The sequence below is a fragment of the Aethalodelphis obliquidens genome, unplaced genomic scaffold (genome assembly GCF_003676395.1).
Source record: "Aethalodelphis obliquidens isolate GAN/ISIS:26980383/991018 unplaced genomic scaffold, ASM367639v1 scaffold38, whole genome shotgun sequence".
Lineage (NCBI taxonomy): Eukaryota > Metazoa > Chordata > Mammalia > Artiodactyla > Delphinidae > Aethalodelphis > Aethalodelphis obliquidens.
In genome coordinates, this window is record NW_020837982.1 from 5,318,366 (window position 1) to 5,389,215 (window position 70,850).

At 48.6% G+C, this 70,850-nt stretch overlaps 2 protein-coding genes, 1 long non-coding RNA gene and 1 other non-coding gene across 4 annotated transcripts; 1 reads left to right on the forward strand and 3 right to left on the reverse strand.

Annotated features, from left to right (window-relative positions):
- Positions 1-14,063: 14,063 nt before the first annotated feature.
- On the reverse strand, positions 14,064-27,946 carry TRARG1 (trafficking regulator of GLUT4 (SLC2A4) 1). The gene is made up of 2 exons (XM_027130541.1): positions 27,199-27,946; positions 14,064-18,373 (listed from the first exon to the last, which is right to left on the reverse strand). The coding sequence occupies exons 1-2, from the start codon at positions 27,583-27,585 to the stop codon at positions 18,146-18,148; spliced, it is 615 nt and encodes a 204-aa protein (XP_026986342.1). The 5' UTR covers positions 27,586-27,946; the 3' UTR covers positions 14,064-18,145.
- A 6,889-nt stretch (positions 27,947-34,835) lies between these two features.
- Positions 34,836-36,832, reverse strand: BHLHA9 (basic helix-loop-helix family member a9). Its single transcript, XM_027130261.1, has one exon. The coding sequence runs from the start codon at positions 35,991-35,993 to the stop codon at positions 35,319-35,321; it is 675 nt and encodes a 224-aa protein (XP_026986062.1). The 5' UTR covers positions 35,994-36,832; the 3' UTR covers positions 34,836-35,318.
- Positions 36,833-52,520: 15,688 nt separating this feature from the next.
- LOC113633182 (U6 spliceosomal RNA) lies at positions 52,521-52,627 on the forward strand. The gene has a single exon (XR_003438097.1). It is a non-coding gene; the product is annotated as a U6 spliceosomal RNA (small nuclear RNA).
- Positions 52,628-64,217: 11,590 nt separating this feature from the next.
- On the reverse strand, positions 64,218-68,120 carry LOC113632738 (uncharacterized). Its single transcript, XR_003437938.1, has 3 exons — positions 68,022-68,120; positions 67,193-67,285; positions 64,218-64,477 (listed from the first exon to the last, which is right to left on the reverse strand). It is a non-coding gene; the product is annotated as an uncharacterized LOC113632738 (long non-coding RNA).
- Positions 68,121-70,850: the final 2,730 nt, after the last annotated feature.

Here is a 70,850-nt window from a genome sequence, read left to right on the forward strand (position 1 = left end):
GCTTCTCATTGCAGTGGCTTCTCTTGTGTAGAGCATGGGCTCTAGGCACATGGGCTTCAGTAGTTGTGGCACGTGGGCTTCAGTAGTTGTGGCACGTGGGCTCAGTAGTTGTGGCACGTGGACTCAGTAGTTGTGGCTCGTGGGATCTAGAGCGCAGGCTCAGTAGTTGTGGTGCACGGGCTTAGTTGCTCCGCAGCATGTAGGATCTTCCCGGACCAGGGCTCGAACCCATGTACCCTGTCTTAGCAGGCAGATTCTTAACTACTGCGCCACCAGGGAAACCCTCTTTTCACTTTCTTAATGATGGTTTTGATGAATAGAAGTTCTTCATTTTAATATAACTCAATTTATCATTTTTTTTCATTTATGGCTGGTATTTTTTATATCCTGTTGAGAAATCTTTACCTACTCCTAAGGCCAGGAATACATTCTCCAGTACTTTCTTCTTGAAGCTGTGTTGTTTTACTTTTTGTATTTAATGTAATAATTATTCTGCAGTTGATTTCTGTGTGCAATATGAGATAGAGGTCAAGGTTCATTTTTCCTTACAGATATGCGGTTGATCCAGCATCATTAATTGGAAAAGGCCATCCTTTCCTCACTGCACTGGTTTGTCAGCTTTGTCATAAATCAGGAAACCGTGTATGTGTGGATCCTTCATTCTTTTCCACTGGCCTGTTTTTCTATCCTGAGTCAATACCAACCACTCGATGTTATGTCTGATAGTAAAAATCCTGCAGATTTGTTCTTTTCCTCAAGATCATCTTGGCTATTCTTGGTCCTTTGTAATTCATATAAATTTCAGAATCACGTTGTCAGCTTCCACAAAATGTCTGCTGGACTTTGAGATTACACTGAATACATAGATCAGTTGGAAGAGAATTAACATCTTTATAATATTGAAACTTCCTATCCAAGCACATGGTGTTTTCCTCCATTTATTTAGGCCTTTTTAATATTTCAGTGCCTTTTTTTTTTGCTGTACGTGGGCCTCTCACTGTTGTGGCCTCTCCCGTTGCAGAGCACAGGCTCCGGACGTGCAGGCTCAGCGGCCATGGCTCACGGGCCCAGCCGCTCCGCGGCATGTGGGATCCTTCCCGGACCGGGTCACGAACCCGCGTCCCCTGCATCGGCAGGCAGACTCTCAACCACTGCGCCACCAGGGAAGCCCTATTTCAGTGCCTTTTACTGGCAGATTCTGATGTCTCTCTGATCACTGTCCCTATGAACAGAGCCCTTTTCATTTTACATCTTCCCTGTTATTAGGGACAATGTGCAGGATATAAAACTGTGGGCTTACCTCTCACACCCATTAGGATGGTTACTACCAAAAAAAAAGAAAAGAAAAAGAAAAGTATCAGTGAGGATTTGGAGAAACTGGATCCCTTGTGCACTGTTAGTAGGAATGTAAAATGGTGGAGCTGCTATGGAAAACAGAATGGCAGTTCCTCAAAAAATTAAAAATAGAATTATCATATGATCCAGCAAGTCCATTTCTGGGTATATACCCAAAAGAATTGAAATCAGAGTGTCTAAGATATATTTGTACACCCAGGTTTATTGCAGCAGCATTCACAATAGCTGAAAGGTGGAAGCAACCCAGGTATCTATTGATGGATGAATGGATCAACAAAATGTGGTATGTATGTACAATGCAACATTATTCGGCCCTAAAGTAAGGAAATTCTGACATACGCTACTACATGGATGAACCTTGAGGACATTATGTTAAGTGAAAGAACCAGTCACAAAAAGACAAATACTGTATAATTCAACTTACGTGAGATACCTAGAACAGTCAGACTCTTAGAGACAAAGTAGAATGGTGGTAGCCAGGGACACGGGGAAAGAGGAAATAGGAAGTTAGTGTCTAATGGGTAAAAGTTTGAGGTTTGCAAGACGAAAAGAGTTCTGCAGATGAATGGTGGTGATGGTTACATAACAATATGAATGCACTTGACATTACTGAATCATACGCTTAAAAATGAGTAAGATGGGGCTTCCCTGGTGGCGCAGTGGTTGAGAGTCCACCTGCTGATGCAGGGGACATGGGTTCGTGCCCCGCTCCGGGAAGATCCCACATGCCGCGGAGCGGCTGGGCCTGTGAGCCATGACCCCTGAGCCTGCGCGCCATGGCCCCTGAGCCTGTGCGTCCGGAGCCTGTGCTCCGCAACGGGAGAGGCCACAGCAGCGAGAGGCCCGCGTACTGCAAAAAAAAAAAAAAAAAGAAAGAAAAAAATTGTGGGCTTAAAACTGATTTAGGAGAGATTCTTCGCTTTCAAGGGTAGAAGGCAAAGATGTTAATTTTTGTTCTCCAGTTGACTGCGTGTCCTTGCATAATAACTAAAATATTTATAAACCTTTGTTTTCTCATCTGTAAAATAGGAAGACTAGGGCCTCCCTGGTGGCGCAGTGGTTGAGAGTCCGCCTGCCGATGCAGGGGACATGGGTTCGTGCCCCGATCCGGGAAGATCCCACATGCCGTGGAGCGGCTGGGCCTGTGAGCCATGGCCGCTGAGCCTGTGCGTCCGGAGCCTGTGCTCCGCAACGGGAGAGGCCACAACAGTGAGAGGCCCGTGTACCGCAGGAAAAAAAAAAAAAAGGAAGACTAATCCCTGTTTAAAATAGGTTGTCATGAGGATCTAATGAGATAGTGTATGTGAAAGTAAGTGGCACATAGTAGATGTTTAATAAATGTTAGTTGAATGTGAATTTGTTAGTCTAAAATAGAGCTTCTGAGAGTGGAATGGAGTATCTCATGATTTTTCCCCAGGTAATTAGCATTAAGAATGAGACTGAAGTTTTTGGTGAAAATGAAAATCTGCAATTTACTATGGATTTAATTCACCTGTGCTCCATCTAGCTGCCCACTATTAGCCATCTCTAAAAGGGGTGACTTTTTCATGTCTCTTTGCTCTCCAGTCACATGCCCTTGTCCCCAGAGGGAAGATTTTCTTAATTTCTGCATCAGTGAATCCCTCCATAAGCAGGGAGAAGTCTCAAGGGAGGTGGTTTTCCTTCTCTGCAGGACTAAGTGTCCTGAGAATGAGCCTCCAGGGCTCAGCCCCCCCCCACCAAATCCCCCACCTCCCCGCACCCCTGATCTGCCCTGGGGAGATGCCTCTGAGCTAGGGAGGTGTCCTGGGGCACAGGGCTCTCTGGGGACTCCAGCCTGCTGGGCCGTGGGTTTCTCAAGGAGGCTCCTTGGGCAGGCAGGACTTTGCCTTTGGTGTGGTTGGACCCTGCAGGGCTACTGTTGGGGCCGGGACTGAGTTGCAGGAAAATTTCAGGAACAGACTTCCCAGAGACATGAGTGGTTATCCAGAGATGAGAACCCGAAGACCTCTTGTTAAAATGATTTGGTCTATGAAGTTCAATCCATACCAGATATAGTTCTGGCTGGGTAAGTGTTGATGGCTGGAGGTGACCAGAAAGAAGACTGACAGCATCGGAGGAGGCAGCTGGGAAAGGGACTGGATTTGGGGGACAGATAGACCTGTGCTTGATTTTAAACTAGAAACTGTCAGAAGCTCTTTTGTTGGATCACACTTGTAAACTGTTGCTGGTGGGAGACAGCAAATTGCAACAGTCTTCTCAAAAGCCTCTCTGACATACTTTTTGATTTTGAAAGAACAAAGACCCAGAAAAGTGGGGTGATTTTTTTTTTTTTGGTTGTGTTGGGTCTTCGTTGTGTGCGGGCTTTCTCTAGTTGCGGCGAGCGGGGGCTACTCTTCGTTGGGGTGTGCAGGCCTTTCATTGCAGTGGCTTCTCTTGTTGCGGAGCATGAGCTCTAGGCGCATGGGCTTCAGTACTTGCAGCACACGGTCTCAGTAGTTGCAGCAGGCAGGCCCCAGAGTGCATGGGCTTCAGTAATTGTGACTCATGGGCTTAGTTGCTCTGTGGCATGTGGGATCTTCCCGGAGGAGGGATCAAACCCATGTCCCCTGCATTGGCAGGCGGATTCTTAACCACTGTGCCACCAGGGAAGTCCCCCCGATTTATTTTTAATTAGCAAGTGCAGTTGATGTATTTCATTTGAAGTGATGAGTATATACAGTTGGTATATATTCAACTGTAAATATATATGAATCTATAACAGTTGAACTATTACCATCTCCTGACTGAACCACAATTTTTTCACAATTATCTAAAACATATTTTACAAACATAGAGCTTTACATTTCAGATGGATAAAGGCAAACTCATACATTAAACCAATCTGACAGCAAGAGAATCTTTATCTTCCTGTGTTGAACGAGACCAGGGTCGCCCAATTTAAATTCCTGTGAGAACTTTGCCTCGGTTAATTAATCAGCTAATCAAACCTCTTTGTTGAATTCAATCTTGTGAAACACATTTTCTTATCAGCAGAGACTAAGGTTTTTGATATAACAGTGTCCAGATGAAAAGGGCATCTGGGTCCCTGAGATGGGCTTCAGAGCTTCTTTTTAGTTAAAAGCCACTTTTATATGTAACCCATATTTCTGATTTGATTTTTTTTTCTAAAAGATGAAGCTTTTATTATTGTATCTGGAGTTCCAAGTCTAACTCTACTGCTGACCAGCTCTGAAGCCTTGAGCAAGTTCAGTTAAGTTCTCAGATTTCTGAACAAACAACCCCAAAGAGTTATGAGATATAGTCCCCACACGGGGCAGACGTGGGACTCTGACATCAACGTCATTAGACCACCTTCTCTGTGCCATTCCCTGTCCTACCTGTGCCTAAGCTGGGCCCAGAGCCACCAGCCCTCCCTCCCCAATGCCACCCCAACTGGCATGAAGAACATGAAGAGATCAGTATACAAAATAGCATGAACTGGGTCATCACAACTGAGTGAAAACATACACATCACTCTGAATTCATTCATTCATCAAACATGCAATAAAGCACCTACTATGTGCCTGGCCCTTTCCTGGGCATTAGCTGTGTACAAGGCAGACTTAAGACAGACTCTTTCTTGGGCTTCTGTATAACTTAACTTGTATACACTGTGTACATGCAACCAACCAAGAGAAAACCCAACAGCAGACACTTAAAAAAAAAGTGGGGGGGCTTCCCTGGTGGTGCAGTGGTTTAAGAATCCGCCTACCAATGCAGGGGACACGGGTTCCAGCCCTGGTCAGGGAAGATCCCACATGCCACAGAGCAACTATGCCCGTGCGCCACAACTACTGAGCCTGAGCTCTACAGCCCGTGTGCCACAACTACTGAAGCCCACGCACCTAGAGCCCATGCTCCGCAACAAGAGAAGCCACTGCGATGATAACCCCGTGCCCCGCAACAAAGAGTAGCCCCTGCTCGCCGCAACTAGAGAAAGCCCGCACACAGCAACGAAGACCCAACACAGCCAAAAATAAAACTAAATAAAGTAAGTTTATTAAAAAAAAAGGCACTGGGGATTCCCTGGTGGTCCAGTGGTTAGGACTCGGCGCTTTCACTGCCAAGGGCCTGGGTTCAATCCCTGGTTGGGGAGCTAAGATCCCGCAAGCTGCATGGCGTGGCCAAAAAAAAAAAAAAAAGATAAAATTAAGGTTGTGGTGGGAGAGAAATAGTAAACAAGCAAACAAAGAAGTCAATAAGATGAATTCAGGTGATGGTGGCAAGTGAGATGCTAAAAATAAGGCTGCTTAGTGTGAGAGGAGCTGACGGACACAATCTGGAGACGTTTTGTTTGTTACGCTTTTTGCATTTTCCAAGTTTGCCACAATGAAGTTGTATTAATTTTGTAATCAGAATGAAATTAAGGAAGGAAAAAACGACTCCACACTCTGGTGGAAGTCACCCAGGAGGGAGAGTGTACACACCAGACAGTGGAAAAGTGGGGGGAGGTGGCTGGTGAGAGATTTTCCCTCTGTGTCCCCCACTTTCTACCCTGTCGTCGTTATGTTGCATTTGCAATGCGACCCGCTGCACAGGGAGCAGGCGCCGGTCTCCTCGGTGCCTGTTTTCCTCCTGCCTGTTCAACCAGCGCCAGAGCAGCTCCCACGGGCCGCGATCAAAACATGAGTTCACCGCGCTTGGTTCCCCTGGGAGGGCAGCCTGGCCCTGCCTGGAACTGTGGGTCCCCCTCTCTGGGGAATGTCCTGAGGCTCCAGAGTGTCTCTCCCGGCCAACCAGCCAGAGGACGCCAGACCTGGGACCTCCCTCAGCTTCCCAACAGATGGATGGGTTTGGGGAGGCCTGTGAGGTCTGGTTTGAGGGGTAAAAGAGAAAAATCACACAGGCCCATTTTTCCACCCAGGTTTAATCCCACTACAGTAGACTTCCCAGCATCCGAGTTGTCCCTTAAATGGACGGAGTGCTACAACTACAGCCCCTCAGAAAGGTGAGCAAAGAGAAAGGAGCTCCGACTTCAGGAGGGGAAGGAGGTACCAGGGGCATCTGCCTCCAGCTGGGGTCATGGGAGGGCAGGGTTCCAGCCAGGAGGCCTGGGGCTGGGGCTGAGAGGAGACTCCAGACAAGAGCCAGACAGAAGCATCCAGTTCTAGGGCAAGGACCACGGGCAAGCACTGACTCCAAAGCAAAGGTCAGAAGTGAGCCCTGGGGAGGTCCTGGAGGCCATGCTGACGGATGATGGACAGAGCTTTTCTGGAGACCTGTCTGGGCAGTCGGTCAGTCCAAGGAGGGGAAGAGCTTCTGGGGGCTTCCAGCCCCTCTGACAGCACCCACTCCATCCTGCCCCCGTGGCGCCCATGTTGTAGTGCTGAGACTGGCACATGTAAGGAGGTGGGCTTGAGGGAATGTAAGGGGCCTGTTAATTAAAAGTGCTGCAAAGTCCAGCTACAATGCTAAGAGCACTTAGATGAGCCCTTTTATTATAAAGCAACTCGCTGCATATTAAAAACAAATTCCTTTTTAAAAGCCTAAAAGAAATATACTCAGATATTCACATTGATTGCTTCAGCTAATGGAATATGGGGAAGATTTTTTAAATTAAATTATAAATTGTCCAAGTAATAGAGATATAAACGCTTGCTGTAAGATTCCATGGATACGAGGTATATGGAATAAAAACTTGATCACTGCCCCAGTGCCACTCCCCCACCCCATGTGTGACTGCTGATATCAGTGTGGTGTCTATTACTTGTATAGTTTTTATGTTTAAAAAAAAGGTTTAAAGAATGCATATTGCATGGGCCTGGGAGCACAGAAAGTTCTCATGGAGGAGGGTGGTTGACCACATCTGAGGGGCCTGAGAGTCAGGCGAGCATTGCAGCAGCAGACAGAGGCGTCTGGGACACTGGTGCTTGCACCACTGCCCTCCTGCCCACTGCATTACTGGGACAGTCCCAAGGACACCAAGTCTCCTCTCACCCAGAAACCTCTTCCCCTGACAGGCAACTGTGCACAAGGGGATCCTTGTTAAAAACTTCCTTGAGGATCCTAGAATTCAAACCCGGTTAAGAAATGTGTACAGGAAAATTCTTCATCCAGTGAGAAGGCAGGAATGTGGGCTAATCTACTCCCAGCCACCCTTCTTTCCCAGCTCCTGACCCCTGCCTCCCACTTTGCCCCAGCAGGCAAATTCATGTGGAGAAGAAGGCTTCTGGCTGGTAGCCTGGCACTGCCAGTAGCCATGAAGAAAGTAAAAGCAGTTTAGAGGCCCATCCATCATTCCCAGGGGTGTCCCCCAACAGTCAGACCTGGTCAGCCTCAGGGCTCAGGGTCCCAGCCACCAGACCCTGGGAGCTTCCTTGTGTAGTCCCACCTGCCAGCATCTTCCCTCTTCCTGACTCTGTGGTTGCCATGGCGACGAGTCAGCCCCAGGCATTGCTCTTCTCCCTGGTTCCTGAGAGCAACAGAACCCAGTGAGACCCGAGTAGCAAGAGATGCTCCTGGAGCACTTTCAGAATTTCCTCCCCTAGTGCTTAAGCCCTGTTTTTAAATTATAGGCAGGAAAAAAAAATGGAGAGAGAAAAACTGAATACCTACATGCCCTGCAATGGGAGAAAAGATAGGTAAATACATGAGTGATGGTTTATACCTATTATACAGCCACTAAAAAAGATGTTTACAAAGAGTCTTTAATAACATAGGGAAATGCTTGGCTTAGCAAATCTACAGTAGGTTCGCAAGAAAATGCACCTCAAAGAAAGGGCTTGGTGGTGCATTAAATTTAGGAAATACCATGTCCCTAGCCTCTCTCACAGATTCATGTTGCACGTCGATGTGTTCAAGGCTCTGAGGAGTGTCACAGTCAAGCAACTGTATTTAGCTTTATTTAACTCAGTGTTTTCCGGATCTATTTGACGACAGAGCCCTTATCTGTGGAGACCCCTTCTCGACCACAGGGCCGAGGCATGTTGCCCTCAGCCTCCCTGTCTCCCTGTTGGGTGGTCACTGTGTCTCCGGCACCTGGCGGGCTTCCCACACCTCCTCGGAGGCCCCCAGATCTCCTGGACATGGGAACTGCATTTCCTATCTCCTCTCCCTGCCCCTGATTCCCACCCATGGCCTGGCACTTGGGAGTTTGCAGTAAGAGCTTTTGGATTGGACTGAATTACAGTCCATGTTTGCTTCCAGTTTAGATACTGATGATCTGACTTTTCGTTTGTTCTTCTTTAAATGGTGTTTATCGTGGGAAATGAACAATCAGTCAGCCCCAGCACTGTCATTAATCTACCTACAATAAGGGATTAATCACCGATGGGCCAGGAGGCAGGTGCACTAACTGGCCTTCCTAATATTGCCATGTGATAGGCCCAGCACTTTCCCACCTGGACCTTGGCCCGTGCCAGCCGTTGGCCTGGCTCTGTCTCAATGCCCTCCCCACTTCCACACCTGGGCAACTCCTTCGGGACTCGGTGTAAATGTCATTTCATTAGGGAGTGCTTCCCCGATTCCATCATCTGTGTTAGTTCCCTCCATCACGTACTTTCATAGACACTTTCTACCACCCATCACAGATTGTGATTATGTATTCATTTGTTTAATCTCTCCAGACACTAGGCCATAAAATCCTTGAGCGTAGGCACCCAGTTGGGTTTTGTTCAGCATAGTATACCCAACACTCAGCACAGTGTCTGGCACATAGTAGGCCAACAAATATTTGTTCAGCGAATGAACTATAACTTGACATTACTTTACTTAAATTACTTAGCCAATACCTTGATATTTCATGTCTTAAATTAGCTCACCTTACTTTCCCATCTGTAAAATGGGTAGAAAAAAGGAAGGAAATTGAATTAGGTACAGATAAACCCTGAAATCTTAGGTGGCATAACATGTATAAGTCCAATGAGTAGCTTGGGATGGAGGAGGGGGGCTCTGTTCCATGTAGTCATCCAGGGACCCAGGGTGACAGCATCTCCGCTGTCTTCAATGAGCGGCTTCCAAGGCTTCCCTGGGAGTTGATATCAGCTGGCAGATGGGAGAGATGGAGGATTCTGGGGGAAGTTTTTAAGGGCCAGGCTTGGAAATGAAACACATCACATCCATTCACATTCACTTGGCCAAAACCTAGTCCCATGGCCACATCTAACAGCAAGGGAAGCTGGGAAATGTAGCTAGGTGCCCAAGATTCAAAGGAAAATGGGTTTAGTGAAAAGCTAGCCTGTTCTTGCCACAGAAACTAATATATTGAGTGGGTTTAGAGCAGGGTTAGCAAACTACGACCGATGGGCCAATTCCCGTGCACCCCATGTTTTTGTAAACAAAGGTTTATTGGAGCACAGCCATACTCTTTTGTGTATTGTCTATGGCTCCTTTGTGCCACAACAGCAGAGTTGAGGAGTTGCGACAGAGATCACGTGGCCTGCAAAGAGCTGACATGACCAACATGGAAACCAGCATTATTATTATCATGCTTACTGTTTGCAGTTCGTTTTTAGTAGCAATTGCTGAAGAGTACGCAATTGCTTTTTTCTTGCTTTGAAAGAGGATTTGCCATCTACTGTCAGACTTGACACTTTTCCTTATAGCCCAGGGTGGAGAAATCATAAATAGAACATTTGGAGAAATCCTTCTGAATCAGAGATAGGCAAACTTTTTCTGTAAGAGGCCGGATAGTAAATATTTTCGGCACATTGAAGGTTGACTCAGCAGCCATCTGCAGGGACTGAGGGTGACAGAACGGGGATGCCTCTAGACGACACCGAGGACCAGATTGTTGCCACCTGTGTCCTGGACACCCCGGCCTGCTGTCATCCCCAGGGAAAGGGGAAGGAACTCTGAAATGACTGGGCTTATGTTTTCTGCAACTAGGCAGAATGGAGACAAAAGAGAGATTAAACTGAATTATAAAGAAAAAAAGCAGACATTTCTTGCACACCTGAGTTTGGCCTGAGACTGTACACTGACATCACCCTTACTAAATACGTGTTAAGTGGAACCATCAAAATAGAACTCAGCGCAAAAGCCCCAGCATCAGGGAATGGGCAGATTCCAACACGTGCAGTACCCCCTTCCTCTCCCTGGGGGATTTGAAGCCCCCGACACTGTGGTTTGGAAAAATTCGGTCAGAGGGAAAATCACTGGAGGGATTCTGAGTCATTCTTTCAATACTGCCCACTACCACCACCCCCGTCCCACACGGCCAGCCCCGCTCCCGGGCACCCACATCCGGCGGTCCCACACCCCTGTGCGCTGAGCGCCCCCCACCCCAAGCATGTTCACCCATCATCCAGTGCTCACCTCCTTCCCAGCTGGGACCCTCAGCCTTTCACCAAGACCTCGGCAGCAAAGAACCCCCCATTTATGACAAGTGGCCTCAACAGCAATAATGAGTCGTGTTTACTAAGCAGGTGCTGCGGGTCGGATGGTGTTAGGCCTTCTCACACCCGACTCATCCTCCTAATCAGAGGGGCTAAAGGGCTCAGGCCGTGTGCCTCGAGTCCCCGGTGACCAGAGCATGGTGGGGATGGACGCTCTGCTCCCGGAGCTGTGGGCAGCTGGGTTCGCTGCAACCCCAAACCTTCGAGGTCTTTCTAAGCCTGCCCTGTTGGCAGGAGGAGAAACTGGAGAGTCAGCAGGGGCCTTCCTAGAAGCGCATTAGGCAGAGCAGAGTAAACCCAGAGCTCGAGGTGGGGAGGGGCCCAGATGCCTAGAGTTTGCGATCCTCAGGCTTCCTGCTCTGATGAATTATTCACGTCCACGGCCAGGCAGCAGATCAATAATGCAGGAGGCAGAAACCCTGGCAGGGCCCAGCTTCTAGCTGACCAGCTCTGTCCCCCGGCTCCAGGGAGGGACCCTCGGCAGCCCTGTCGCAGTGGGGCGGTGTGGGCAGGCCAGTGGGGGAAGTCAGCTGTGCCCGGGCCTCTGCAATCCAGCTGTCCTCAGGGCTCCAGGCTGGGAGTGGGCTACAAACACAGCCAGGAAGGGGAGGCCTTTTACAATTTCCGTACTTCCTCTGCCTGCAGTGGGCCTGTTGGGCCATCAGTACAGGGGAACCATGTGTACCTGGGCCAACCCTGGGAATAGGAATTTCTGCCAAAGGACAGGGGTGCAAGAGGCATCACAGTTTCTCGAGGTCCCTTCTTCACGCTTCCTCCAGGGCCTAGGGGCTGGGGGATGGAGACCCAAGAGAACCAGGGTGTTAATTTTGACTGCGAGTAGAACTTTCCATCCAAGCGGCTTTAAAACACCTGCTTGCCTCCGCCAGCCCCATGCAGGTTCTAGCCAGTGCATGGGGTGGGGGTGAGGGGTGACAGGCTGGGAGAGGGGAGAAGGTCCTGGCTTCCTAGGGGTTTGTGCTTTGGGGGCACACTCACCACCCACACATAGCCATACCCACACAGGCCACCTTCTGCGCGCTGCAGCCTCACAGGCAAATGTAACGGAGCAAATGGCTAGTGTGCCCACAGCACAGAAAGCCGGACTCTGACAGCAGGAGTTTGCCGCAAAGTAAAGGTTTATTACAGAGCACCCAGCAAGGGAGTGGGAGACAGGCCTCAGACCCACTCCAACTCGGTCTTTGAGTTAGCAGTTTGTTTGTTTCTTTTAAAGGGAATAACAAACTGGCTGGGATTAATCATTGTCTTGCGACATTTCTTAATCATAGTTTCATGAGTCAGGATGTCTCTGGATTCCCAGGCCAGGTGGTCTGTTAGCTCATCTTGCCCTAGAGAAATGATCTGAATTTGCAGGTTAATGACGAGATCTATAACAGCAGTTCTAGTACCTTGGTGTTGATATTCACAACAGCAGTCTGAGTCATCTGATTCTGGTTGATTAATGTTCAGTGCGTTCAGGGTTGGGGTCAGAGGGAACAAGAAAGGGAATAAAGTTTTGGAGAGAGAGAGATCGATCATAAACTCGTTAAGGGAACTCCGTTAAAGGGGAACTCGGTTTCACAAACACTCTGGGAAACAGGGTGAAGAATTTTTCTGCTATGAGACCCCCCCAACTTACTTGGGGTTTCTCTTAATGTCCTTCTCTTTGCTTCTCAGTATTGCCTAGATTTTCTCCATTTGTTTCGGTAGACCCTTGTAAGAAAGAAAGGAGAATGGGACTTCCCTGGCGGTCCAGTGGTTAGGACTCTGTGCTCTCACTGCTGAGGGTCTGGGTCCAGTCCCTGTTTGGGGAACTAAGATCCCACAAGCCGCGCGGAGTGGCCGAAAAAGAAAGGAAAACAATTATTATTTTTAGAGGGGAGATAAAAGACCCGCCCCCACAGAATGTACGGCCTAAGGGGAGACTGCAGCAAGTTGGCCCACGAGACTCGGCTTCAGGCGTCTAGCCCAGAGCGTCCCCAACTTCAGTGCACAGGAACCACTGGTGATCTTGTGAAAGGGCAGAGATTCTGGATCGGGGTGTGGCCTGAGCTTCTGCATTTCTGACCGCTCCTGGCGACGCCCATTAATGCTGAGTAGTAAGTCTCGAGGGCCCAGCCCCATAGCTCCCAACTTCAAATGACCATTGGGATCACCTGGAAATCTTTAAAGGCTCTGGAAGCTTAGGCCACACCTCAGACCACTTAAGCCTGATTCACTAGGAGTGGCGGCCAGGCACCAGCGTGGCCCACGCTCCCAGGTGATTCCAGCGTGCCGCCGGGAGGGATTGAGAAGCCCGCTCTAGACCCGCACAGCTCACTCCTTTACCTGGAGACTGAGGCCCAGAGAGAGGCCAGGGCTGCTCAAGTTGACACAGCCAAGGAGTGAAGGTTTGAGGCCTGGGCCAGAGACCTCTCCTGGGCACGCGGGGTGGTCTCCTGTCATGGGTCAGGGAGAGGCAGGTAGGGCTGGGGATGGAGGGGAGCAGAGTCTCAAGGGCCAGCCTGGGATGCCCAGCACCTCCCAGGTTCTGGGGTGCTCTCCTGGCTGTGCCTTGGGAGATTGTTATTGGCATTCCCCACGTGTATCCAGCCCTCACGGTTTACCAGGACACGCCACTGGGTCTCCGCCAGCCCTGTGGGTGTGCAGAGAGGATCACCGCACCGTTCACAGGTGGGGAGTCCAGGTAGAGAGAGGGCACAGCCATCTGTGATTTCAGGCTTCTGCATTGTGGAAGCTGCAGCTTTTCCCTTGCTAAATCTGAGACACATGTCCCCCTACGCCCTTTGCCCCCTACAGCCTTTGCTGTCCAGGCAGCAAAGCATGGCGGCAAGAAGCCAACTTTGGGGTCAGACCTAGGGATACGGTCAATTCACCAACATTTCTTCAGTACCTTCTGCATGCCAGGCATGGTGTGACCCGGGCCCAGTGTCTGAACCTCTCTGAACCTCGGCTTACTAATCGGAACCCCGGGATAACACTAGCGACCCCCTCGGATGGCCGTGTGGATTTACCAAGGTTTGTAAGACGCCAGCACAGCCTCCTGCCCTCTTCAATGCCTGAGGCCTTTGTTCAGAGGCAGAAGGAACGACCAAGGGAAGACCAGCATCGCTCACCAGAGAAACTGAGGCTGGGTGAGAACAGATGGCTTGCCCAGGGGAATGCTTCATGGTGGCCATGGAGCCCCTGGATGGCCAGGCTCCCCAGTGCCCCCCAAGTTGTTTGGAACCCTTTGAACCCAGCGGCACAAACAAGACCCTCGGTGGGCTTGGACGGTCAGCTTTATTTCTTTCCATGCCGAGAAATACAGAGGAGAGAACTGGTGAGTGGGGGCCGGTGGTGGTCAGGGGGTGGTGCTTGCTGTTCCCTAGGGGACCTGGGGAGGGGCTGGGTCAGTGCCCCAAGCCAGGGGACCACTGTGTTCATGCAGCCAGTACTGGACCCACGAAGGCGCTAGGATGGCAGGGCCACTGTCCCTTCATGTTCAACGAGGCCTGGGGGTGTCAGGAGACCTGTGGGTGGGAGGCAGCAGGGTCCCTCCGTCCCAGCCTTACCTCTGAAGGGTTTCCCATCCTCTGGCCCTGGGCTCCTCTCTGCTGGAAGGGCCGGTCTCCCGAGGCCTCTGCCCCTCCCACACACCTTGGAGGCCTCTGAGCTACATCCTTAGTATGACTAGAAGACTCTCAAGTCGTTCTCGCCTGAACGGAAGGATGCTCCTGCCGTGCCTGCGTTTGCAGTGATCTGCTGTGGCTTCTCTCCTTCTCCACCATCCTGGGTTTGGAGTAGGAGCCAGTGTGTGTATCTGTGGGAGTGCGTGCGTGGCAGGGCCTGTTTTTGTGGGTGAGACTGTAGATGGTGGGCAGGTCTAGGTGTGCGTGACGGTCCCAGGGCACACAGAGGCCGCGGTCCCACCTCTGCCATCATTTTCCCACAAGACCACGCCTAAACAGTCTGGTTCACTGCTCTCTTCTCCCTGGGTGCTGAAGCTGGGGACCCCTGGGACCTGCCGGAAGACAGCTGACTCATGACCCCTCCTTCCATGGTGGGGGCCGGTGAATGTCAGATTCATAGACCTCATCATGACTCCCCTGGCCTGACCTGACCTTGAAAGTGACACAGATACTCTGGGCTTATCCCCTTCCTCCCCCCCGACAAACACGGGCATTTCTATTTTGGCCTCAAAGGTCCCATAAAGCAAATCCAGCTGGTCCCTCCTTTAGGGTCGGGAGAGGTTGGAGTTTATTCCCTGGGTGGGTGACTGACACAGGAACGCCAGCCCTAGAGGGATCTGCCCATGCCCCTGGGCCCTGAACCCTCCCCTCGTTCATACAGGTCCTCCTAGAAGGCTTGGGGCTGCACCCAGGACCCAGAGCCCCTCCCGGCAGACAGAGCCTCTGTGCTGACATGCTCCCTCCTCAGGAGCCTCTGAGGAGGGTGGGAGAGACGGGCAGGGACCCTGAAAGGAGGCATGAGGGTCCTGAACAGGCACAGAGGAAACATTCTTGGCCAACTTGGGGCCCTGAGAACCTGCCCTCCCAACCTCCTGGAACCCTAGCTGCTAGGCAGGGCCTCACAGGGTGGGAAGGCCTGTAGCATCCTTCTCCAAGGGTTTGGGGGCTGAAGCCAACAGGGGAAGTGGGAGCAAGAAAGACCCGGGAGAAATCTGAGGGGCCCTGCTTAACTCCTTCCAGGTGTCCCATTAAGTCCTGAGACAAAGGCCATGGTGTCCGGGCCCCTGATTCTGGGCATGTGGATGTGTTCCTAAGCCTGGGTCCCCAAAGATGGGACCCTTCAGCCAAGCTCTTCCCTCTTTCTTGAAACTCTCTAGACCCCATGAACAACAAACCTTCATAAAAACTCTGGCCCACGCCCCTGCAGAAGGCACAAACACCCCTAATGGCCTGGGAGCCCATGGGAATTTCCCCCAGGGGTGGTCCCAAAGCCTGCTCCAGGGAAAGCCTTCGCTGTTTGTGGTTGGCCAGGGGCACAGGGTGAGGCACAGAGCATCAGATGCAGCTGGGCTGGGAGCTGGGAGCCCAGGCCCCACCTGAGCCCCTCTGCATGGGGACCCTGAGCCCCTCTGCATGGAACTCTGAGTTTGTGCCCCAGACAGCCAGGGAGGGCCTGTCAGGATGAGAGCTCAGGCCTGGGTTCCTTTTCACTGGCTGTCCTGGAGGCAAGGTCAGGCCCCGGGAGTTCTTGGTTGGTGCCCAGGCTACAGCCCAGGTAGGGACTAGAGGCAGACTGCGTCAGCCTGGCAGATGCTCTGACACCAGACTTCTCAGCCGAGATGCTCGTGAGGCTGAAATGTCTGGGAAGAGGTCTGTGGGTCATGCTGTCCCTGTTTCTGTCTCCACCAACATTCCGCTCGGTGCCTGCACCCTGCGATGGATGTAGGATTGAAGTATGGCTGTTGCCTCTTTCCAGAGCAGCTGCACATCCTGTGTGTCCGAGGGGTTCCAGGGCATGTGCTGAGCAGAAGCTTGGCCTCTGAGCTCAGGGTACTGGCTGGGATCGCAGCAGGCACATGGCACAAGGCATGCAAACAGTCTTTTTTATCCTGCCTCAAGAAAAATACAAAAGATAATAAAGGCCCGCGTCTTTTCTCCCGGTCGTCAGACACGCAGGGACTGTGCTACCTCTCTCCCCGCTGTAGTCTTGCTTGTGGGGCTGGTTTCTTCTCACTCTGGCTGTATGTGCTGCTTGGCAGGTCCCAGGAAATCGTGGGGATGAGAAACCAGCCAGAACCCTGGGGTTAAAATGCCGGGACGTGCATCTGAGATTAAACCACAGTATTCACTGGTTTCACAGTCAATTTCATCTCCTCCCTTCCTTTCTTCCTCTTGCTTTCCCATTTGATGTGGGCTGGCAATGGGGTGACTTGGGGGTTTCCCTACAAGTTTGTACTTTTGGAGCTGGGGGACAGGTGGGCACTTGGCAGTCACCATCCTGTCCTCCGAGGTACATGGGGCATGTGGGTGTGGAGCTTTCCAGCGGGTGGGGGCCTGCTTCTGCTAGCACAGCCCCCTAGTTAGGTTTATTTCTTCTGAACTGTAAAGAAAAGAACAGGTATGGCAGAACAGAGCTCAGAACATAGGGTCTTCCGGTCCCTTTTTTGAGGATTTGAGTCTTTGTTTCCTAGCGGGAAATGGTACCGGGGTGAGTTGGCTGGGGGCTCCCAGTGGAAGTGAGCTCCTGCCAAGGACAGGACCGGGGCCTTGGTGGTTGGTTCGGAGGTAGGCACGTGGACTCCTGAGGCTAGAACCATCGCTGCTTGAATATTTTAGTGAAAACTAAACAGTCCCCTTTGCCAATTTGAGTCCAGTGGTTGTCACTTGCCATTGAAAGAGTCATGGCTAAGGCGACAAGCAGCAGCAGAACAAAGAGACTGAGACGTCGGAAGGTGATACTGAGGTTCATACCCTGGGCTAGTGGGTTCCTGCTTCTCAGGCACCTGCACACCTGTCCAACTCAGAGATTATGGAACATGCTTCCGCTCAGACAGATGAAATGGAGGACCTGCCTTTTGAACCCAGGCAGACTGATTACAGACCTGAACTCTTCCCTCTCCTACGAGGCCAAGGTTCCCCATGACCCCACGGCTGAATCCCAGGCTTTCTACCCCAAGTTGAAAACTCTGTATTCCAGATCAGTGCCTCCCAAACTCTAACGATTGGGCTGGGAATCTTATTAAAATGCAGATTCTGATTCAGTGGGTCTGGGTGGAGCCTGAGATTCTGTATTTCCAACCCTTTCCTGGTGTCAGCAGCCACGGCTGCTGGCCCATGGAGCACACATTGAGGGGCAAGGTCTTTAGGGGAACAGCTTACGTTGATCACCAAAGGGGCAGAGATGCTTGGAGGCTCCCAATGTGAGTGTGTGACGAGAGGGAAATGGACAACACTGACCTGCATAGCCCAGAAATTCTCAAAGCTGCCTGGGCTCTGTGAGCAGCTGAGTGTCACCTTTGAAAATGGTCGTCCTGCTTGGATAACTTCCCTGGGCCACCTTTGGGCACTCACAGAAGTGTTGCTTCCTGACTTCCAGCACGTGCATGGTTGACTTCCAGTAGGTCCTGGCTGTCTCATCAGGGATGCTGTCTGGCAGGCCCCCAGTTTACAAAGCAGAGTCACATGCATCATCTCAGGTGATGCTCACAAAAGCCTCTGTGCTGGAGGCTTCTTCCTACCGCTTTCGACGTGAAAACCCCGAGACTCAACCCAGGCAGACCCTGGTGCGGGACCCAGGACCATCAGAGCTGAGACTAGAGCTCGTGGCCTCTGACTCCTGGGCACGTGCTCTTCCCACGCCCTTTCCTAGTGATCTATTCTCCAGGCATTAGAAAGTCAGAAAGCCAACCCCACTCAGGCAGTCCCTGCAGGGGACTGGGTTGCTTTCCTTGAGTGAGAGGAAAAGGCTGTGGCCCACACGTGCTCTTACCCTTCTCCCCACCAGCACCCCTGTCCCAGGGTGCTGGGCCACAGCCTTCCACAGTCCTCACTGAGTAAGCTGGAGTGCGGCTGGGCCTCACCTGCAAAGTTGACAGCCACGGCCACGATGATGATGACGACCCCCAGGATGATGAAGGTGACGCTGAGCATGCCGGCCAGGCGGCCCAGCCTCCGGGCCCCGTCCAGGTCTCCCTGTTGCATGCTACTTCGAGACTGCAGAGAGAAGGTGGCAGAGACCTCAGGAAGGCTGTCCTTGGCAGCCTTGGAGGGGGCCCCTTACTGAGCCCCTGGAACACACCCGGTCCCCACTGCGGCCCACACTCCAGCAGCCTCCATACGGGAGCGGCAGGGGGCTCCTTCAGGACTCCAGTGGCCAGACCTCTTGAGGAGACCCGTAACTAAGCCTGCCCCTCGCTGGCAGGGGACAGCTGGAAGCATGACCGAGCAATGCAGGGTGTTATCTCGGGACAGTGACGGGCAGGGTGGTATAGTGGAGACCGAGGGCCTGGGAGGGTGGACCAGGTCCAGGCCATGCTGAGCTGGCAGGAGAGATAAGCCAGGCCCCCGCGGACCCCAGCCCAAGGCTCATTCCTACAGCTGCACTAAGGCAGCCCCTGTGGCTTTTTCTATGGCCTGACATACCTGCCTCTTTTGCTCTGTGAGCCCCCTCTTGCCATAAAAGGAAAGAAATCACTGGCCCTCCCTCTCCCTATATCCCACCCAGGAACCACATCCTTGTTCAACCAAGTCCACTTCCCAGATCACACCAGAAAGGCGAGGCATTTGGGGTTTGAACCAGGAAGGCTGGGGCTGGGGCGGAGCCATGTATGGCTTCACAGGGGCCCCTATCTGATATTTCACTCCTTCTCAGTGAGCTCGGCTTCTCTTGGCCCTATTGAATTGGGTGAAATCAGGTGGGTTAGGATGGGGATGGACAGAGGACATAGGGACAGATAGGATCATGAGGGGTCTGGGGGGAAGCAGTAGGAGGTGTGTCCCAAGCTTCTCCCCCCTCACCACTGCCCAGGCTGGCCTGGGACCTCCAGATTCCTCCAGCTCTAGAACTTGGACTTCTATTGATAGAACAGGCACAGGCAGGAGTCTACTAAAGGTGTGACGACTTACAAGACCTCAGGCCATTTATTTGGTTATTTATGTTCTGATTATTGGAGGCTCCTGAGTTCAGCATGGAACCATCAAGTACCTTGACGATGATGGTGACGATGATGACAAAGATGTATTGAGCCCTTACTTTGTGCCGGGCAGCTTACTGACGACTATGCCTAAGTGGTCTCATTTAGCCTCAGAATCATTCTGTGAGGTTGGCAGTGTTGCCCATTTTTAAAGACGCTGAAGTTCACAGAAGCGACACCTCCCCCTCTGTTCTCTTCATTGGGGCACCCCCCGTCTCCTGGGTCCTGTCTTCATCTCTCAGAATTCTGATTCCCCACCTCCACCCCGTGGTTCCCTGTGCCAAGCTCCTTCCAGGCCAGTGCCAGCTGCCTGCCCCAGTGTGACCTCACTCACTTTGCCCCAAACCACAGCTTCCTACTTCCCAGATCTGCTCCTTGCCTTGCACTCCTCCTTCCACGTGCTCAAGCCCCAGTTATTGGCAACAGCCTGGAGTGTCCTCCCACTGGGTCATAACTCCCCTCCCATCCTACTCTACTAATTAGTTTCCTCTCCTAGTCAATTCCATTGCAACTCTCCTCTCTAGCTTCGCTGCACTTGCCCTAGTTCCAGGGGCCACTTCTCACTCAAGCCATGACAAGAGCCTCCTGAAGGTCCCCCTGGCTCCAAGCTCTTTTCCTCTCCATTCTACTCCCCACACCACCATTTCACCCTATAGATATTCATGCCAGGCATGGTGCTAAGACCCTGGGGTGCAGCGGTGTACAAGAGAGCCCCGGTTCTTATGCTCATGGAGCTTACAGCCTTGGGGGGAGGCTGGCCTCCATTGTGACCAAAAAAAAAAGCAAAATTGCAAATGTGGGTAGCGTTCCGAAGGAGAGGTACCTGGTACTATGAGAGTTTATAAAAGGGGAGAGTCAGGGAACACATCCTGAAGGGAGGACATCTGGACTGCGATATGAGAGATGAGTAAGAATTAAATAGCTTTTTTTTTCAAATGGAAGAAGAGTGTTCTGCGCAGAGAGAACAGCATGTGCAAAGGCCCAGGGGGAGTCCCTACGTGGCAAATATGTAGATGTTCAATAAATCGTTATTGACTGAAGGAAGCAGGCGGGAACTTGACAAAGGCCAGTGCAGCCGGGGCTGAGACAGTGAGGAAGAGGAGGCTGCAGAGGCGGGCAGGGCCAGACCAGGTAAGGCTCTGCCCATACAGCAAGGAGGTCAGTCCTTATCCCAGAACAGTGAGAGCCAGTGAAGATGGAAGGATGGGGGCAGAGGATGGTATGATTGGATGCAGGTTTCCCAAAGACCCCCCTGACTGTAGTGGGGGATCACAGGAGAGCCAGGAGCTGAGGCAAAGTCTCAGAGAGATGATGATGGCTGAGGCAATCACTCTTGTCCAGCATCCTCCACGGCCCCCCACTGTCTGCAGAACAGAGTCCAAACTCAGGTTTGCTTTGCATTTGCTGGTTTTACCCTCTGCCATTCTCTTCCACAACCTCTGGGTCTAGCCGATCTGAACTGCTCAGGGTATGAGCACCGACTTCCACTTGCCTTTGCTCGTGCTATTTCTCCCGCCCACATTCCTGCTCCCCCATAACACCTCAAGTCCAAATCCTCTCTATTCTTCAACAGCTGGCTCCAATGCCACCTCCTCTGTGAAGCCCACTGAGATTCCTCCACCCCCACTGGAATGGTCATAATCCCTAGCATTATTTGAACATTTACCTTGTGCCAGGAACTATGCAAGCTCAAGTCTAGACCTCAGCCTCTCTCTGCTGCCCAGGGACATTGGGGCACCAATCACTCCTTGGTCTTTTCACACTCTCCTTCTTTTTTTTTTTTCACCCTCTCCTTCTTGACTAGATCTTTTTCTGTCCTGTCTTGAAGAAATCCTCTATTTGTCTCACCCAGTTGTAGGCTCCCCAGTGCCTACAGGACAAAATCCAGATTCCGTTTTGTGACAGTTGGGGCCCTTCTTGATCTGGCCTTTCTCCATTTCTCCAGTTGCTTCTCTCACCACGCCTGCCTGGTGTTCTATATTCCAGCTGCATCTCCTCATCTGTAAAATGGCCTAATAACAATCCCTGCCTCATAGGAGTGGTAGAGGATAAAATGCTCTAATGGACGGCAAGCTCAGGTCACCAAACTCAGGACATCAACACCGAGGCAACATTGGGAGGAAAAGGGAGCAACATACAGAAAGACTTCTGGGATTTCCAGGAATTTCAGCTTCAGAAATCCTGGGGTTACCTTGAATCATTATCCAGGACTCATTCTCAGCTGTAAATATAGCATCAGGGGGAGGGGCAGAGGGTTTAAGATGAGTCCTGCCCCCCATTTTCCAGAAAATGTCTGTGCAGTAATGATTCAGGGCCATGGAGAGAGGCACACAGGTAGTTTCTTGGGTATGAGAGGTGAGGAAGAAAGGTGAGAGGGAGAGAGAATTTTTTTCAGTTATACTGAGCCCAGTCTCACTTATTTATCCACAGAGCCATCAATCCACGCATCCTTGGATTGATGGAAGGTCGTGCTTGTTCCTTCAAGCCTGAGGGACGCCACTGAAGGAGACACAGTGGGAATGGCTGCATGGGACAGGGCAGACCTGGTTGTGGCTTCTTTGTTGTGTCAGACACTTTATACACTCTATGCAATGTAAACCTCACAACTATTCTGTAAATTTTAGTTTTCCAATCTGTAGAAAGGAGGGATAGTAACTGCCTCTAAGAATAGAGCCCTAATCTTACATGAGAAGTTGTCCACTGCTAGCTGGCACTCATTTCTGAAGTACCCCCCTCCCCAATTAGTTTCCAAATGAAAGATCCATCCCTTGTTTCCAGGGATGGAGGAAAACCCTTCATTTCTTTTTATGAGTAAATTACCAGCTGCTCTGCGTCCCCGTTAGTGACATCAACTTCCTCTTACACCAAATGGCTCAAGTTGAAGGCAACTAATAATAATTGCAGTAATGGTTGTAATGACTGAATTAATAGATCATTTGTGATTGCAATGACTGTGGGAATGGTGAGTGAGAAAATGAATTCAGGTTAATAGATCAGTGAGGAAAGATATTGAAAAAAGTTTGAGTGTGGGGAAAGGACAAGGCGGGGTTGGGGAGAGGATAGGGTGAGAAGGATGCTGATGGGAGCTGCTAGAGGCTGAAACCAGCCAGAGGAGGGTGGCAACAGAGCTTCTCAGGAACGAGCTTTCTCCACCCATGAGGCTCAGGCCAAGGCCTAGCAGGTCTCAGGAGAACTGACAAGATGTGCCAGGGCTGATCAGTTATTGGCCCTTCCACAGAGATCAAGCATCTCCCAGTAGGTCAAGGCAAAAGGATGTGCTTCTCCATGTGCTTCCCAGCACTGTCTCTGCATAGACACAATTGTTTCTGAAATGCCCTGACTACAGTTTAACCCCCCTGTTGCTGGAGAGAGGGGAGGGGTGGTGGAGGATCCTGGGGAAGGAGTCAGGGCAGCTGCAGTGGTGGATGGGACGGATTGGCAAGACTTAGGGGCTTGAGACCGCAGCTGTTTACCAGCTTATTCAGGAGCATGTCAAGAGGCTTCCCTGGTGGTCTGGTGGTTAGGACTCCGTGCTCTCACTGCAAGGGCCCAGGTTCGATCCCTGATTGGGGAACTAAGATCCCACAAGCCACGAGGTATGGCCAAAAAAAAGAGAAAAAAAGATGTCAGTATCTTAAGCCATATGCCTACATACCAGCTGACCGTCAGCCCTGGTCAGGGCTTAGCACTCTTGTTGAGTGAATGGATAAATCATAAATGAATGAGAATGAGCCTGCAACACATCAGTTAAATAATTAAGTTGTTGAAAATGCCTAAGTAAGGAAGCGTTGAAGCCACTCTGGGTCTCTGCGTCGCTCCCACATGCTGTAGGAACAACCTACAGAGAAGGGACTGCTCAGAGGCTGCAACCCAAACCACAGACAGGGCCGCCTCCCTTTCCCAAGGCTGTAATGAGGGGTGAGACTCCATTATATCCAAATTGCTAAAAGCCAGAAATGCCTGTTCACTGGGGGTTTGTCCTGTCCGCTGACATTGCAGTTTCGTTTAGTATTAATAATAATAGCAACCACTTCCATTTATTAAGCATTTACTATGTTCCAGGCTTTGGCACACACGTTAGTTCATTTAATCCTCCCAACAGCCCTGTGAGGTAGGTGGTTTTATTACACATCTTATAGATGAGGAGACTGGAGCTAAGGAAGGAGGTTGAATGATTTGGACATGGTCATGTGACTTAAAAGGGCTAGAGATGGGATACACACCCAAGTCTATCTGATGCTTCTTTTATCAACAACTGAAGGCCCACTGCCTGGGGCCCAGCATCCCTCACTGACAGGAGATCTTGCTGGATCGGGGAGCATGGCCATTTCTCATCCTGACCCAGAGGTAAAATGGATGAAGCCAACCTTGCCCTGGCCACCCCAGGAAGCTCACAGGAAGCTGCGGTGCTGAGCAGGCCTGGGCCTGGACACCTGTGATCACAGCTCCTGAGGTAGAGCCCCTGATCCCAGCCCTGGTCCCAGCAGGCCCCTGTCAGAGCTACAGTGGGAAGGACACTGCTGGTCCATTAGTCTTCCACTGACGGAGTGAGTGGGTGGTGGAGAGGAGGCTACTGGGAGGTGGGGGAGAAAGAGAGGGAAGGAAGTAGAATTATTCCCTCCCTGCATAAATGCCTAAAAGATTTGCCTTTCCTGGGAGGGACACACCATCCTTGTCCCAGAGGTAGATACAGGGTGGGGCCATGAAGAGAACACTGGATTCAGTATCCAGGTGATGTGCCTCTTGCCAATTGTGTGACCATGGGCAAGGCACTGTTTTACATGCCTCAGTTGCCTCATCTGGTAAATGGGAACAATTAGCTAGACTCTGTCAGCCTCATACTAGGGCATGCTCTGCAGACAGTGAGCTCTAGCCAGGCTGTCAGGGCTGTGGGTCTCCTTCTCCCCTGGGGTCAAGGGCTTGATCCTTCACTTGGTAACCAGTGGGAAGACTTCAGATGAGGAGCTCTGAAGTCTGTTGCCAGGACCTGGAGACACCAGCATGGAGACTTAACTCTCTTTCCATACTCTCTGTCTCTCCTTCACCCCTGCTACTGTTTGAGTGGCACCAAGTATTTCAGCTCTAGATAAATAACTGACCCCTCCCTCCCCAGGGCATGGGAGTGTCCTATGAACTAGAAAAGTGAATATCACAAAAAAGTGACTCACACAAATGTTTTGGATTTCCAGTGTATATAAAAGTTACGTTTATACCTTTCTGTAGTCTAGTAAGTGTGCAATAACACTGTATCTAAAAAAGCAATGTACATACCTTAATTTTTAAATACTTTATTGCTAAAAAATACTGATCATCATTGCTCAGCAAGTTGTGATCTTTTTGCATTAGTAACATCAAAGATCACTGATCACAGGTCACCATGACAAATATAATAATAATGAAAACGTTTGACATATTTCGAGAATTAACAAAATGTGACCCAGAGACACAAAGTGAGCAAATGCTGTTGGAAAAAAAAAAGGCGGCAATAGACTTGCTCGATGCAGGGTTGCCACAAACCTTCAATTTGCAAAACATGCAATAGCGGCAAAGCACAATAGAACGAGGTGTGTCTGCTTATAAAACGTCCAGAAGAGGCAAAACCATGGAGACAGAAGATGGGTGATTGCTCAGGTTTGGGAGGGATGGGGAAGAAAAAAGGCCCTGGGTTTCTTTTGGAGGTGAGGAAAATGTTCTAAAGTTGACTGTGGTTATAGTTACGCTTGTCTGTGAATATACCAAAAATCATTGAATTGTACACTTTAGATGGGTGAATTGTATGATATGTGAATTATATTTCAAAGCTCTAAGAAAAACAACAAACAGGACTTCCCTGGTGGTCCAGTGGTTAAGACTCCATGCTTCCAATGCAGGGGGCACAAGTTCGATCCCTGGTCAGGGAACTAAGATCCCATATGTTGTGTGGCGCGGCCAAAAAAAAAAAAAAACAACAACAACAAACGTGATGGCTTCCCATCCCCGCCAGGGAGACACTCACCTAATTACTACCATCACGTGATAGCTCTTACTATGTGCTGGGTGCTTTAGCACTTTGTATGGCACATCTCATTTCACCCTCACACAACTCTATAATTTAGGTGTTACGCTGACACCCATTTTGCAGATGGGAATACTGAGGACAAAAGATGTTTGAGTGACTTGCCCGAGGCCACAGAATACCCTGTGGTTTTGTCTAGCGTGGGTGCTTCTTGCAATGTGTTGTAAGGGTCTGTTTACAAGTTTCTCCCCACTGATCGGGAGGCTCGTGGGGATTGGTGATGGCATCTGGTTTAGCACTGTATTCCCTGCCCCAGGCCCGGTGACCATCAGACCTGACTCAAGAACCTGAGAAGGATGTAGAAATGCACTGGGGGTGGGTTCGGTGGTCTCACAGCCTTGGGCCCAGGTTTCCCTTGACAAAGGCAGCTCCTACCCAGCTCACACCCTGCCACCCCCAGCAGGAGATGGATTCTAGCGAACGTTTTCTCCTGGGTCCTTGTGTGGATTCCCTCTGCAAAGCCTGTCTCTCCTCCTGGGGCTTCTCCCTGTAACCAAGACGTTGGCCCTGCCCACAGCCACCGGGTGCACCCCTGTGGCCCGGCTCTGCCCCCAGCTGCCTCCAAGAGCAACAGGCAGCACAGGAAGTTCCTCAAAGGCCTGGCCCAGCCCTGGCTCTTCTGCCAGTGTCCCCTAAAGCCCTGGCAGGCGGTGCTGGATTTGGTGGGGGTTGGGGAAGGCCCCCCTGGCTGGAGACTGGGCCTCGGTGAAGTGGATAGAGACGTATGAGGAAATAAGGGGTTTCTCAGAGGAGAGTGGGGCAGCAGGAATGACCACAGCTCCTGGGGGCTCGATGATGATGACTCAGCAGGGGAGTCACTCCAGAGGGGAAGCAGACAGTGTCTCCCCTCTCAGTGTACTGTCCCCTGCTGCTAACCTCATTCTGAAAGTCATTCCCTGCCAGCCTCTCTCTGTGTCTCTCTCTCACAATCTCCTGGACCGCAGAAGTCACTTGCCAACATGTACCAACATTTTCTGTGGCTCCTCTGTAAGTAGCTCTATCCAGATGACTTGGATTGGAGCTGATCTAAGGTAATTTACTCAAAACCCTAGAGCATGAGTGCGTGGGAAGCAAGGACTAGCCCCCATGCCCCTCCCTGGCCAGGCCAGCCATGCCCTCTGACACACGTGTGTTCCCACCCTTGGCCCAGGCCCCCCCACCCTGAAGACATGCTGAAATCGGTGCAAAGGCGAGGCCCAGAGGGCCCCAGCGAGAAGTTACCCCCAGAGGAGCAGCCCTGGGGCAGCCGGGCCCCGGAGCCCTCAGTCCATGGCAGGGAAGCCACTGCCTGCTCTTGGAAACCAGAGCTGCCAGAGGCTGACAGAACTCCGGGGGCGGGGGGGTGCCTGGCTCCCCTCCTGAGAACATGGGGCCCTGGGACCCCATGCCAGGTGCAACCTCTGCTGATTCACAGCCCCACTCAGGAATGACTCCTTGGGACAATGCTCCCGACCCCTGCAAAGGCAAGACCCCCAACTTGGCTGTATTTCTGTGCAGAATTTAGCTCCAGGTGGCTCTCTGGAATCCCCTTCCCAGCAGGGATGTGTGCAAAGTCAAGCTGTGATGTCCAGGAGCAGAGATGAAGGAGGACAGCAAACAGAAGCTCTCCAGGCCCCTGGACCCCTCTCCAAGGGGGAGTCATAGACCAGCTGAGAAGGGGAATCTTACCCCAAGCCCCCGGCACCCAGCTCTTTTCTCTACCTCCCAGGCAGGGAGACTGGTGCCTGCAGGGAAGCGTGGCTGCTGACCCCAGGCCCAGCCCCTGCCCTGGAACAAAGAATAGCACTTACCATAATGGAAAAGATGAGGGGGATGAGGTTGAGGGGCCAGATGGGGCAGAAGCAGGAGGTGATGGCAAGGACGAGGTAATCTTTGGGAACTTCTCTGTCCCGGGTATAGGAGGTGGTGGCAATGGAGGAGGCCCGCCTCGAGCTGGCCCGGGAGGATGCCTGGGGGAGCGAGGCCTCCCGGTGCCCCTCGGATACCACCTTGAAGGGCAGACTGTGGCAGCCCTGCTCCAGGTCCAGAGCCCCCGAGGGGGACTTGGACAGCTTCAGGGGCTTGTCATCCTGGACCCCGACCTTGGTGAGGAGTTTCTCCATCTCCGGCAGGTCCAGGGGTGAGACGGTGCCTGGCTCCTGCGCCGGGGAAAACTGAGGCTGCCCGGGGTGGGCCATGCTGGCCTGGGCCTTGGGCTGCTCCAGCTCCAGGCCGGGACGAGGGGCTCCAGAGGGACCTCAGCGCACCATTCCTCAGCCCAGACTCAGGGCCTACAGGTCAGGGGCAGACGTGTCACCCAGGAGAGCAAGGGCCAGCTGGGGGCTGGGAGGGTCAGCCTCTCCGGGCCAGCTGAGTTCAGAGTCTCAGGCCGGCCTACTGCCCCATGGAGCTCCGGGAAGCTGGAGCCTTCAGCTCCATTCAAGTTTGAGGCCAACTTTGCCGATGCTGCTGACAGCACAGATGGGCGGGGAAGCAACAGAAAGCAGCTCGAAGAGCAGAGAGAAGACTGCTGTTCTCCGGAGTGAGGCTTAGACTAAGTCAGGGAGGGTGTGTGTGTGTGTGTGTGTGTGTGTGTGTGTGTGTGTGTGTGTGTACATCACCCAGCCTCCCTCCCTCCCTGCCCTCCTCAGAGATGCTTTTCAATTCCTCTCTCCCCAGAGAACCGCCCAGCAGCATTCTGCCTCTGCCCCAGCCCAGCCCAGCTCAGCTCAGCCCTGCCCAGCCCAGCCCAGGGGAACTTGGGCCAGCCTCTGGCTTCCACTACTGACCCAGGACCTGCTCTTCAGGGTGGGGGCTCTGGATGGGGAAGAAAGACAGAGAGGGTCCAAATGGGTGTGTCTTCAACTGTCACGGGAGACTGAGCCCTCTGCTGCTGCTCTACTGGGGCAGGCTCCCGCTTCTCCTATCTGTTGGGAAACGCTGGCCCCTGGACCTACTGCATCCCACCTCGACCCGGACCTCCAACGCCCAGAGGCGTCCAGGCCAGATCCTGGCTCCTAGCTCCGGGGGGGCTACTACTAGTGTGGCCCCTGGATTCTGCCTGGACTCTCTGAATGGGTGTATGAGCAGCTCACAAAGGGGTGGGGCAGAGGGGCTATTAGGGAGAAGTGTTGGCCCCATCTCATGGCCATTAGAGCTTTTCTAAGGTGCTTTTAAAAAGCCAGCAAAGGGGCTTCCCTGGTGGCGCAGTGGTTGGGAGTCCGCCTGCTGATGTGGGGGACGCAGGTTCGTGCCCCGGTCTGGGAGGATCCCACGTGCCGCGGAGCGGCTGGGCCTGCACGTCCGGAGCTCCGCAGCGTGAGCGTACCGCAAAAAAAAAAAAAAAAAAAAAAAAAGCCAGCAAAGATCCTGTTTCAGGAGCTCCTTAGCGCAGATGCCGACTTGAAGGGCCCGGGTTCTGGCTGCCTGTCCTCTGTCTCTTTGTTCTCTCATGTCTCCTCCCTCCGTTTCTGCCACCTTCTCTATTGTCTGCATCTCTTTCTATGTCCCCGATCTCTCTCCTTACATTGTTTTATAAGGTGACCTAGAACCACCAGGGTGTGTGTGTGTGTGTCTGTGTGTGGTTTGGGGGAGGGCATAGATCATGGGGGTTGGGGGTGGGAAGTTAGAGGTGAGAAGGGGTCTCAGAGGTTGTGGCGTTCAAATCCTTTGATATCACAGATTAGAAAAGCAAGGCCCAGAGTCATCTCAAGCTGTATCCCAATCAGATATCAATCCCTGGTCCAAGTCCAGGGGCTGGCTTGGAGCAAGATGAGCCATTTTAGTGGAAAGAATTATCTTTGGGTTGTGTATCAAGCTGGCTTCAGAAATGCTGCTTCCAACAAGGGCCGTGACAAGGCAAAGGAGGCAGAGAGTGTGACGGGCAGGGAGTGGAGAGCTGGCCACAAAGGGATGGGAGGAGGGCTCCCCCAGGCCAGGGTTGGGGCAGAGGGAGTGAGCTGGGCTCTTGTGCCCAGGAACTTCCAATTTTATTTATTTATTTTTTAACATCTTTATTGGAGTATAACTGCTTTACAATGGTGTGTTAGTTTCTGCTTTATAACAAAGTGAATCAGCTATACATATACATATAGCCCCATATCTCCTCCCTCTTGCATCTCCCTCCCACCCTCCCTATCCCACCTCTCTAGGTGGTCACAAAGCACCGAGCAGATCTCCCTGTGCTATGCAGCTGCTTCCCACTAGCTATCTATTTTACATTTGGTAGTGTATATATGTCCATGCTACTCTCTCACTTCGAGAGAGTGGCTAATGTCATTTTAAATAAGAGACCTCCTGCAGAGGGTGGCGGGTTGGGTGCCTGAGACCCCTGGACTCTAAGTCCGTGTCCAGCTTAGACAGGATTCCGTGTTACAACCTGGGAGCTGATTCTTGGGGTGAAGGACTCAGGCCCTGTGGACCTAATCCGCTGCGCAGCCCAATTCCATAGCCTCCAGCCCAATGTGACTACCAATCGCCTGAAATGTGGCTCATCCGCACTGAGACGTGCTGTAAGTATAAAACATATACTGGATTTCAAACATTTAGTACGAGAAAAAGAATGTAAAATATCTTATTAATACACTGTATATAGATCGCATATTGAAATGATAATATTTTGGATATATTGGGCTACATAAATCATTCTTAAAATTATTGTCACCTGTGTCCTTTCTTTAATATGGCTGCTAGAGAATTGAAAACGTGGCTTGCATTATATTTCTATTGGGCAGCACTGGCCTGGAGGACGGAAGGAACCTGACATAAAGGGATTTTTTGACTTAATAAAAACTCGAAGAGAAAAGAAAAAGCCAAGAAGTCCTCAGGGTGGCCCACGGCAGCGAGGTTACCAGGTATGCTGGGGTTCAGGGACTTGGGAGCCGCGTTTGCTCTGTCTGCTGTGAGATCCTCGGCTTGTGGTGCCACCTAGTGGCCGAGTGGTGGTGAGGGAAAGGACCAGAAGTGGGAGCGGAAACCAGGGGGAGGGGCAGAGGCGAGGACCAGGAGCCCCGGGATTGGGCTCCGGGGCTGGTGAGCCCAACCCAGCCAGCTGCGCCTCCTCTGGCCCGATCCTGCCCCCGCCTGCAGGTGCGGCCTCCCCACTCCGCCCCAATTGAGGTCTTCGATGGGGGCCCACGGGCCACGTTCATCATGCAAAGTGGGTTTGGCCTGCACAGTGTTGGCTCAACAGTGTTTTTAAAAAATCCATTTCACAGACTTTTAACATGAAGATCTGGGAACCCTGGGCCCATTTTCTGCAGAGCAGCAAGCAGCTGGGCCCGCTGCAGCCTTCAGAAGGGAGGGCGCTGAGCTCCGACTCCGACTCCGCCCTCACACCGCCCGCGGGCCTCAGGTGGCGGCCTGCGCTGTGAGCGCCTGCAGCTACACAGGTGTATCGGCCTTTCTGTTCTGCTGCAGGCTGGCCTCGCTGTTCTCTAGTGTGGATGCAGGGAACTGAAGAAAGTCACTCCCCTCTCTGTGCCCCCTCCCTGATGGGCTGTGACGTCTTGGAGCGGGCAGGTGTGACCCCAGCTCCCTCGCCCAGGGCCTGACTTGCAGTGATGGCTGGCTGGATGAACCAGAGGAAGATGAAGACGCCAATAAAATGCCCAGGGTGTGTCCACACCGACGCTAAGTCCACCTCTGCCTGTCCCACCCTTGGTACACCCCGCGTGTGAAGGATGCTGAGGTGTAAACAGTGGAGTGGAAAGTGGACAGGGTGGACAGGGAAGCAAACCTCAGAAGGGTAGGTAAGTTCGAGCTTAATCCAAGGAGAAGAGGTAAAAAGCCCCCCTATACCTGTACCCATGGCCTTTTTTGTTCAGCCGTGCGGAGCTTAATTCCCCGACCACGGATTGAACCCGTGCCCCCTGCAGTGGAAGCGTGGAGTCCTAACCACTGGACTGTCAGGGAATTCCCCCCAAGGCCCTTTTTATCCCCAGCATCGCCTTGGGTGTCAGGAAACCATATGGGGCTGACAAGGCAGGAGTAATTAAGAAAACTCCACTTCTCACTGAGGCCTGCCTGGGCCCAGCTCCACTGCTCCAGGCAGCCTTCTGGTGTCTGCACACACATACACACATACGTGCAAAGTGTGAGCAAAACTTGATGTGGTCATGCACCCATCAGCAAGCACCCCAGTTTCACATCCAGTGAGGTGGGGTCCCTCCAAAGGAATCCTTGCTGTCTGTGCTCAAAACATTTCCCTACTCCTCTTTGGAAGGTGCCCTAAGGAAACAAAACTTTCACCTTTTAAAAACAATTATCAAGAACCTAATGGAGGGACTTCCCAGGCAGTCCAGTGGTTAAGACTTTGCCTTCCCAGAAATAGAGACACAGATGTAGAGAACAAACATATGGACGCCAAGAGAGGAAATTGTGTGTGGTGGTGGTGGGATGGATTGGGAGATTGGGATTGACATATATACACTAATATGTATAAAATGGATAACTAATAAGAACCTAATGTATTAAAAAATTACAAACAAAATAAAGATTAAAAAAAAAAAAGACCTTGCCTTCCAATGCAGGTGAGGGTTCGATCCCTGGATGGGGAGCTAAGATCCCACATGCCTGGTGGCCAAAAAAACCAAAACATAAAACAGAAGCAATATTGTAACAAATTCAATAAAGACTTTAAAAGTGGTTCACATCAAAAAAAATCTTTACAAAAAAAAAAAAAACCTTAATGGATACTAACCCTGTTACATCCTCCCAAATTCTCTCAAGGTCTGTTCCTGCACCTACCTGCTTGTCCACACTTATAATCAGCAGGTACAGACCAGGTTGTGATCCGCTCCCCGAACTCACCATAACTAGCATCCTGTCACAACACTAGAGAATGCTTTGCCCGTGCCTCTATGGTTGGGCATCTGTGTTGTTTCAAAATCTTTCATCGATAGGTACAGTGCCGATGGGACTGCCTTTTTGCAAATTTGTTTTTGCTTTTGGATTACTCCCTTGGGGTATTTTTACTGCGATTTTGCCAAATTGTTCTCTACCAAAAAGGGAACAGACACACAGTACAAGTAGAAATCTGTAAATGTGCCCTTTTCTCCATATCCCTGACAACACTGGGTCTTACAATTATTTACTTTGCTGGCATGTCTCATTCATTATGCTGTAAAGCTGCTAAAAGTGCTGTAAATTGTTATTATTTTCTGCCCTTTCAAAGTGAACCCTCTCTCTGCTTTGAACACTATTTGAGGGATCTGTTGGGATTAACCTTATAGATACATAATTTCTGTCTTTAGGTATCAGTCGTTCATATCTTTTGGCCATAACTTTTAGCAGCTCTCTCTTATATGTGTTTTCTCTTTCCAGAACTTTCCTTTTTATATTCATTCAGTGCCTCTCCTTGTATTATTTTTCTCAATATTTGAATAAACCTATGTGGCCTTGGTTGATAACTTCCATTTCTTTAACAATCACAGATTTATCTTCTTTCCACAGCAAATCGGTTATCTTGGAGAACGGATATGGTCTTAGGAAGCAGATTAAAAAACTCAAGCAAGAGTTCCAGAAAACCTGGAAGGCACATAATTAAAGGTATTCTGGCCTAGCGTCCCCTAAAGAATCAGGGAGAGGAGGGGGTACCTGTTAGGTCAATACATACACATATGCACACACACACATTCACAGATCTACACATCTCTGTAAGCATGCACAAAGTGTGTACATGTTAAAAAACCTGAGAATGCCAGGCAAATACGTATCATCTTGGAAATATGCAGATGTGGACACTCAAACAAATAGCCCTGATGAAACAATGTTAATAACTAACGTGTTGGGGGCTTTAGTTTATAAAACACCTTCCCATGCATTCTCTCCTCATAACAACCCTGTGAATAGAACTTGTCTTAATAGCTTCCATGCAGTGAGTGCTTTGTGGGCCAGGCACTGTGCTAAGTGCCTTAAATGCATTCTCTCCTTTAGTCTGCACAACAGTCTATGATGTAAGTACTTATTTCAGCCCATTGTACGGATGGAAGTACCTAGGCTCGAAGCCCTGGGGGCGCCCTCAACGGGGAAGAACGTCGTTTCTTTCCATCCTGGAACTTTGGAAAGCGGGACTTGATGGTCATTTTATTATGTTTCCAGAGAATAGAAACCTGAGGCGGAAGCAAGGTGGAAGCATTGTCCAGGCTGGTCTGTCATAAAATTATAATATGCAAACAGTACTAAGTTGTGGAACACCTTCTCATTGCCAGAAACTGTACCTCAGAATGAATGTTAATGCTCACCGCCACCCTGAGGTGGAATCATCTGTGTCAGAGGTGAGGCACTAGAGGCTTAGAGAGGTTAAGTGGTCACACATGTAGTAAGTGGCAGAGCAGAGATTGGCTCCCAGGCCGGTCTGGCTCTTTCCTTTCCGCTCTTAGACTGTGACACTGCCTCTCCCTTATAGGGCAGGCTCAGCGGGCAGGCCTGGGGCCAGAGTCCCACATTTTGCTCCTAGCTAGGCCCAAGACCCCTCTGCCCCAGAGTCGAAGCCTTCCCGTGATCTGTATCTACCTGCCCTGTGAAATTTGGAGCCCTGAGGCCTGTGGACCTGATGCCAAGTGTGCCAGCCAGTGTCTCACTTGCAGAAAGCAAAGACACCCGTAATCAGGACGGTGAGCCTCATCTCAGCAGTTCTGGGGACACTTCACTCCTCCCTGGGTGACTATAGGCATCTCTGCAGCTTCTGTGGGGTCCCCCATTCTGAGCTGCATAACTCCCCCCACCCCAAGCTGGCAAGAGCCCAGCTCTCCAAGGAGACCAGAAGGCCCTCAGGCCTCCCCTGGCACACCTGGGTCCTCACCCCAGCAAGCAGCACATGCAACATCAGCCGGGTCAGCCCAAGTGAGACCGGACACGAGCCCGGAGCGCTCACCTTAGATGCAGAGCAGCTCTCCAGACTTCTCTGGGGGGCTGGCTGTCCCGCCCACTTCCTCAGCAGCCTTGGCCCGAGGCCCACCTTCCTGGATTCCAAGTCTGCCCCTCATCACAGAGGCCCTGGCTGCACTGGCCCACTCTTCCCTGGGAGCTCCATCCGCCCATAGCTTGGGGTACAGGCAGGACTTACCCCCCAATCCTTGGCCCTGGCCTCAGCTTCCTTCCCTGAGACTGGCCCAGACTCCACCCTCATTGCCACCATCTCTGTGGCTCACTGCAGACAGCAGCTCTGCCGGGGGCCAGAGAGGAGGCTGACCACATCCTTAGCCTCCCAGTCCCGCCTCCTGTCTCCAGATAATGTCTTCTCCCGCAGTGCCCCTCACAATGCTCCGTCACACCTGGGGTCTCACCAGAAACCAGTGTCTTCAAGTACCTACCTGTGGGCCTCACTCAGGCCAGGGCCCAACATTCCAGGGTGAGCCTCCAGGCCTCAAGCCCCTCAGGCCTTCTTGCCACCCTGGGCTACTGGGCCCAATAGAGTCCTGGTAGCAGACAGAGACCATAGCTTCTCCTTTTTATTGAGCTGCTCCTGATGGCCTCTCCCGGATCACAGACTCGGGGCATCAGCACAGGCAGGGGGAGGGGACCCCACACTGTGCCGTCAGACCACACCAGCTGCCACCCACACTGCCACATACCATCACCCCCCTGTCCAAAAGTCCCCATTCTCCTAACAAACAGCAGGACTTAGAGGCACAGGGATGCAAAAGTCACTTTCCAAGAAGAGTTCATCGAGTCCAAAGGTAAGAACCCAGCAGGATCCTGCTCCTTTTGGAGCTGCCAACCCTGGCTGGGATTGGGGGTGGGGTTAAGGGGTGCAGCCCCAGGCTCCAGAGTTCCTTCCCACTGGCAAAGCGCCTCCTTTCCCCCTCTGGCCTCAGCCCATTCAGCTATGCCCAGGATGATTTAATAATCTTCCCTTCTGTAGTCATCAGGTCATTGGCTCCTCCCAGGCCGGCCTTCCTCCAGGCCCGCGGGTGCTCTCGGCGCCGGGTCAGGAGTGCTGGTAGCCCAGCCCGGGGCCCGCTCGCAGGTGGCCCCGCGGCCAGGCAGAGGGAGCCCCGAGACTTCGGCGCCAGCTTCCCGCGGAGGCCTGGGCCACGCCCCGCGCCTCGGCCACCGCCCTGGCCTGTCCCAGGGGCGTGTGCAGGAAGCACGAGGCGCAGCGCGGCGTGAAGGGCCCAGCGGGCAGCGGCGCAGGCTGCGGCGGGCTGGAGCCCGCGTCCGCCGCGTCCCCAGCGCGCGCGGCCTGGCCGTAGCACTCCAGATGCCCGCAGGGCCAGCGGGGCGCGGGGCTGGCGCGCAGCACGAGGGAGAGCGCCGAGATGCGGTGGATGGCCCTGCGCAGCGTGGCGATCTTGGAGAGCCTCTTGCCGCCCAGGTCGTGCCGCAGCGCGCGGCGCAGCGCGTTGAAGGCCTCGTTGTAGTCCAGGATGCGCTTGCGCTCTCGCACGTTGGCCGCCATGCGCCGCGCTTTCGACCGCACCGGCCGGCTGCGCTTTCTGCTGCCCACCACCTCCTCTGGCTCGCCCAGGTCGCGGGGACTGCTGTTCTCTCTCAGCACCCCAAAATCCCTCCCGGCCTCCAGGCAAGAGCTCCCCAAGTCCTGGGCAGAGCCTTCGTCCCCCTTCAGGCCCCTGAGGCCTGGTCCCGGCGCGCCTCGGTGCATGGCCTTCTCCCGGGCCTTGGCGCCCCGGCTCCGGCTCACAAGCCTGAGAGTCCACCTTCCGAGCGTTGACTCCTGCAGTCTGGACACTCCCGGGACAGGCCCTCTGGCTGGGCTTTATGGCACCACGTGGCTCTCCGCCCTCCCCATCCATCCATCTCCCTCCTCCTGCTTTATTACCTGCCTCCAGGTAGGTTGGTGAGGGAGGAACCCAGAGGAAGGAAGCAAGGAAGGGAGGACGCATGCAGATTCTTGTAGGAAGGGATCAGATGGGCAGCCGGGCCACGCCCAGGGCAGTGCTCCAGCCGCGGGGAGAGGTTGCCCTGCTTCACTCCAGGGCCTCTCTGGCGTGGCTGGGTTCCACCTTCTTCCTCCCGACCCCAAAAAGAGTGCCACATTTGGCCTCCGGGCAGGAGAGCTGATAGGTGCACAGAAGGGCCCCAGTTTAGTAGTCGAGTGTGTTTAAAGAACCTTGAAAGTTTTGTCAAGTCCTGTGGGCAACCACGGGGCTGTCACAGAGGAAAGCATGACTGTTCCAGCGGGACCGATAAGGGAGGGGCAGATCAGCTACAGCAGGGCCTGCAGGTGAGATGGACCGGGAACTTTGGCTTTCTCAGCTCCCAGAGTGAGGCTGGCTGTGATTCTGAGTTTGGATTTTGCTTGGGCCTTAACTCACCTCCTATCTCTCTTTACCTCCCTCTTCCGCAGGCAGAGCTGGGCTGAGTGCTGACTCAGAGGGTGATGGTGATTGTCTGGTGGCCCCCTGGCTCCCCTTGTGGTACCCATCAGGGCATCTTTTGGAGTCCAGAGTCCTTGAGCAGCTCAAGACACAGCACTGTGGGGAGGTGGAAGGGTAAGCTGGGACGAAGTGAGAGAGTGGCATGGACATACATACACTACCAAACGTAAAATAGCTAGTGAGAAGCAGCCGCATAGCACAGGGAGATCAGCTCGGTGCTTTGTGTCCACCTAGAGGGGTGGGATAGGGAGGGTGGGAGGGAGGGAGACGCAAGAGAGAAGAGATATGGGAACATATGTATATGTATAACTGATTCACTTTGTTACAAAGCAGAAACTAACACACCATTGTAAAGCAGTTACACTCCGATAAAGATGTTAAAAACAAAACAAAAAAAAGACACAGCACTGCCATGTTATGAACTCAGTGAACCCACTCACCACCCCCCACCCCAGGGATTTTTAATTTTACACAGGGTATCAGAAAAAGAATAATGCTTAGTCCTAGAGAAAGACTCCCCCCGCAATGGAATTTCCGGCATCCACAAGTAAGTTGTTTGGAGCACCAAGGTCAATATCATTCCCAGCCACAATCCAGATGCCTCCAAAATGCCAAGACTGTGTGATCAGCTGGGATGGATATGGAGTTCACATCCATCTCGCCAAACAGCGGACTAACAACCCCATTACTTCAAACTATGAATTGCTCTATGGAGAAAAAGAATAGGGCTGTTCTTTGGTTTTATTTTCTGCCTTGCCTACTAGACTGTAAGCACCCTAAGGACACTATTTCTAGGGCTCTAGTCCCCAAATCTGCAATGTCTGTGAAATTTAAAAGTGAATGGAAGCAGCTACAGCTGGATGTTTTCACCTCTCAGGCCGTTTCCCACCGTCCCTAGAAACCACAGACACACAACCATACAGAAATGCAGGCCTCAAGCAGGATTTTACCCTGAGCCTGAGCCTCACAGCAATCCTATAGGGAAGGCTCTATTTTTATAATACCCATTTTACAGACTGGAAACTTGAGACTGAAAGAGTTAAGGAATCTGCCCCAAGTCAGAGGGCTGAGCTGTTGCTGAGCCAGGATTTCAAATCAGGTAGCGTGGCTCCTATTTGAAGACCTAACCCCTAACACAGCACAGAGCTCCTAACCCCTCTGTGCTGGGCCTGCGTTCTGGGCTCAGTGAGCACTTCTCCACCCCCAGTGCGGACAGCCTCCACCAACCACCTGTAGGTAATAGAGGCCTTGCATCTGCCCTTTGAAACAACAGTCATCGAGATAGTCAAATAGTTTCAACTGCGTGTGAAAATAAAAAGCTTGGCTGCTGTAGAGAAGACTGGGAAGGTGCGGGGGGGGGAGGAGGGTCCTCCAAATGGAGACAGACAAACAGGAAAAATATAGAGAATCTGCGCTGGAAGCTAGGAGCAGTCCGAAGCAGCCCAACTGCCTGCCTCCTGGGACGGAGATTCGCTACCTGGGATTTCCTTGGCTAATTCTAACTCTGTCCCCAGCTGAACTGACGGCTGCTGGACCCCAGGGGGAGCCTCAGAGAGCAGAAGTGACAGGCCAGTGCCCACTTGCCAACCTGACCCTCCACTGCAGGTAAGCCAGGGCCCTGTAAGCCAGGAGTAGCCTGAGGGGACTCGGGATCAGCCTGCAGCCACCTGCATGCACGTGTTGGAAAGGCCTTAGGCCTCTGCCTGCTGGAGATGTGGATTGAGTTCAGTGGCCTGCAGTGGGTCACCAGCCCCGGCTGCTTGCCAACATTTCATCTGTGAAGCCAGCCCCGAACCCTCCCCTTCTGTGCTTTACCCCACCTTAGCATGTAGCAGATCATATTATGCTTCTTTTCCCATGTATTTATATGTCTTTTTTTAAAAATTGAAGTGTAGTTGATATACAGTGTTGTGTTAGGTGTACAGCACAGTGATTCAGATATATATATGTATGTACATGTATGAATATATATATATATAAGAATATATATATATTCTTTTCAGATTCTTTTATAGGTTATTACAAAATATTGAGTATAGTTCCCTGTGCTATACAGTAGGTCCTTGTTGGTTATCTACATATCGTATTCAATACTTCTGTGTTCATGCTGGATCCACATCCAGGTCGCTTCTATATTCCCAGTACCTAGCACAGTGCCTGGTACATAGTGGATGCAAGGAGATATTTGCTGAATATTGAATAAATAGTGCCATCCCTGATATTAAGATATTCACAAGGGCTTCCCCGGTGGCTCAGTGGTTAAGAATCCGCCTGCCAATGCAGGGGACATGGGTTCGAGCCCTGGTCTGGGAAGATCCCACATGCCACGGAGCAACTAAGCCCGTGTGTCACAACTACTGAGTCTGTGCTCTAGAGCCCACGAGCCACAACTACTGAGCCCGTGCGCCACAGCTACTGAAGCCCACCCTCCTAGAGTCTGTGCTCTGCAACAAGGGAAGCCACCACAATGAGAAGCCCGCGCACCGCAATGAAGAGTAGCCCGTGTTTGCCACTGCTAGAGAAAGCCCGCGTGCAGCAACAAAGACCCAACGCAGACAAAAAAAAAAAAAGAAAAAAAGATATTCACGAAACTCTGGAAACTCCACACTGGTCTGATCAAACAAGCTCTATATTCAAATCTGGTAAACAGTTATTGAACATGTACTAAATACCAGGCCCAGTGCTATAGGCTGTCACGTGTGTTGACAGCCATGAACACGTATATTAAGTATATAGAAGCTCCGTGGGACTTCCCTGGCAGTCCAGTGGTTAGGACTCCGCGCTTCCACTGCAGGGGGCATGGGTTCAATCCCTGGTCAGGGAACTAAGATCCCACATGCCATGCGGTGTGGCAAAAAAAAAAAAAAAAAGTATATAGCTCCATATTAAAATAGAAGGAAGTAAACCTTGCAGCCAAAAAGAAATGCCATAGAATTCCCCACCGCCCCCAGTCACCTGGGGGGAATTTGATAATTGCCAAAGCTGTATTCACCCATGTGGTTGTGGTGGCAGCAGCAGTACATTATAACTTCTCAGACCCCACCCCAGATCTATTGAATTCAAACTTCTGAGTTAAGAGCAAAGTGGTTCAGATGTTCAGAAATATATATTTGTTCTTCCAGAACCTAGCCCAATCTAAATTTTACCTTGCTTAAGAATGTTCAGGATTGTACACATAATGACTTATTTAAGGTTAATTTAAGTCTTATTCAAAGATAATTTTGAGTACACACAATTTTCTTCTTGCACATTAACTTGAGAACGTCCCCACCTATACTTGGATGGAGGAAAAAATACTCATGGCAATAGACAACTCGGGGGCTCAAATGTAACAATATAGTCGTAGAATATCAGCAAGGAAAGAAAACGAGGTTGAACCACAGATTTCTCTGCTGGCCCCCGACCATGAACCCTCAAATCGATATGAAAAGGAGGTCAGTGAAAGTAAAAACAATGTCCCAAGGGCACAAGTTCCCCAATGCTGGGAGCAGGCCTGCCGTCCCATCCCTTCCCTAAAACAATTCTGGCTTTTCCTTCCCATGTGTCCTACTTCTCCAGGCCGGCTCCTCCGCCCTTCCCCGCACACGTCAGGAAATGACCCTCGGCTCCAAGTTAATAATTCTGAGGCCACACACTCCTGACAAATGGCCGGGGCTCCCAGAGAGAAGCGCCCCCGCCCCACTCGGCCCCCTTCCCATGAATCCCTGGAATCCGAGGGGACCCGTGTGATCCCCGGCTGCGACCCCCGGGGCGTGCAGCTCGCAGGGGCCTCGAGCGGGGTTGGGCCGACTTCAAAGGCCGGCGGCGGGGCAGGCATTTCCGCGGCATCTGCAGCGGCGGCCCGTCCCTCCCGCCGCGCGGCTGGAATCCGCCCCCGCGGGGAGCGCCACTTCTCCCGGCCGGGCCGCCAGGAGGCGGGCGCGGGGAGGAGGGGCCGCGCTCGTGATTTAGGGCCGGGAGATTCCGCTGACGGCCGCGAAGGTACCTATTACCTCTCGGCGGGGCTTGGATTTCAGAAATTCCTGCTCTTCCCCGGGAAGTTCCGGCGTCGCTCCCCCGAGGGAAGACAGAACTCCCACCTTGGAGAGAAAGCCGGGATCCAGGGACGGGCCTTCCGGAGAAACCGAGTCCAGGGCGTCCTGAGAACCCCGTCATCTCCGGAGAGCTGGCCTCCAGAAAGGCCCACAGCCTCCCTTCTCTCCCAGACCGGGATCCTCAGCGTTCAACTTAGAGAGAAACTTGGCGTGGGGGAAATGTGGAATCTGACAGTTCTGGGCTCAGTTTCAGGCTCTGTGCCTTCATTCAACAAAAATGTGATGACTGCTTCCTGTTCTAGTTACTGGTGCAGAGTAGTGAATTAAACAGGCAAAAAGCTGGCCTCACGGAAGTCATATCAAGTGCAGAGAGCAAATAATAAGGAAAATAAGTAATTTATGTAGTAAATAAGTACTATTAGAATATATTAGAAAGTGATAAATGGTACAGAAAAGATAAAATCAGAAAAGATAGAAAGTGGAGAATGTGGGGGTGGGAGGGGTCAGGGAAAGCCCACCTGAGAAGGTGACATCTGAGTAAGGACTTGAATGAGACAAGGTATTTTTGTGGCTATCTTGAGGAAGAGCTTCCAGGCAGCAGGAACAGCATGTGCAAAGGCCCTGAGGCAGGAGCGTGTCTAAAAGTTCCAGGGGCAGCAAGGTGGCCAGTGGGGCTGGGGCGGAGCAAGAGGTGAGCTCCAGCTGGTGACATGGTTGCACAGTCTACTGCAATATCTTGAACTTTTACTTGGCAAGAGATGGGAAGCCATTAAATAATTCCATCCCCTCACTTCATGAGTCTTAAATACTCAAGTCTTAAAAGAAAACCCATTAGCTTTCTCTTTCTCTGACTGCTGGATGAGTATTCCATAAGCCATCATAGTATGATGAGGAAAATACAGTAAATTGGCCAAACCATGATATGAGAAAGCAGGGGGTGATGGGAGATGAAGCTGGGGGTTTACTAGGCATCATGCCCAAAAGCTTGGATTTCATCCTGTAGATAACTGGGTACCACAAAAGGATATTAAGTTAAGGAATGACACAGTCATGTTTGGATGGTAGCTAGAGCTCCTTCGAACAGTGTGGAGAAGGGATCTAAGGCAGACTCCAGTTAAGATACTGTAAAGATCCAGGTGAGAGCGGAGTGCCCTGAGTTATGCAGGTGGTTGGGAGAGAGGTGGGCTGGAGTCCACACCTGTGTGGAAAGTAGAACTGGCATATGGGGGTGGCCAGCTGGAGGTAGCAGATGATGAAAAGGAAAGTGTTACCATCTCCATATCCTCCTTCAAGAATCTGAGGCCTGAGATTTCTGGGCAGCCCCTAGTGATGGGCTCTCTGAAATGCAGAGTCCTACTCTGGATGTGGGAGGAGGCTCAGGAAGGACAGAGAGTTGATGGCCTTCTGGTCACTTCTTCCCAGGGGCTGGGAGACCTGGGGCATGTGGGGCTTGCAGTGAATGTTTTTTTGTTGTCATTGTTTGCTCTGCAGCATTTTAATTGTCTGTCTAGGGGAGGGACGCCTCCATGGTGGAGCTCTGGGTGGGAGAGACTCCTGGCAGCTAGGACAGACAGGAGTCTAGGTACTTGACTCCTTGAATTGAATACGGAGCAGGTGTCCCAGAGAAACAGGCTCTTGGGGAGAAATTGCCTGTACTGGGCCAGTAGCTTCCAGTGTCCTGTGGGGGCATCCTCAGGAGCTTCCTGGCTGGGCTGTGGTTCCAGCCACCCAGTTTCCTATAATTCTAATGAGTTTCCCAAGCTTAATCCCATTCAATTTTCTACTGATCCTGTGAGCTATCTCAGAGCTGCCCAGCAACTTCCTCTTCCTCTTAAGTGAACCAAGTTGGGTTTTGTTGTTTATGACCCAAATCCAGACAATCTAGAGCAGAGAGGAAGTAACTGCCCTGTTGCTGCTCTCTTACTCCCAAATCAGTCCCTGTACCTACCCTACCATTTACCAGCTTTGAGACCTGGGGCAGGTAACTTAACCTCTCTGAGCCTCAGTTTCCTCAGCTCTAAAATGGATTGGTAACTGCCTCACAACTGGAAGGCCCTTGGTGCAATGCCTGGCAAACTTCATAATATTTAGTTATTGTGTTATTTTTATCCTGTTTCTGGCAGACTTACTCAGCATCCCAGGGGTACTTTCTTCCAAGCTTATGTAATATCCCTTTCCCCTGCCCCTACTCCCAGCCCACAAAGTAACATCGCTCAGTCAGGCATCTCCTGACTGCTTGCTCCCTCTTGGCCTAAAGCTAGACTATTTCTTGGACCTTCCCCTACACTCACCTCTGCTGTGCCTATAACAGTGAACAACAAAGTGGATGTTTGGGCTCTGGAATAAGACCATCATTTATTAACTGTATAACCTTGGGTAAAATGCTTAATTAACCTCTCTGAGCCTCAGTTTCCTTATCTGTGAAATGGGGATATGCAATAATACTGCTTCATCAGACTAGTTGCAAGGATTAAATAAAACAGCATGCTATGCTCTCATAAGAGGTCCTGGCTCCTCTGAGGTGCTCTAACTTTCTCATCCTCCTGCGGCTCTGCTCCCTTCCCCAGGCAGCCTGGCACTGCAGCTATAAATCATCCAGAAGCCAAGAGCACCCTCCTCCCTCCCACCCCGGTACCAAACTCCTCATCACCTCCACCCACTAATGACCTGGTGATTGGCTTCTCATTAAAGCAATGACAAAGAGGCCTCTGTGCTTTTAGCTGGGGTCTAATCAGCCATAGATCTGCCCCAGGGTCAGTCAGGGGTGAAGGAGGAATTCTGGTTCCTGGGGCCTGGCTTGGCGTTGATGGGGCCTGTCTCCTGGGAGAGGCAACCACTGGCCTGAACTGGAATTCTCGGGACAGGGTCCTGCTGTTGTGGGGAGGAGAAACAGGGCTCCTACTCAGTGCCCAGGAGACTGAGAGCCTTGTGTGGTCTGCCTTCCTGAGATGCAATTTTCTCATCTGTCAAGTGGAAATAATAAATGATAATACCTACCTCGTGGGGTTGGTGTGAAAATAGACATAAATAATCAAATGTACATTTCTAAAACTTTGTAGCTGTCAACAAATGGTAGCCAGTATCGTTGTGATTGCTTTCATTATGACTGGATTTTTATTTTAATTTTTATTGGAAACCAAATGCCAATTTTTCCACCTCCATTTGGTGAATAGTTTATTCTGTCTCCAATGATTCATAATGCCACATCTCTATAATGCCACCTCCAGCCATCTCTGTTTAATGCCTGTCTGATCTGGCAATCCCTTGGCCTCATTGCTCATTTTCATAATTTTCTTGAGTATTCTTGGCTCTTTACACTTCCGTGGGAATTTTAGAACCCCTTTGTTTAATTTAATCATCCATATGGTTATTCTTCTGTGATTCTTTTCATATCTCTTCTGTGTATATTGGTTTCTCAAGGTGGCTTCCCTCATGGTGGCAAAATGGCTGCAGGAGCTCTAGGAATCACGTACATACTCCATCATGCACAAAAGAGGAAGAGACTTAGCCAGGTAGGCCGCTTCTCAAACCCTGACCCATAGAAACTGTGAAGTAATAAATGCTCATTGTTGTTTTAAGCCAATATGTTTTGAGGTAATTTGTTACATAGCAATAGATAATGAATACAGCAGTTATACCATTTCCCAGCCTTTCCTGCAGTTGACTGAGTTCTCCTCTTAATATGAGCTTGAGTGATGTGTGTCACTGCCAGGCCTGTCCATGATAACTTCCCATGTGCAGCCTCCACACTCCTTCCCCTTCCTCCTGGATCAAAGACCCAGGGCAGCCATGGGAGCCGCAAGCTAAAGATGATAGAGCCAAAGGGTAGAAGGAGCCAGGCCCTTCATCGCCTGGAGGAGAGCTGCCCAGGAAAACTGCCTGACCGGGAACACCCACAGTGAATGATTACACAAGTGAGAAATAAACTTTTATGTTAAAGCCTTTGAGATTTGGGGATTTATCTCCTGCAGCATTTAATATCATCATTTTTTTAAGGTTTTTTTTTTTTTTTGATGTGGACCATTTTTAAAGTCTTTATTGAATTTGTTACAATATTGCTTCTGTTTTATGTTTTGGTTTTTTGGCCATGAGGCATGTGGGATCTTAGCTCCCCAACCAGGCATCAGACCCGCACCCCCTGCATTGGAAGGCGAAGTCTTAACCACTGGACCACCAGGGAAGTCCCTAATACCTTCTTTTTAAAAAAATTTTTTTGTTTTTGGCTGCGTAGGGTCTTTGTTGCTGTGTGTGGGCTTTCTCTAGTTGTGGTGAGCGGAGGCTACTCTTCGTTGCGGTGCGCGGGCTTCTCATTGCGGTGGCTTCTCTTGTTGCGGAGTGCTGGCTCTAGGCATGCGGGCTTCAGTAGTTGTGGCTCGCGGGCTCTAGAGCACAGGCTCAGTAGTTGTGGCGCATGGGCTTAGGTGCTCTATGGCATGTGGGATCTTCCCGGATTAGGGATCGAACCCATGTCCCCTGCGTTGGCAGGTGGATTCTTAACCACTGCACCACCAGGGAAGTCCCCCTAATATCATCTTAATTAATACACTTTTCATATAGCATTTTACAGGTCTTTTTTTAATACAATCAATGTTCATTTAAATGTGCTCATATATTTACTAATTTCTTTGCTCTTCATTACTTCCTGCATCTCAGACATTCCATGTGGAATGTTTTTTTTTTCCCTGCCTGAATTATGTCCTTCAGAATTTCCTCCAGTGAAAGCCCACTGGTGATGACTTGCCTTTATTTCTCCTATACAAGTCTTGTCGGTTCTGCTTTTTAAAGTCACTTTGAAACTATGATGTTGTCTTCTTACTTTCATTACTATGGATGAGATGTCAGCTTCAGAGGAACTGTTGCTCCTTTGACGGTAATTTTTTTTCCAGATTGGTTTTGAAATCTTTTCATTGTTTTTGGTTCCTGATATTTCACTATGACACATTTAAGTGTGTGGGTTTAAAAAATATATATCTTCTAGGATTTGTTGGGCTTCTTGAATTTGTGGTTTGATACTTCTCAGATTGGTAAATTTCCTCACACTTTGTCTTTTCAAATATTGCTTCTGTTGCATGTTCTTTTTTCTTTTCTTATGGTTCTTCAATCACATAGGATAGACTTTCTCACCGTCTCCTTCACATCTATTCTCACTTTGCTTTAGTCTACAGATACTTTTTAAAGCCATTTCCATAAGCTTCAGTTTAATTTGATCCTCCTAACTCCTTGTGACGTAGGTAGGGCAGAGTGCCTCTTTTGCCAAAATAATTATTTTGTCAGCAAGGCAAAGGTGTTTGCCCAAGGCCACACAGCTGGTGGCAGGGCAGTCAGTGAGGCAAGTGGTAGCAAAGAGGCAGGATAATCTAGTCAAAAAAGTTTAAGCTCCGGGGACAGATAGCCAGGGATATGAGTCCTGGACCCACTACTCAGTAGCCTAGTAACCTTGGACAAGTCACTTAATCGCTTCTTGCTTGGATTTCTCCATCTGCAAAATGGGAACCATAATGACTAACTGGCAGGGCTGTTTGGGGAAGTTCACTAGATAATATATGCAAGATTCCTGGCACCGAATAGGCACTCAATAAATATTTGATCAATGAATTAATAAAGTGTTTAGCCAGCTTGGCGCGCAGTCTCTCAATCAATGTTAGCTATTGCTATTATGCTTAAATTTTATTTATATGTAAATGTATTAGTTTAGTACCGTTGTCATTTCAACAAGGCCCTCAGAATTCGGGATCCTCTCTGGTCTCCTGTCCTCCCACCCCTCCCACCCCTGTCACCCCCGCCCCTCCAGGCTCCCCTAGACTTGCCCAGACACAGGACTCAGCCCGTCCCGGCATAAATCAGGCCCTGCAGACCCTGGGTCTGTAATTAACAAGCCGAAGTGGGCGGGTCTGGGTGACCCCGCCCACCCCGTCCCAGGGGCTTCCTGCTCCCGCAGTCCTCCCCAGAAGGGGGAGGAAGGGCGCAGGAAGGTGTGTGTGGGGGTCTCTCACACCCCTCTAATTTATCGCCCTCTGTGTGAAGGAGATTTACGAGCTACGAGACCGGGAGCAGGTACTTTGAGGAAGGGGTGGAGGGGGCGGCGACGGGGGGACCCAGGGGCTAGGCGAGGAGGCAGGTGGTCCACCCGCCTAAATCCTGCAGGGTGGCCGTGCGCGTCCTGCCACAATTCATGGTCCCCAGGTCCTGGCGCCTCCCTCACCAGGGTCTCCCAGGGCCAGGCTCTGAGCTGGGGGTTCCACGTGCTTACCGATTCTTGACGACATCCTGCAGTTTCTGGTATCTGCTGCCCTGTTTTTCAGATGAGAAAACGAAATCTCAGAGACTTCCTTTGCCCTGACTCCAAAGCTTCAGTTCTGTCTATTGTTCCATCCTCAATTACTTCTTGGGGAAGTAGGAAATGAAAATGAAAATTTTCCTACAATTTAAATGAAAATTTTCCTACAATTTAGCTGTATCATTCCCCCATAAAGGAAAGAGCCACCTGCTTGGGGTGGGTCAGGGAAGTGGGGAGAGGGAGCAGACATTCTCCAGGCACTGCAGAGGCCTAGCTTAGCTTCAGGACAGCTCTTTGCTGTGACCATTTTTATGCCCAGTTCACAGAAATGGAAGGAGTTTGCAGCTTTGCCAAATTTATTGACACAGGATCCTTTTCTCACAGAGCATCTCCCAGGGCAAGCTTTCCAGCACACACACCTGTTGAAAAATTGTTAATTGGTTGATTGTTAACTGAAACGAAGCAGGAGTAGGGCTACACTCAACAGGAAGGATCTTCAGATAACCTCCTTTACCTCTCTCAGACTCCATTTATTCCTCTGTAGATGGGATAATAATAACCACTACCTCAGAGGTGATTTGTGAGGATTAAATGAGACACGCTTGGAACATCACACGACACATAGTAGGTCCTCAGTAATGGTGGTCGTGTCCTCTGCTTTGCCGGCGCTTCCTGGAGGGAGGAGGCAAGTAAAAGACATTAGCTCTGAGACACATAGCTAAATTCTTGCTCTTCAAAGGTGTTCCTTTGGGCTAGTTCAAAGAGTTTATCGTCCTTCAAATATGGCTGGCTCAAAAAGAACGTTTTACTCTTGGAATCAGAGGGAAAATTGGGAGATCTAGGACCGGGTGTGAAAAAGTTGGGCGGTGTCTTGGCGCCCTCTGCTGGTCAAGTAGTGGAACTCCAAGGAGACGGTCCAGCTAGGCCTCTAGGCCTGCGGCCCAAGGTTCTGCCTTTTGGGGCAACACAAATCTGTGACGTGAGAGGAAATTGCTCTTTTCTGCCTCTGGTCAGCTTCCTCTTGCACTCCTCTCAGGGGCTCTCCAAACTTTTGCCACTTGCAACCCACAGTTTTTCCACAGGCCCTCTCTCCGCAGATAGCCCACCCTCACCTCTTGTGTCGTAAAGGAAAAACTGAGGCCATCAGGTGGAAACCCTCAACTTCCTGCCGAAGGCCTACAAAAATATCTGTCTGCACCCACCTGCGCCTCCTTTCCTCCTGCCGTCTGAAGCTAATTCCCCTCCTGGGGAATAGATAAAATAGATAACTGATGAGCACCTACTGTATAGCTCAGGGAACTTTACTCAGTGCTCTGTGGTGACCTAAATGGGAAGGAAATTCAAAAAGAGAGGGGTTATATGCATACGTATAGCTGACTCACTTTTCTGTACAGTGGAAACTAACACAGCATTGTAAAGCAACTATACCCCAATAAAAATTAATTAAAAAGTAAAAAATAAAATAATTCCCTGCTGGGCTGGGAAGCCCCTCCCCTCCCATCTCTTACAAAACCTACACTTTGTCCCTCGCTCTCCTGTATTTTAAAAAATTTTTTTGAAATAGACTATCTTTTAAAAATAATTCTAGATTTACAGAAAAATTGAGAGGATAGTACAGAGAATTTCCATATGCTCTGCACCCAGTTTTCTTTATTATTAACCTCTTACCAGGTACATTTGTTACAATTAATGAACCCATATTGATACATTATTATTATTAACTAAAGTCCATAGTTTATTCATATTTCCTTAATTTCCTAATGTTCCTTGTCTGTTCCAGGATCCCATCCTGGATACCACATCACATTTATTTGGTGGAATTTCAAATTATTTGGAATTCTTCTGCACTGGAGGCTTGTCTCTTCTCTCCTATTCATTCCTTCATTCATTCATTCATTTCATTGTGGGTTCATCAATATTTATCTTGTATAATTTAATATAACTTTGGTTTAATACTACTTTATTTTGTTGCTTAAATTTTTCTCTCTCAAATATTTTTAACTTCTTCCTTCTTTGGTGTCAGACACATAGGGATATTATGAAGGCTTGTTCCATGATATTTATCGCAGCACTGTTTCAAATAGCAAATATTGGAAATAACCTAAATGTCTATCAGTTGGGTTAGAATGATTAAATGAGTTTTGGGTATAACCATTTTATGAAATACTAGGTAGCTCCCCCCAACTCCCTGTCACTTTCTTTCAGTGAAATAGATCTTTGTATACACCTGCATGGAAAAATATAGTGATTAAGGCCACGGGCTCTGGAGACAGGCTGAGTTCAAATTTTGGTACTATGGCCTTGGGCAAGTTACTTAACCTCTCTGAGCATCAACTTTTTTAATCCATAAAATGGTGATTACAAAAAAAAAAGGTAATGACAAGAGAATCTATTTTGTGGGATTGTTGTGAGAATTAAATAATACATGGTAAGTGCCCAGAACTATGCCTGGCACATGGTAAGCTTCAATAAATGTTAATTATTATTGGTATTATTATGGAAAGATCTCCAAGACATTGTGTTGAGTAAAAGGGGCAAGTTGAAGAAAAATACTTAAAGCATATTACCATATGGTATACGTGTTCATTACATAATAATAGGTAACACCATATGCATATAAAATGTGACACTGGATCAAGTCTATTCCATATGAGGGGGAAAAGTCTCCCTCTGGCCGGCATCTCCTGCCATGTATGCTCCTAGAGGGAATAGTTTCTATTCATATCTCTTTATCCCAGCAACTGGGAGAACTGTGGGACAGTAATAGTAATAAAAATAGCTAACATTTATTACTCTTGGCTCTTGCCATGAGCCAGACCCTGTGCTAAGCTCATTTTATGGATTCTTTCATTTATTTCTCCCAAAAAGCCTATGCAGTAGTTGCTACTATTACCTCCATTTTACAGATGGGGAAAGTGAGGCCTAGAGAGGTTTAGAGCTAGCTAGCAAGCAGTGGAGCCAGGATTCAAACCCAGGCAGTTAGACCTTCCATAATCCTTTACCTAGATTCCCCAATTTTTAGCATGTTGTCCCATTTGCATTGTTATTCATTTGCTCTTTATATATGTATATATTTATGTTTTTTTCTTCCTGAACAATTCGAAAGTTACAGACATCCTATCCTGCTCCTTTTACGCCTAAAGACTTCCATGTGTATTTCCTACGAACAAAGACATTCTCTTACATAACCTGAGAACGATTGTCAAAATAATCAATACTATTATCTAATCTGCAGTCCATATGCAGATTTGTCAATTGCCTCATGAATGTCCTTTTGAGCTCCGTATTTTTCCCCCCTGGTCCGTGCATTGCCTTTGGTTGTCATGTCTTTTTAGCCTTCTTTAACTGGGGGCAGCCTTTCCCTGTCAGAGGCCTCACTCTCAATCCCCATGTCACAGGGGTGAAGCTTAGCAGAGCAGGCATGGCACCTTTGTTTATTCGGGAAGTGCTACAGAAATTTTCAAAGCAATGACTATCTCACTTACGCAAATAAAATTGAGTCCCAGGTCTACAAGACTCAGACTGATGGGTCTTTTCCTAAGAACAGAAAAACTCCCCCCTGTGCATGAAGTTGAGGCCAGCAGATATCATCAGAGGTATGCAAACTGCCTCAGAATTAGGGGTCTAGTGGTTGAGGGAAAGGCAAAGAGAAGTCTTCACAGGCTGCTGAAACCTGGCAAGCATTGGGGGCACCTGTGAGAGGTGGAAAGTCGAGCCTTTCCTCATCCCCACCAAGCCTATGTGGTCTCTGACTCTCTTGCCTGAAGCTGTTCCGGCGTCAAGGGGCCAAAGAGCCTTCGAGAGAGGCGTGAACTGCATCCACAAAGGAATTGCTGCTCCAGACCGCCACCTTCACCCACAGAGGAGCTGGTGGGGGTTTCTGGTTGTTTTCCTGACACCCATTCCCTCTTCTCCCACCAAAATGATCTTAATTTTCTGTTAGAGGTTCACTGCTCTTTCATTCTCAGCACACTGGGTGGGATCCCGTCAGGAGGTCTCATCCTCTTGGCCGTAGTACATGGTTCAGGTGTGGGCAGTTGCCAGCCAAAGACAATAAGATAGCCAGAGACGTTTGCTGGAGCTTCCAAGAATCTCAAGCCTCCATCGTCCTGTGTGGAAATTGCCTGAGTAGACTCACCTGCTGGATAGGCAAGAGCCTGGCTCCAGCTCTGGGGGATGGTTATTTCCACCTGGCAAACCATGGGGGAGAGCAGGCCTGAGAATGGAGCTAGCATCAAGGAAGGAGAGCCAGGAAGGTTGGTAAGAGAAAACCCAGGTTCCTGGTCACGTTATTTGAAGACTAGATCAAGCCAGACTTAAAAATCTACCCACACTGTTCAGTTACGTGAGCCAAAATAGTCTCTTTATTATTTAAGCAGTGCCTTTAGATGGAATTGTTGTTTGTAATGTGAAGAGTCCTAATGAATACAGGTGGTCAGATTCCATTGATTCTATTTAATGGGTATTTCTTGATCATCAGGCTTTTCATGAGGGGCTGGGGAAATGCAAAGATAAACAAGAGGGGCTCCTGTCCTTAAAGAGCCCCTTTTCAGTCTGGAGAAGAGGACGAGGGAAGAGAAGGATGGCTTGAACTTGAACCCTGCCTCTGAAATGCAAATATTCCTCCGAGGAGTTCACACAGCTCCTATAATCAATTAATAGACTCACCCTAAGCAGCCCAGCTATGAAAGCCCATCTCTGGATATTGCTGGAGACGCTGCTGGAGAGAATTAACATCTGATAGTTTTGCTCTAAGGATTTGGGATTGAGTAAGTCAATGTGTCCATCAGGGAAATAGCAGCCGAGGAAAACCCAAATCCCACATCGTTCAATGTGGTCAGCAAGGCTTTACTTTCGATTTTCAAGAACGAGGCGCCAATTTTGCACCTAAAAGCTGCCCAATCTGACCTTGCTAAACAGCAAAATGAAGAGCATCCTTACACAACTGATAAAATAAAGGCAGTTAGGTTACAAGACAAACTGTCATTACAGATGAACCCAGCTTGGTCTTTTAATTTTTTTGGCCGTGCCATGGGCCATGTGGGATCTTAGTTCCCCGACCGGGGATCGAACGCGCGTCCCCTGCATTGGAAGCGCGGTCTTAACCACTGGACCACCAGGGAAGTCCTCAGGCTTGATGTTTTTAAAAAATCAAAGTTTTCGGGCTTCCCTGGTGGTGCAGTGGTTGAGAGTCTGCCTGCCAGTGCAGGGGACACAGGTTCGTGCCCCGGTCCGGGAAGATCCCACCTGCCGCGGAGCGGCTGGGCCCGTGAGCCATGGCCTCGGAGCCTGCGTGTCCGGAGCCTGTGCTCCGCAACGGGAGAGGCCATGACAGTGAGAGGCCCGACCACCGCAAAAAAAAAAAAAAAAAAAAAATCAAAGTTTTCAAGAAAAATTCCAGCTCTGCAAGCCCAGATGTTTCTGTATCCTAGTAACATCCTAAAGAATGAAGAGATACGACACAAAACGAATGCTATCAAATGCTCCCTTTGGCAGCACATCTGCTAAAATTGGAAAAATACAGAGGAGATGGACAGGGCCCCTGTGCAAGGATGAGACCCAAATTCCTGAAGCATCTCATTTTTCAGGTACACTCATCACACACACAAAACAGTGACTGTGTGAGGAGATGTATGTTAATTACCTTGACCGTAGTCATTTCACTATGTATATCAAATCACCATGTTGGACCCCTTAAATATATACAATTTTTATTTATTGAATAAAATTTATAAAGAGAGAAAGAAAAGAGTCATCACCATAAAAACAACCAAACAAACAACCAAACAAAATGCTATCAAGATAACCTTCCTGTCACTGGAAGACACAAAATAGTGTAAAGTAGTTGCTGGAATCCCTAAGCATGACAAGGTTTTCCTCCTGTTTCTGGTGAATTCACAGCAGTGAAAAATGAATATTTTGCTTTTTTTTTTTTAATTTTCTTTCTTTAAGGCAGCCTGTTATCTGGGATCAAATAAGAACCTGAGTAGGAAAATAGGCCAGACCCAGGGAGGTGCCTTGTAGTTAGGCACCCCAGAGAAACAGAACCAATAGGAAATTGTGATATTGTGATTTATAATAAGAAGTATGTAGTTGGTGTTCATCCCCATTCCTGGCACAAAGCCCCTAAAACCCTTGGAATTTCCTAAGTGATGAGCGTTATAAACATGTCTACTGTTGTATTAATGAGGTGACTATTAGACTGTATCTTAGGATGGGGGCTGGTTGCCAGGAGAACCAACCATGTGATTAGAGTATTGGAACTTTCAGTCCCCAGTTCCTCTGGGGAGGGGAGAGGAGCTGGAAGTTGAACGCATTGCCAATGGCCAGTGATTTAATGAATCATAACTCTGTAATGAAGCCTCCATCAAACCCCAAATGGTTGGGTTCAGAGAGCTTCCAGGATGGTAAACACATGGAGATTTGGAGAGAGTGGCACACCGTGCCCTTTGCCCATACCTTTCCCTATGCATCTCTTCTTCCTGGCTCTTCCTGAGTTCTAGGTAATAAGCCAGTACTATAGTAAGTAAAATGTTTCAGAGTTCTGTGAACAGCTCTAGCAAATTAATTGAACCTTAGGAGGGTCATTGGAACCTCCAGTCTATAGCCAGTCAGTCAGAAGCACAGGTGACAACCTAGACTTTTGATTGGCATCTGAAGTGGCGGGGCGGGGGTGTGCAGCCTTATAGGACTGAGCCCTTAACCTGTGGGAGCTGATGCTACCTCCAAGTAAATAGTATCAGAATTCAGCTAGTGTCAGAGAATTTTTTGGTGTGTGGGAAAAGGCCACATGTCAAAACTGGGTGCAGAATTGGAGTTTCTGGTGCAGAAAACTGTGTTGGGTATGGAGGAAGCCGGGTCAGGTTGACTGGAGACAAAAGGACCAGCAAAGGCAAAAGATACTGCACAAGTTCAGGCAAAAGATAATGGATAATGGAGGCCTGAATTAGAGGTGGAGTAGTAGGGTGGATGGGGAAGAGGGAGTAGATTTTTTTTTTTTTTTTTTTTTGCGGTGCGCGGGCCTCTCACTGTTGCGGCCTCTCCCGTTGCGGAGCACAGGCTCTGGACGTGCAGGCTCAGTGGCCATGGCTCACGGGCCCAGCCGCTCAGCAGCATGTGGGATCTTCCCAGACCAGGGCACGAACCCGCGTCCCCTGCATCGGCAGGCGGACTCTCAACCACTGCGCCACCAGGGAAGCCCTAGATTTTTAAATAGACAAGACTTGGTGCTTGGTTGGATGAAAGGAGTGAAAAAAGGGGAAAGTCTAGAATGACTCCAAGGTTTCTGGCTCAAGCAACTTAAGTTGTCAAGGAATTGCCTGAAATAGGCAACTTTGGAGGAGGAACGAGTCTTGAGAAGAAAATGAGCTTAGTTTTGGAAACGTTGACGTTGGGGTGATTGTGGGACATCCAAGTGGAGATATTCACAACAGGCAGAGGGTTAAAGAAGCGCGAAGCCCGAGGGAGAGGTGAGTGAGGGGATATAGACTGGAGAGTCATCAGCACATGCTGGTGGCCCTTAACACCAGGTGAGTGGATGAAATTGCCCAGGGGAAACGTGTAGAGTGGGAACAGCGGTGAGTCATTAAGAACGTTAAAGTAGTGGGTGGTAAAGAGGACCCTCAAAGGAAGCTGAAGACGGAGGTCAGAGAGGTGGAGAGGAAACCACGAGAGAAGATTCATGGAAACCAGTGAGTAGCACATTTCAAGAAGGTAGCCACGGTCGTGAGCTAGAGGCTCTGGAGAAGTCAAGTAAGATGATTAACCATCGGATTCTGAGGTTGTTTCAAGATACAAGGAAGGGACTTAATTTACCTTAGGACAGTGGTTCTCAAACCTTAGCGTGCATCAGAATCACCCAGAGGGCTTGTTTAGAACATGCCTGGCTTCCAGAATTTCTGATTCAGTAGGTCTGGGGCAGGGCCTGAAAATGTGCATTTCTAACAAGTTCCCAGGTGGTCCTCATGCTGCCGTCTCAGGACCACACTGTGAGAACTACCGCCTTCAGCGTTACCATCCTCAGGGAAGTGAGGTAGCAGGGACGCCTTCATGGCAGCCACACAGTGACCCAGGGACACAGGGAGAACTAGGACACTGGCTCGTTGGAATTCCAGTCATGGAGGAGGTTCTGGTCTAACAGAGGGTTGAGAAGACAGGCCCCCTCTGCACAGAGTGAGGCCAGTTTCCCTCCCGGCAGCCATACCTGAGAGGGCATCACCCTTACGAAGGGCAATTTGGCAACAGCTATCAACGTAGCACTTGTATATTCCCTTTGACCCAGCAATCCTACTTTTGTGTAAAATAAGAATATAAATGTTTATATATAAATATATGTACATACTTGCAATTAAAGAAATTCTTTTTTTTTTTTTTTTTTTTTGCATGAAAAAATTCTTGAAGGATAAATGAGAAATAATAGTGGTTTCAGAGACCGGGGTGGGGTAGGACTGGAAGGATGGAGAACAGAGGTGGGAGATAAACATTTTACTGAATACTCTTTTATGCTTTTTTTAAAAAGCATTTGGACCATGTGACTCTATTATCTTTTTAAAATAGACTTTATTGTTTAGAACAGTTTTAGATGCACAGCAACACTGAGCAGAAGATACAGAGATTTCCCATATGCCCCCTGCCCCAGCACATGCACCGCCTCCCCATTATCCACATCCCCCATCACAGGGGTGCATTTGTTACAGTCGATGGACCAACACTGACACATCATTACCACCCAAAGTCCACAGTTTACATTAGGCTTCATCCTTGGCTTTGTATATCCTGTGGGTTTGGTTAAATGCATGATGACATGTACCCACCATTATAGTATCATACAGAGTAGCTTCACTGCCCTAAAACCCTCTGTGCTCTGCCTGTTCATCCCTCCTCCCCCCACCCCCTTCCCCTGGCAACTAAGTGTTAATCTTTTTTTTTTTTTTGCGGTAGGCGGCCCTCTCACTGTTTGTGGCCTCTCCCGTTGCGGAGCACAGGCTCCGGACACGCAGGCTCAGCGGCCATGGCTCACGGGCCCAGCCGCTCCGCAGCATGTGGGATCTTCCCGGACCGGGGCACGAACGCGTGTCCCCTGCATCGGCAGGCAGACTCTCAACCACTGCGCCACCAGGGAAGCCCTGTTAATCTTTTTAAAACTTAAAAATGTTTATTATTCAAAGAAATAGACTAATATCTTCAGTCCTGCTGCCTGGGTTTGGATCTCCTCCCTACCATGGCTGTGTAACCCATGGCACATGGATTAACTTGCTTAAGCCTCTGTTTTCTTATCTGTAAAGTGGAGGTGCTAATAGTATCTATGTTGTAAGACTGCTGAAAGATAATCTAAAATTTGAGAAGCATTCAGCTGGGCACCTGGCACTTAGTAAACACAAATCCAGGTACATACCATGGTTATCATCTGTCATCTTGTCATCTCTGTGGAGGCTGCCTTTCTTTGTCCCAGTGTGCATCTCACATTCATCCATCCAGAGGAAATCTGATTGGGTGACGTTGTCGTTATCCAATATGGAGCGTCTCTGTTAGACTCTTACAGACCCATATCATGGGTGGTTGGTCATTTTGATGTGCAGCCTATCCATAGCCACTTTGGGCTTGGGCCCCACCCCCAGACTAAACCACTGGCACCAGAAGCATAGTCCAGTGATATGACACAAGACAGAACAAGAACTGCCCCCCACCAATGCAACCAATTTCCTCAGAGGAGGGCTCTGGGGGTAGCAGGCATTCAGAACTCTTTGGCTTGTGCAGTACAGTTGGTTAGGAAAGGAAAAGAATCCAGAAAGAGCCTGGAAGAAAATGAGGGAGGACTTCCCTGGCGGTCCAGTGGCTAAGACTCTGTGCTCCCAGTGCAGGGGGCCCGGGGTTCGATCCCTGGTCAGGGAACTAGGTCCCACATGCCACAACTAAAGATCCCGCGTGCCGCAACTAAGACCCAGCACAGCCAAATAAATAAATAATTTTTTTTTTAATGAGGGAACAAGGGATTAAAAACTCTATTATTATTGGTTTAGGGTTGCTGGGAGGATTAATGGAATCAATCCACATACAGTATTTCTCGAAGTGCTGGGTGAACTGTAAGCACTCAATATATGGTAGCCTTGAGGATGGCAGTGATGATGGTGGTGATGACGATTATGACTGTTATCAGGTCTATTTGAGGCTGAAGAACAGGTACAGGTAGAATGATGGGGAGAGGGAGATAAAGGACGGATTGTACTCAAGAGAAAGGCCATTAGGGTTTAAGGTTTCAAAGCAGGAGTAGCTCCTGGGGATGTAACAGCCCAAGCCGAGGTCCTAAGAGTGGCAGTGTGACATGCATACACCTGGCAGCTCCGTCCTCCCTGCATCTACAGATAGACTGAGTGTCCAAGATCTGTATTCTCCTAGGGTCTCACGCAGTGCCCACTCCTCCTGCCTCGGATCCATGGGGAGTGCTCTGTCACTACCTGATGCCTTTTCAGAGGTACCCAATTCTCTCCCCTCCTAGGACTTCAGAAAGGGGCCAGTGTTTGAGGTCCTCCTGCCTGCAGAGCCACTGGATGCCACGTACTGGCAACTGGTGTGAGCCTGGGCTGCGGGGGAGGTTCCAGAACAGGAGACTATTTATAGCCTGGCACAGATGCCCAGTTCCCAGCTAAGGGAGGGGGCGTGGTAGATGGGAAGCAATCGTGCTTCCATCGTTTATTATTTTATTAACCACTTAGGAGACTGTATGCAGTGAGCGTCACCTGGTTTCATCTCTAGTTTTCCTGTTTGCGATTCCTTCCTGCTTCTTACCTCAAGAACAACATTCTTCCCCAGGGGCCAAAGAGGGGCCAGGGAGAAAATGAAATTGACCAAGTGACAATGAATGACGGCAAAGAAGGGATAAATATTCATCCGGCTCCATCAGCAGTGGGAGTGGGTCCAAAAAAACACTTAGCCTCACAAATTGCTCACTTATCCTCCCCATAGTGAGTTTGCTCCAAATGGTTTGGAAAACTATTGCCGCTAATCAAAGGCGTCAGGCCCTTTGCTGGAAGGGGGCCAAGCACGGGCCCAGCAGGAGTCTGAATTGTGCCCGGATTCATTATCTAGTCCAACATTTTAGTGGTAGGTTTTTGTTTGATTTCAAAGTGAGATGGTTAGGTCATTATTTGTTAAATTATAGCTTTTAATTAGCAGCTCCATTAAAATGAAAAGCCTGAGAGGCTCACATGCCTCTACGTTTTTGTTTGGAATTTATAATTGTTGCTATTTGGAAAAGATTAGCTGGGGGCGTTAAAGTTTGTTTGTTTGTTTGTTTGTTTGTTTTAAAGAAAATCCTCAAATTATATGCTGTTGGGGAGGGAGTGATGGGGGATGCCAGTAAGCTAGATACAAAGACCTTACAAGAATGCTATCTGTATTATTACCCATGCCCAGTGTTCTTATATTTGCAGAAAAAGAGGGGGGACAGATGTTTTATAATAATTCATACATTTTCCCCCAGGTTGAGCCCAAGATGGGAACTGAGGCATTAAGGGGTAGTGAATTTGCCAGAAGAGTGTTTAGCCAAGGCCCTGGTTACAGATGGAGTTTTGTTCACTGCTTACCCACTCCTGATTCCCCCAGAAGCTTGGGAAGATGGGGGGCCCTTGATCAGCCTTGGTAGATTTCTTCCCCTTGGCAATTTGGTTTCTGCGTTTGGGAGGAACGAGGAACATTCCTTATTCCTTGCTCCAACTTTGCGGCCATCATCCCACCTGGTTTAGCCCTTGTTCCGCTAGTTGCAGAACAATCTTAGATCCAGCAGGGGGCGCGCCACTGCCTGATTTACAGCTCGAGCCTCCCTCCCTTGCGAAACCACACCCCCACCATCTGCACAGAAAGTGTGCTTTTCTTCCCGTCTCTGTGTTGGTTTTCCTTCTCTGGTAACAGCAAGGATGTAGATTACAATCTCTGCACGTTGGGCTTCGGGCTGGGAGCGGCTGTCAAGGCAAGCGCTTTGGTTTTCTTCATCTTTTCACACCCAAAGAGAGCATCGCCGCCCACCCCATGGGGGCTAAGGCAGAGAGAGGACCCCGGTGTCTGAGCCATTTCCCTCAAGACTCCTTTGCTTTGTGCTCTGCAGGTCCCACCGACAGCAGGTGGGAAGCGTCTCTAGAGCGCGGGGTGAGCCCACATCCATCATCCCTCATCCGATCTCCTGTGGTGCTTGGGCATCTTGTACCATTGGGCCACAAATCCCATTAGAGCAAAGATCAGGGTTGTCCTCTGATCTATTACCGACACATGTATCACGGATACATGATACATAATGAATGAATGAATGAATTCATATAAACCTTTCTTTAATTATTTCATTCTTTCATGTACTGAGCAAGCACTCTGTGCCAGACACTGAGATTAAAATATAATCCCAGTCTTCAAGGAGATTATAGCCTGGAGACAGAGACAGACATGAATCTGGGCAACTAGAATTTCCAGCTTCCCCTAGTTAGTGGTTAACTAACTTCATTTAGTCAGCAAAATCACACCAGTCACATAGTAAGGATACATACTGGCTGGACACGACAACATCCTTCTGAAATTCAACCACCTCTTACCTTGGCAGTGAACTTGACTCCCACCCTCTTTCCCAGGGTTGTGGGGCAGGGGAGGTTCCAGTTCAGATGCCCTTAGTCTCCTATTACTCTGAAGCTCCAGATTACGCTCTACGTCCCATATCTCCTGTGGAACCAGGCCACCTTGCCGAGGTCACTTTTGACCCAAAGCCCTTTGGCTGTGCGTCAGGGTCTCTGTGAATGATTTTTCCCTCAGGAGGGGAGATGTGAAAATAGCCCATTAATAAATAACACTTTGTCCTGAAGGACTTTTGGACGTATGCTGTTATTGATGTTTTGTTTGTTTTGATTTTGCTTTAGAGTATAGATTTGATGTTCCACCTCCCCATCTTGCTTTCATCTTTATTCTTAATGATCACATTTTATTCCACTTATAGGAGTAATCAAAGAGGTAAAACCCTCTGCCTGTGGGGGAGAACAGCACAGATAAGAAGCCCAGAAATAGGAACTGTTTTCTGATGAGAAAATGTCCAATTTTATAGGAGATTAGCTTTGAGTATTGGAGGGAGGGTTATCATTATGGCCTGAAGCAACTATACGTAGCTCTAGAGTTCTGATGGCCAAGAAAGGTGGAATAAATGTTTGGGAAGTGTTTTAATATTTTGATCTCTGAAAAAGGCTAGAGCGTGAAATAAGTAAACGAAAAGACTTTAACGCTTTTGGACTCTTGGAGCAAAAAAAAAAAAAAAACCCACAAAAAATTAACCTTTATAATTTCATGGTATTGAAATTTTACTAGAATTAAATTGTTTTAAATCACACAATTGCTCCAGCTCCAGCTGTGTGCGCTGGTGTGAATCAAATACTGTCTGTCATTTAGATTACACTTCTCCCCTCCGTAGCCCCCCAGCAAGGGTCCCAATGACTACAATTAAAACCACTGCACTACATGGTTTCGCAAGGGAATTCTAACAAACCTTTAAAGAGAAGATAATCCCAGGGCTGTTTAAACATGCTATATAGAAAAAAGAGGAACTTTTCCAAAATCTTTTAGAAATATGAGCGCAAGACTGATACCAATCCAGTAAAGACTTCATTAAATATAAAAACATAGGTGCAGGTCATTAATTACTATTAATGCAAAAAGTTCAATTACAATATTAATAAAAGGAATATAGCATAGTAAAATTAATATATCATATGGAGTTTGTTCCAGGAATTCAAGGGTGGTTCAACATATAGACCTCTACTACCAAAACCCAGAACATCCTCTTCTGGTAGTAGTGGACTAGATAATTTAGAAGAATACTTTCCACAAAGAAAAATCTTTAAGTTAGACAAAGTATAACAAAAATATTTTAGTAAGAGTTAATAAGATAGGGATCAATTACCGAATGAGGTTCTGGGAGAGGTTGGGAAAGTGGGTTGGTGAGCAGAGCACTTGGGGTCACTTTTTCCAGAAAATGTGCTGAGAGTCTAAGATGTACTTTGTGCAGTCCCATAGGGATGGGGGACAAAAGATGGAATCCACCTAGAGTAGGGACTGTGGTTCCATCCCATAGTATTTAATTCAGATAGAATCTAGAAGCAGTGGGGGAATAGATTGATTTCTCAGTATATAGTATTGGAACAACTGGGTAGCCACTTGAAAAACAAAGTTGGATTCAGACTTCACACTACATATGAGGATAAATTCCAATTGAATCAAAGTTCGAAATGGAAGAAAAATGAAATCATGAAAATAATAGAAGAAAATATGAGAGGATTCTAACTCCAAAGGGAGTAAGGCCTTTCTCATTATATCACAAAATCCAAAAGCCACTAAAAATAAATTGATACATTTGGCTACATAAAAAATTTTGCAATGCAAAATATAAACAAAGACAAATGATAAACTTGGAAAAATATGTTCAACTCAAATCACAGGCAAAGAGTTAATTTCCATAATATATACAGAGGAAAAGATTACTAGCCCAAGAGAAAAGTGGGCAAAAGATGGTCCACAGATGGTTCACAAAAAAGAAAAGAGAAATGACTCTTATTATAAAAAGATGCTCAACCCTAGTCATATGAGAAATGCAAATTAAAACCACATTGAGGTATCATTTTTCACCCATTATACTGGTAAAATCCAAAAATTTGAAATCAGACTGAATGGGTCAGAAAACAAGCATTCTCACACGTTACCAGTAAGAGGGTAAAATGACACCCCCTATCAAGGGCAATTTGTCAGTATTTATCAAAATTACAAATGTTTATACTCTGATCTAGCAGTCCCAGAATTTTTTCCTGCAGATAGCCTTACACATGTGCAAAATGATATTCATAATTACGTAATGGCAAAAGAATGGAAACAGCTAAATGTTCAACAATAAAGGATTGGTTAAATAAATTATGGTCCCTCCATATGTTGGAATATTATACAGCTGTAAAAAGAGAGTAAGGAAATTCCTTATGTATTTTATGGAAAGTTCAGCAAGGTACGTTCTAACAAAAAAAGGCAAAGTCCGGAGCAGTGTGCTACCATTTGGGTAAAAAAAGAAAGAGAGAAAAATAACGTATACCCATAGTAGTTGGTATACACATAATTTTTCTAGAAGGATAAACAAAAAACTAAAATCAAGAGTCACCTATTAAGGGACATGGGTACTGAGTGGATGGGAAAAGGGTAGGAGGGAGACTTTTTGCTACCTGTGTTTTGTTTTATTGGATGTTTGAACAATGTGGATGCCTTATTTATTTATACCTCTGAGGTGTAACGTTCAGTGTCATGGCCAACCTCCTAACCCACTATTAAAGTAGCAGATGGACTCTATTTCCCAGCAACCAGAAGAGATTGCCCTGAGATGAACTCTCTTCTGGCCAAAGGCACTGATTTCTAATCACCAGCTGGGCTTGGAATGCAGCTGACGTGGTTTATGAGACAGAATGGAGCTAACAGGCCCCTACTTCAATTTTACCTCTAACTTTGACGTAAGAAACAATTTTTTAATCGTGGTAAAATATACATAATATAGAAGTAACCATTTTAACCATTTTTTATTGAAGTATAATTGATTTACAATGTTGTGTTAATTACTGCTGTACAGCAAAGTGATTCAGTTATACATATATATACATTCTTTTTTAAAATATTCTTTTCCATTATGGTTTATCATAGGATATTGAATATAATTCTCTGTGCTATACAGTAGGACCTTGCTGTTTATCCATTCTATATATAAAAGCTTACATCTGCTAATCCCAACCTCCCACACCAGCCCTCCCTTAACCCCTCCCCCTTGGCAACCACCAGACTGTTCTCTATGTCTGTGAGTCTGTTCCTGTTTCACAGATAGGTTCGTTTGTGTCCTATTTTATTTTCTTTTATTAAAATTTTTTTAAAAATTTATTTATTTATTTTTGGCTGCATTGGGTCTCCACTGCTGTGCGTGGGCTTTCTCTAGTTGTGGCGAGTGGGGGCTCCTCTTGTTGCGGAGCACAGGCTCTAGGCGTGTGGGCTTCAGTAGTTGTGGCACATGGGCACAGTAGTTGTGGCACACAGGCTTAATTGTTCCATGGCATGTGGGATCTTCCCAGACCAGGGATTGAACCCACGTCCCCTGCATTGGCAGGTGGATTCTTAACCACTGCACCACCACCAGGGAAGTCCCCTGTGTCATATTTTAGATTCCACATATAAGTGATATCATATGGTATTTGTCTTTCTCTTTTTGACTTACTTCACTTAGTATAATAATCTCTAGTTGCAACCATGTTGCTGCAAATGGCATTATTTCATTCTTTTTTATGGCTGAGTAGTATTCCATTTTATGTAGGTACCACACCTTCTTTATCCATTCATCTGTCAATGGGCATTTAGGTTGTTTCCATGTCTTGGCTATTGTGAATAGTGCTGCTGTGAACATAGGGGTGTATGTATCTTTTTTGAATTATAGTTTTGTCAGCATTTTAACCACTTTTAAGTGTACAATTCAGTGGCATTAAATACATTCACAATGTTGTGCAGCCATCTCCACCATCCATCTCCAGAAAATTTTCATCATCCCAGATAGAAAGTCTGTACCCATTAAACAACAATTCCCCATCCCTCCTTCTCCCCAGCCCTTGGTAACTACTGTTCTACTTTTTGTCTCTATGAATTTGCCTATTCTCATATAAGTGGAATCATACAATATTTGTTCTTTTGTGCCTGGCTTATTTCATTTAGCATAATATATTTTTTATAAATTTATTTATTCATTTATTTTAATTTTTGGCTGCATTGGGTCTTTGCTGCTGCACGCGGGTTTTCTCTAGTTGCAGAGAGTGGGGGCTACTCTCTGTTGTGATACATGGGCTTCTCATTGTGGTGGATTCTTTTGTTGCAGAGCACGGGCTCTAGGTGCATGGGCTTCAGTAGTTGTGGTTTGCGGGCTTCAGTAGTTGTGGCTCGCGGGCTCTAGAGCGCAGGCTCAGTAGTTGTGGTGCATGGGCTTAGTTGCTCCGTGGCACGTGGGATCTTCCCGGACCAGGGCTTGAACCCGTGTCCCCTGAATTGGCAGGCGGATTCTTAACAACTGCGCCACCAGGGAAGCCCCATTTAGCATAATATTTTGAAGGTTCATCCATGTTGTAGCATGCACCAGAATTTCATTCCTTTTTTATGACTGAGTAATATTCCATTGTATAGATATACCACATTTTAGTTCTTCATTCATCAGTTGATGGATATTTGATTTCTTTCCACTTTGCGGCCATTGTGGATAACGCTGCTACGAACGTCAGTGTCCAAGTATCTGTTTGAGTCCTTGCTTTCAGTTCTTTGGGGAACATATACCTGGGAGTGAAATTGCCCTTATTTTGGCTTTTAACCAAATGAGCTAACCAGAGCAACCCTCCTCAAAGATTGTGAAGACTCTTGACTGCAAGGAAAATCAGGAAGAAAGTTAAAATACAAACCATTAAACAATGTAAAACAGCCAAGCACCGTCTACACATAAATGCATCACAACCAAAATGAACGTGAGGCAACTGAATGCCACGGGCTTTGATGTCGTCGACTTTTTCCCACAGGTGATCCACAGCTGTGCTGGTATCTCAGGTTTGTCTTCATCCCAGGGCCGGAAGGATTTCAAAGGATGCCTGGCACTCCCCCTATAGGAAGCACAGATGGATCTGCAGTTTCTACCTACTCACAGGTAAATTGGAACCTGAGCTGTGCCTCATGGGATTTTTGGCACTCAGCAAAGCTGCCCTGTGGTGGCACTAATGTATCATTTGCTTTTTGAACTCTGAAAAAGGCCGCTGGCAAGCTTAATGATTTGCTGGTGGCGTTCTGACCTCCTCTGAGAGGGCTTCTGGGCAGGGGCATCCTAAACGGCATTAAACCTGAGGCAAGGTATCACCAAATTTGTGAAATAAGCACCCTGCCCTTCTCACTTCTCTGGCATCAGTTTTTACTCATCCCGAACAGTGGGTGAGTGGCTATTGGCAAGGCTGCTTCCTCTATGTAAAACTTCTCAAAACCCTCCTACAGTGGGTCACTTGTGAAGTCCCACAGTTGACCACGGAGAAGCGCCTGTTAGGTACATAGCCGCCCCACATTCACCCTGTGTGCAGTTCTCACTGTGGCTTGCTGCCAGGCAGATGGCAGAAGAGGCTCACCCTTAACTCCAAGAAGATAAGGGAGGGATCATGTACGCAAAAACAGCTTCCTCTGCCTTGAGGAGTTGAAAGAATGACACAATGAACTCTTGGAATCGGGAGAGCTCTTTTTTGAGTACGCTTAGTTCAACACAGAGCAGATATTTTTGTTTGCCACCCCCTCTTCTGTCCACACCACCCTAATTTCTCATGGGGGAATTAACCCTTCCCTGGTTCGCAGCCATGTGGTACTTTTTGTTTTTTGGTTTTTTATAGCCGTGCCACGTGGCTTGCGGGAGATCCCCGAGCAGGAATCAAACCCATGCCCCCTGCAGTGGAAGCACGGAGTCCTAACCACTGGACCACCAGGGAATTCCCTCAGCCACGTGGTTTAGATATACCTAACCCTGCCCCACAGTTCCAGGGATGGATTCTGATTAGCTTAAGACAGAGTGTCCCAGCCCTTGGATGCAGTGATTAGTTTAAAATGAGCAGTTAACCCAAGCCAGTAAGATGCAAGGAAATGTTTGCTGGTGTTTCTGGGAAGGAGAAGCCCCCTTTTGGGGCAGAAGTATGCAAATAAGGAAGGATGTAACCTCAGGAGTGCCTGGCAGCCATTCTGCTACCATGAGGGAGAGCATGCCTGAGATTAAAACTGAGGACGTTGAGAAACCAACAGAGAGAAATTGGGCACACTGTTTGAACCTATATCAAGCCCCACCTGAAGTTAACCCCATCTCTGAACCATTCAGTTATGTGAGCCAATAAATGACCTTTATTTTTTTAAGCCAATTTGAGTTGGAGTTTCTATTACTTGCAGCATAAAGTTGTCCAGCTAATTCAAGGCTTCATAATCAATGCTACAAGAAATCTAGATCTTCCAGTGAGAGAAAATTGTTAGTTGTTTCCGTGATGTGTTACTGGAAGTTCAGCAGAGGATAAGGGCAGGAGGATGGAAAGCATGTGAAGAGAAAGTTTGGTGTCTGGCCCAAAGAAGTGAGAGTCCCGACTGAAGACTACTTATTCAGGAGGGGAGTTGCTATGCCCCAGGTGATGGCATGAGAACCATTCTTGTATAAATTGAAGAAAGAAGACAAGTTTGTCTTGGTCTGATCTCCCCCTACTATTCTCATTTCCTCTATAAAATGAGGATGTTGGATTTGGTGAGCTCCAGCATTCTTAAAGAGCACAGGCTTCCGAACCTCACATACCTGAGATCGGATCCTAACATCAGCTGAACAACCTCAGTCAAGTTACTTAACCTCTCTGAGCCTCATTTTCCTCAGCTACAAAATATGGGTATCGATTATACCTTCCACACAGTGATTTTTGTGACGACCTAATGAAATACCACGTATGAAGGTGCTAGCACAGTGCCTGGCATATGGTAAATATCCTATAAATATCAGCTCTCCCTCCCCCACCCCACTGCCATCTCTGTAAGTATAGAACAAAGGGTGGGCAACCTCTTGCTGACGGGGCCAAGTCTGGCTCCTGCTTTTGTAAATAAAGCTTTATTGGAACACAACTGTGCTCATTCATTTACACATTGTCTATGGCTGCTTTCTAGCTCTAAGCAGAGTGTTGAGTAGCCAGGACAGAGACTGTATGGCCCACAACACCTGAAATATTTACTGTCTGGCTCTTTACAGAATAAGCTTCCTGATGTAGAACATAAGGCCTGATCTAGATTAAGGAACCTGAGTCATTTTGCCAGCAAGGAGGGGAAGTGTTGGGAGGGTATAAAGAAACTTCTTGATGCCTCTTGAATCTTTCATGCTGACTCTGGCGGCCAGTCTCAAAGGAGAATAACACACGGCAGGAAAAAATCCCAGGGAAATAGTCAAACGTGGTTCAGGATTCAAACCTTCCCCAGTACTTGAGGAAAGGGGCCGAAAGGAAGGTTGTCTCTCTAGATATCACACACACACACACACACACGCACGCACACAGCTACAAGGACGTGACCAGACTTTTTTTTTTTAAGTACTTACACAAAAATAGTAAATGTTGCAATAGGTCTGGGATGCTGTTCTGGTGAGAAGAAACAACTTCCTTTGGGGCACCATTTTCTGTGGGTGTGGCATCTGGAAGAGATTATGTCAGGGTCACGAGCATTTGTTGATCACGGGATGCTTGGGTGGCCCCAGCACTGACTGGAGCTGAGTTTAATGCCTCAAATAGATTACCTGACCCACTGTCCAGAGCAATGTATGGTTTCCTCTGTACCTGTAACTGTATGAGAAAATGGCCCGCCCCACAGATCTAGCTGTTGCCCTTCTAGGTGGTACTGACCCACGGTAATTCACCATGACTTTCCGTGCAGATTGAGTGCAACTTACACCCCTCTGAGCTGCACAGCCATCTCCATAGAAGATACTATCACTGGTAACTCAGCTTCTTCCTTAAACAGATAACACGAGGCACACATGCCACTGAAAAATGTGTGTTTTTTTTTCCCTTTTTAAATTGAAATATAGCTGACATACAACATTATGTTAGTTTCAGGTGGTGGTGTTTTTCTTAGCAAGACACACCTTACTGGGTGAGGCCAGGGGCGCCCCGGCCCTGCTTGAGTAACAAAATACCTCAAGGCACTTTTTTTTGTTTGTTTTGGGTGGTTTTTGTTTGTTTGTTTGTTTGCTTTTAGCCTTTGCTCTGTGAGAGAAGCCCCCACCTCTGTGTATTTCTGGGTACTCGGGGCTGGAGACCATTCCCCAACCCCATCACCCCCACTTCCTGGAGAAGTAGTTCTGATTAACTTGCTCTGTCTTTCTTCCTTTCTCCCTGTCTCTCTTAGAAAAACATAAACTGTGTGCTTACCTCATGGCACGTCTCACCCTCTTGTGATGATGACACAGCCTGCATTGCCCCGACCGCAGCCCCTCCAGGATCTGGATGGGGCTGCTTTAATGCTTCAGCTGCCCTTTGGCGCTTCCTGTGCTTAGGAGCTGGTCAGCTGCTTAGATGTTCTGCCAGTGACACCAGAGAGAGGCTTGCTGGTGTGGACTGGAACCACCCCCCACCAGTCCTGAGCCAGGAACTCTGAAGGGAGAAAATGTTTCTAAACTAGGAACTCTCAGTGCATGGAGATGGAAGGGGTTACAAACCTTGCCTTCGAACCTGGAAGGGATTTCAAATCATTTCCTCCAACTTCCCCATTTTATGGATGGGGAAACTGAGGGCTTGAGGGGTGATGTGGTTTCCCCAAGACACCCAGCTGGCTCTTGGCAGCTCTGCAAATCAAGTCCCAGGTCCTCTTTGTCACATCAAATGGTAAAGCGCATTATTGCCGTTGTGCAGCTGCGTCCAGCACCAAGCGAAGGCAGGCACTTGGTCTGGCTTTTCTCAGAACGTGGTCCTTCTCATGAGAGACAGGTGGGCGCGGGGCAATGACCGACGTCTCTCCTCCCGTTTTCATCACAAAATGCCAAAGCCTGTAGGGTAGTGATTCCCAGAGCGTGGTGCTCATACCACAGGTGGGTTGTACATGAGATGATTTCAGGCGACCCACTTATTAAGTGTTAACCCTAACCCTAACCAGGTAACCTCTTAATATTTATTTCATGTATATTTATGTTAATGTGCACTAGGGAAGTATATAAGTGGACACCAAATCTATTCATGTTTATTATGCTTGTATATGACCACTTAGGAGGGGGTGGTGCTCATTAACTAAAAATATATTCAGTCAATAATAGCATGCGTGATTTGTTAATTGGGAAAAGACATACTAAGCAGATGACTGAAGTTCAGGAAATGCGGTGTGGAGGATACCAACGATTTGGGGGAAGAGACTTAAACCACTGACTTGCCAGTGATGAAGAAACACCCCCTCAGCCTCATTAATCACCAGACAAATGCAGAATGAAAGTAGAATGAGATAACAATTTTCCACCTTTCAGTTTGGTCAGGATTATATAGTTTGTTCTCACTTCAGCGGCACATATACTAGATGTAGAATGACACAGAGAGCCTTGGCAGGGTCCCTGGGCACAGATGACATGCAAAGTGATGACCAATCCCGTGAGGCTGTTATGTGAGTAATCGAATTAGTATTATTGAGAACAGGGGCTCTTTTCTGAGGAGGAAGAAGGAGAAAGTGAGATCTTTGAGAGTAAGTGAAAACTCTGTCATCCTGAATATTAATGGCAAAATTCACTATACACTCATGACATGGTTTAAATGTATATATTTCTTAGCTTTTTCCCCTGAAAAGACCTATAAACAATGACCAACCCAGTAGCAATAAACGCCACTAATACCTTGACTGAGGTCTCCAAATGCCATTTCCCACTAAAAAGAACCAGAGCTCTTTGGAGAACAACTGATTTTATGTCTAGGACAGGAAATATATAAGATAAGCCTGAAATATCTTGTCAAACAAGAAAGCAACAAAACTATCAAAGACTACTAGAGTGATGTCAAAAGGCCTCAGAAGTTACCTTCAAGAAGCTCCCGCTGGCCAAAGATGGGAGAATTTGAATGTCAAGAAGGTTAATAACTATACTAGAACAAAATGCATAAATACACTTAAATCCCTGAATTTATCATTATACTAAAAACAAGTCAAAACAAAAGAAAACCTCACTGGTTACTTTTCAAGGATACCAGTGAACCAACTCAATTTTAAAAATTGGAAATAACGGTAGAGTCAAGTAATCATCCTGTGTTTCATATATGAACTATACCTCTGGGTCAACAAATAGTTGATGAGGGGAAGTTTCCTTTTTGTTTCTTGGGTTTTTTTGCTCTTTTAAAAAATTTTTTTATTTATTTAATTTTGGCTGCATTGGATCTTTGTTGCTGCACACAGGCTTTCTCTAGTTGCAGAGAGCGGGGGCTACTCTTAGTTGCAGAGCACAGGCTCTAGGCGCACAGGCTTCAGTAGTTGTAGCACGCGGGCTTCAGTAGTTGTGGCTCACGGGCTCTAGAGCACAGGCTCAGTAGTTGTGGTGCATGGGCTTATTTGCTCCACGACATATGGGATCTTCCCAGACCAGGCCTCAAACCCCTGTCCCCTGCATTGGCAGGCAGATTCTTAACCACTGCGCCACCAGGGAAGCCCGAAGTTTCTCTTTATAGGCATTTTCCTGCTGCTACATGGGGAAGGAATGATGGCATAACACCTTTTGCACTCATCATGAAGAAAAGACATGATGACATGATTACCATCGAGGGAAGAACACAACTCCATCTGCAAAACAGTCCTACCCTCTCCCCCATATTAAATCTGATCAAGGCTCTAGATCTAACTACCAATTCACAGAAGGGACATGTTAAAGGATTCCATGAGGTTCCCATCAGCAAAATACAGACTGTGGGAAACTCTACAGGATAAACTATCTAATGTTTTTAACAAATAAGTTACAAGGACAGATGAAGGTAGGGGTTGAGGGGACATGGAAGGAGAACCTATAAGTTAAAAGAGACTTATAGACTGTAATCTATGGGATGTTTTGAATCCTGATTCAAGCAAACTACCAATAAAATTATGAGACAATAGGGAAATCGAAGACTGATATTTGATGATATTAAGGAACTATTTTTTTACTTTATTGAAGTATAGTTCATTTACAATGTTGTGTTAATTTCTGCTGTATAGCAACGTGATTCAGTTATACATGTATATACATTTTTTTGCATATTCTT

Coding starts and splice junctions, on each gene's coding strand:
- TRARG1 (XM_027130541.1), bottom strand. CDS start 27,585: ATGGCCCACCCCGGGCAGCCTCAGTTTTCCCCGGCGCAGGAGCCAGGC. Junction 18,374..27,198: donor CCCTCATCTTTTCCATTATG/GTAAGTGCTATT, acceptor TTCTCTCTGCAG/TCTCGAAGTAGCATGCAACA.
- BHLHA9 (XM_027130261.1), bottom strand. CDS start 35,993: ATGCACCGAGGCGCGCCGGGACCAGGCCTCAGGGGCCTGAAGGGGGAC.